Source organism: Gymnoscopelus braueri, assembly GCF_963280865.1.
Source record: "Gymnoscopelus braueri genome assembly, chromosome: 10".
Classification (NCBI taxonomy): Eukaryota; Metazoa; Chordata; class Actinopteri; order Myctophiformes; family Myctophidae; genus Gymnoscopelus; species Gymnoscopelus braueri.
In genome coordinates this window covers 50,097,248-50,169,336 of record NC_137611.1, presented here as the reverse complement: position 1 = coordinate 50,169,336, position 72,089 = coordinate 50,097,248, and the positions used below count along the sequence as shown (strand labels likewise).

Below are 72,089 nucleotides of genomic sequence, written 5' to 3'. Positions count from 1 at the left end.
TATGTCATAATGTTATATGAATAATCATTTATTGCAATGGTATTGCATTCAGTTTGGCGGTGTGACTCTAGATTCTCAGATTATCTGTGCAAGCATGACATAGAATATCTGAGATCACAAACCCCCCTAGAAGCAGAACAGAGTTATTGCATTACACGAACCCTTTAGTTAACCCATTAGTTAACCCATTTAGACCTGTTACACTTATACGTTGTCATACCTTTCCCAAGCTGGGAACACCGTTGTGTCATTTTAGTTGTTGCTACAGTATATATCGCCGTTGTCTGGCAGAAACCTCTTCATCTCCATATTCTGGAAACCTTTTGTGTTTTTTCATAAATGGACGTCCTTCTTGATCACACTACAGCTTCACACAAAAGCATCAAAAGTAGTAGGTCCTTTGAGCTTGTAGATCTGCTACTTTTGCTATTTTCGAATTTGAATCTTGAAAAGTCACAGTTTTGGACATATGAGGTTTCTACCCGACACAGACGATATATAGAGACATAATACATTTTAGGGATTTTTTTCAGAAAACGTAGGTAGGATTTAGAAGGCGTGTAGCTATATGTTCCCATAGATAAGTGGTTCTAAAAGTGGGGTCCGGGGACCCCCAGGGGCACTTGAGGGGGTTCCACTGGGGTCCCCATACATTGGTTAATATAGCATCACAATCAGTTTAACCACTTTAACCCTACATCGGCTGTTTGAAAATAGCACTTGTGGGTCCACTGCTTTTAAATAAAAAAAAGTGTTTTAAACATTTTAACGACACAAATGTTGTAAGGGGGTCTCTGGCAGAAACATATATTTTCAGATGGGCATCTGCAGCCAAATACATATTCATTTGGAGGTCCTTGACATGGAAAGGTTTGAGGACCACTGCCATAGATAGTTGAACAGCAGTGACTAGTGATGATCAGATTCTGTGTGGGTGTGGGTGTGTGTGTGACAGTGTGTGTGTGTGTGTGTGTGTGCAGGGACGTGTTGGGCCCCTAATTCAGCCTGGGAATCTCAGATAGAGAGGCCCGTAAAGTGCGCGGCCAAAGGCCGGCCTGGAATGGAGAGGCCTTTCTGGAATTGCCCCAAATTTCCAAGTGGCCAGCACGTCCTTTTGTGTGTGTGTGTGTGTGAGTGTGAGTGTGAGTGTGAGTGTGAGTGTGAGTGTGTGTGTGTGTGTGTGTGTGTGTGTGTGTGTGTGTGTGTGAGAGCCAGTCCCGGTCAACTAGGGTTTTAGGTGGTTAAGACTAAAACATCTCCCGCCAACCAATAGCGTTAACCATTTAAGAAGGACCACCCACGTTCTCATCCCATTGAATGGGGCTTGTTATCACCGTTATCATTCCATAGCTATGGTCCAGCTCTGGCCGTTATCAGCCACTCCTAGAGGACACATGAAATTTCACATATTCACAAAAATACCTGTTGAAAATGTATTGACTGTAAATGTATAGGGCGCTCGGGTGGTGCAGTGGTAAAGTCACACTCACTGCCCACTGGAGGTTGTGTGTTCAAATCCACCGTGGTGCATCCGGCTTTGTCAAGCGTCTACACGAACACAATTGGCCCGTGTTCGGGGGAGGGAAGCCGGGCGGGGAGGGTGATACTGGTCATTGCACGTACTCCTACGGGCTGGGGGCGGCACCTGTCAGTGGGGAGAGTTGGGCGGGAGGAGTAGGATGATGGCTCTACGTCCTCCTGGTGGGGGCTCCTCACTGGCAGGTGAGTCAGTAGGATACAACAGCAGGGAGGAATTAATTGGCATAATGACTAAATTGGGGAGAGAAAGGGGTAAAAAATAATTGGCTACTCTAAAAAAATATATATATATATATATATATATATATATATATATATATATATATATATATATATATATATATATATAATATATATCGTCGGTGTCCAGGACGAACCAGCTAACTCCATTTTCATCTTTTTTTTTTTTTTCATAAATCAACGCTATTGACAACCCTTTACGTCTGTGTAAAAAATCAAACCATTTGAACCAATGAAAAGTATTAAAAAGCGCCTCTGACGAAAACTCCCAACTCCATTGGATCCTCAAACTGTCCGTCAAAAACAAACAACTCCCCCCTCTCCTCTCCAGTGCTGGCTTTTCACAGCATGAGTAGAGCGCGCTGCGCAGTGAACGAGGAGGAGGAACACGTAAACGAACTCCCCGTAGTCTGTTAAAACTATGCAGTGTACCTGTTTATCAAACTTAGCACTGACGCTAATGTTATGAAAACAAGTAATTATATTTCTAAAATCTATGAAGCGTGAGGAGAGCAATGTGACAAGAAGAAAGGCGTTCATAGCATTTCTGTCGCGCTAGTTCTACTACCTCTTTGCAGAAGTTATTGTAATATTTAAAGTCCTGTTTATTATTGTAGTTAATTCACACGTTGTTGTGATGCATTGTGAGCTTGGAGATCCATTTTTAGCTTTTGGGAATTTGTACCCTTTTGAAACCTCTCCCTCAGCAGCGAGTGGAGCTATTGTTGTTTGGACACCTAACTCCATTTCAGCTTGATTTCTGCTCGTCTGAAACTACTAACTCCAATTGCGCTGGGTAAAGTGTTGATTTACCCGCGATTTGGGTAAAGTGTTGATAATATAATGACACATGCAAGTATCTGACAATATATAAAGTCACTATACCATCTTTGATGCTTTGTTTTAAAAATATAAGGTTTTCTTCATTTCCTGAAAAACGTATATTTTGTTTTTTCGTTTCCTGAACAATGAGCGTTTTGGAGTTAGCAGTTTCGCGCTGGACAGCAGAAGCCAGTCCAGTGGGGTGCGATGCCGTAACCCCCACACATACGCACCGAGTCCTGATCTAGGATACTACAGAGACCCACAGGGTCGACACCATCCCGCTCAAAGGAGACAAGGGCCAAGTTGTTAGCCCTTCAGAGAAATGCTAGCACAATATGACTCAGCTATAAATGTGTTTTCTGCTAGAAATGTTTCTCATGCACTGTCTAGGTAAAAGCTGATAAGATACTAGACGCTCAAGGTCACGCACCGGCTGCAGCTGTGATGCGTCACTGTGGGAACATGTGTACGTGCTCTGAGGGATGGGAGTTGACTTTGGTGGGTGGGAGGTGCAACTACATGTCTTGTAATATGACGCGACGGACTGCTCTTTCTATAACCCTGCCGCCCTAGGTTGGGCGAGACACTCTTCCTGGACTTTTGCATCTTGAGACATCTGTTGTCATATACAGCTAATAGCCACCTCGTGGCCTCTTCTCTTTTCAATACTTTACTACTCTATATTTGTAACTCACTTCTTAATAAATACTTTTTATTGAACTTCATTCTTGTGCGACGACTGCCTCCCCACTGCCTCATTAGCTGAGAAAGATATCCTGGGTTTCTGTCCTTTTCCTGTATTTCTGTGGTAAGATTGGTAACACAATTATTACATTAAGAATAGGAGCCAGCCTGTGTTTGAGAGTTCCTCTCTAACTGGCACAGGTTGGGACAGGCCCTGTCCACGGCTTTAGGTTTCATTCTCACGATATTTCCCCAGTGGAGATATCTATCTGTTGTTCATTACTGAGTAAGACGGTTGGCGCTAAGTCAATCTCTCAACGAGTGGCTCTCATTTATTTCCTATACAAGCAGGATACAGAGCGCCGCTCACGAGAGATCACTTGGCACTAGCCGCTTAGTGATAACACAGAGCCAAGAGTGAAATTAGGTCTGTACAGTTGATGTCAAAGCACACGCAGATACAACAGCAGAGTGTCCCGTAGCTGCTGGTGAAAGACGCCTAGGCAATAGTATTGGTCTCCGATCACTGAGTGTTTATTAAATCTTATTCTAGATTTGTGCCTGAGTTCTGAGCAATGTTTAGTCCAAGTCTGAGTCTGGTCATTGTCGGAAACCACTTGTAATCTACCAAGTATAGATCCTCTAGGTTGAACTCAAGAGACAGAGTTTATCCATTCTAGATAAAGCGACAAGTAGGAGTAAGGTTAAAATTCCGGTAACCGGAGAGACTATAGCACATCTCGAAGGGGTTCCGGTGGGGAGTCTGGGTGATTACTGACCCAGGGTCTGATTCCCTCAACATGGCGTCACTGGGTGGACACGAGTCCATCGTTATCTAGGAGTTACAAGCCGTATATCAGAACTCAGGAAGTATAGCTATTATTACTCTAATTTGTGAGCATAGAGCTAACTTGTACCGGAGGCTGTATCCGCTAGCGTATCCCTCCTAACAGGGTGAAACAGAGGCTGGTAAGCGCAACCAGCAGCCACAGGTGGTAAAAACATCTCTGTGAAGGACCAGCATAACTGCTCGAAAGCCACGAGATAAGAGTTAGAGGTAATATTACTTGTGCGAAAGATTAGAAAAATCCAACCTAGCTAAAAGGATATGGCAACCTCAAGTCCCACTCTCACAGAGGGAGCGAGTAAAGAGGATTTTTCCTCCTCATCAGACAAGGAAGAAGGAGACGATCATAGCGATCCTCTCCAAGCCTTTCCTGCCCTATCACATATTACTGATGCATTTAAGCATTTGGGCATTGTAAAGTGCTCAAATGCTACCGTTGTAGGCCCCCCACCGGGCTGCAATGAAGTCTTCCCTAGTGAAGGGCAAGAACAACTCACTAATGAGGTTATCGGTCGGGATCGACGCCATGCACTAGCAATGCATCGGCGCTTGGATCAAAGGAAAACCTCAGAGGTGACAGAACCCTGGGCTACAGGTTCCCCAAACGAACCGCCACCCCGGGGGGAAAGAAAGGCCAGAGAGAAAAACACCTCTCAGCCAAAAAACGGGAACAAGGGGGGGAAGCCTCGGAGCCCCCACCCGAAAGCCCAGAGCCCGAAGTCCCAGGGAGAACCCCGGACCACAGGCCGAAAATCATTGGTACCCTACCTCAAGCCAGAGGTATGGGACAAACTCTCAAAGGAGGAGCAAGAAGCGCACCGCGCCAAACGCGTTGCCCTGAAGGCTCCTGTGAGCCTATATATGCTTGCCTATATATTTAAAAAGCAAGAGTAAATACCATTATCTCGATAGATTCAAAATACAGGCCTCTATCAGCGGCACTGGAAATGAATGCTACTGAGAAAGACTGAACGCTCCTCTGTAATATTGACGGGGAAGAACACCTCGTAGACACAGGAGCTGAAGTCACATTGCATGCTAATATACCAGCTATATGCCCGTATGATATATGTGTGTATATATGTATATACATAGTGTGTATGTATATGTGTATATGTGTGTGTATATATATATGTGGATATGTGTATATGTGCATGTCACTCTTTAATGCCCACTGCTGGAAAGCATGGGATTGAAGGGATAATAGTGGCTAAGCCTGGTTTGGCGCCTTTATCGGCCCCAAAAGACCTCTTGGCCTTAGCAAAACCGGATGATGAAACCATTATTCAGGTTTAATAAAGGTGCTTCCTATGTTTGCACCTACTGGCTTGCAAGTAGCTATCCAATTATGCAGCGTACTGAAGGAGGGACCAGCAATGGAATCCCTCCAGATGAACAATGCAACCTACTTCAAAGCCGAACCAGTAACCAAGGTATTGGGAGATAGGGGAATCCAGGCTCTCTGGTCAGTACCCTATCTAGCTAGTACCAATGGTGTGGCCAAACGCACAGTGCGGGAGGTCAAGGATTTCGTAACGCGTGAGGGGGTGGAGAGTACATAGGACGAACCCCTCCCTCTCCTCAGGTTACACGACACTGTAAACCTAGGAAGAGAGTTGAAGAGGTACGTGCCAGGCACTGACCCCTCTCCTCCTCTCTTTTCCGTAGGTGAAGAAGTGTGGGTGTGCCGCAAACCTGAGGGACGAAATCCTAAGCTGAAGAGTGAGGGACGTGACACTGTGTTAGAGGTGTTGAGTCCACACAGGTTGGTATTACAGGAATTTGGTGTAGTTAATACTAAGCAGATTCGCAAAACTCAGTGATTTAGTACTATGGCGTCGAAGCATTCTAAAGCAGAGAATAAGGTTGAGACCCAGAGGTCCCTACCTTTTGCTTTGGAGTGTGCCAACAAGCGGGCACTCTTTGTTATGTCTCCGGGCACCAACGGAAAGGATATCTGGCTAGGGAGAGGCATGGGGAGGGCTAAGGAGGCGAGGAATGGGTTCTTGCCAACAATAGGTTTTGACAAGAAGCCCATAGAGTGGTTGTGGAGACACTCCCCCTGCCTGTGCGCAGTGTGCGACGTCATAGTTGCAGCACAGCGTTGGGCGGGGCAGGGTGAATGCAAGCCAGCTGCAGTTCCGCCAGGGTGGGTAACACAGCTGAGTATGAGTGAGAGTGCGACTATTGACCTAGGCCCTAGAGAAGGCCCTAGGGGCTGTCGCATCCTACTCTGTGGCACGTGTTACGTTAACTGGTGTGGCAGAATAGTACTGGCGAGTTATCCGCCCATGAGTAAATCATGGGCCAACAAGTGCCAGTGCGCTTGGACGGAAGATGAGTTGTTCCCATGCCCCCTGCATAAGGGCGCAAAGGTTAACTCTGGCGTTTGTATTACAACGGGAAAAGGTTACCTACAGAGTGGGATGACCCCGGTTCGAAAGGCCCTGGCCAATAAGGCTGGGATCCAGTTCAAAGGGAGTACGGAGGACTTACACCTCCTAACCCTGTCTGACCTGGAGAAGTCTATCAACTGGTGTTATCCCATTCCTGTGCCTTCCCGTTCCTCTCGCACCCATTGGAAAAAGGGCCGAGAGACCATATGCATCGCCGACACTCCATCACGGCGGATGGTCCTGGGGGTCGACCCCAAGGGCAAATCTGCTGAAAAGATGGTGGGCAAAGCAGTGGTACTGAGCATACAGGCATTAATAAAATGCATGCTGGGGGCTCGTACTGCATTAAGCGTAGCGTGTGAGCGTGTGCCGTACCAAGACGATAGTTATAGTCTATCTCACTGGGACTGGTACACTGAACACACTATCTATATGAGGAAGAACCTGACCAGAGAGAGTCTGGTATGGGAAATCCTCGCAAACGATGGCCCGGCCCCCTTCGGTTCTGAGGCTGCCGGGCTGTCATTAGGCTCCTGTATAACCCATGGTAAACACCCTGAAAAGGAAGGATACCAGTGGGTCAGGGCAACCGTGTCAATGGACGTGGACCCTGAAGGTAATGTGATCTCATTTGGGTTCGGAGTTATTCCCGTGCCCGATAGGACCCTTACACCTAAACTGCCACGGGTTTCATTTGCGGTCCCCTTAGGGGAAAGACAGGTGCAGCCTGATGGATGGGTGGAGGGGACTGAGAAAGGAGGACTATGGCGCAGTCCTTCTTTTCTGTCCTTACGGCGCAGGGCCGTAAGGACTTTCGTGAGAGATAGAAAGGATGCGGGAACCTCTTAAGGTAGTCTTGACTGTGACCCTTCTCCCCGCAGGTCTCCAGCGGTGACAAGGGGAGGGGGAGTGCCAGGATGACTGACCGCGCTGATGAGGGGAATGACGGAGGAGATGATACAATCTTTAGAGAAACTTTCCTGGGCCCCAGGACAGGTATTACTCCTCCAGAGATTCCCCGAAAAATCAGTATCACCCGAATGACGGCCAAACTATTAGTAAAAGTCACTCTCACGGCTATGGCTCTGGTGGTGACTTTAGGACTCATAAGGGCCCTGTCGCACCCCCAGACACGGGTGCAATGGGAATATGAGTTTCCCCCTACCCTGAATACCAGGGAAGGGGGGGTACTGGGTGTCCTTACAATAGTAAGTCCACTGCCATGCATGAGACAGAATAACCCCCAGACACACTGGGAGTTGTGGAAGTCATTCCAAAACGCTGAGAATGGAGGCCCTCCTTTGGACTTAACAAAGCTAGGGCCACCACCCCAGTGTTCTCTTATGGAGAATGACATCGACTGTCACGTCATGAATCCCGAGCACTGTAACTCGCACCTTACATGGCCCGAGCTAACGGAGCAAAGGGAGGAGGAAGTAAAAGGATTGTTAGACTACGAAATAGACTCAATCGGTGTAAACAGGCTACGTGGAGAGGTGGTCCAGAAGCTGAGAACAGTAGAAGGGCCCCGAACCACATATGCTTGTGTGACTGTGACAACACGCTTCCGCTATGAGGGGGACCCAAAGTGGGAACCTTGGGAGGAAGTGTCCAATTGTTCTCTGACCCAAGTCAATCAGACTAAGGCAGTGAAATTGGAAAACGGTCGCAAATTTGTGTCAGTATTGAACCCTGTAACAGTGGAGGTGCATGTTGTAACTACTGTGACGAGATGGCCCATTAGTGAGAAAAGAGAGCTAGATGCTTTCTTAAAGGAAATGGCAAACCTTATGGAGGTTCTAAATATGCTAGATATTCTAGAAAATCCTCAGAAGGATACGCCAATAGCTATTCCTTTGATGGCTGCACCTCTGGTAAAACATGGTTCAAAACAATTGGCCCGGGAAAAGCTAGCCTCAGGGTTCTCTTTATCTCCGGTCAAGAAGTGGTATCCTTGGGTCCTTGCTAAAAAGAAGCCAGGACCCGGAGGATACCGAGCCTACCCACCTGGCTTGCCATGGATTCTTAGAGAAACCTTGGCCGGAGGCCACACTCTGTACACATTCGAAGCTCCCGTTCTCGACCCAGAGCAAGTAAGCAAACTCACCGGCTCCTTTGGGACCCGAGTGATGGATGCTCTCTTGCACTGCGTGGAGGGAGGCCTGAATGAAACAGATAGGCCATGGAGAGACCTGGATAAAACCACGTTTCTTAAAAAGGCGATCCGCGAGGAAGGAACCTTAGTCCCTATGTGCCGTGAGGCCCGGACTATGGGGATCCAACTTGGCGGAAATGGCACAATAGGAGAACCGGCCTCCTGTCGATTCAATTTTAGAGATCGATTAAGGAGGTATAGAATGACGTTGAATAGGGACGGAAATGCACTAAACGATTGGGGCTATTATGCGGGTCTGGGGCTAACCCATGACGAGACACTGCTAATACAGCACTGTTGGCATAAAAGCCGCAAGTCAGAGGACGACAAGCTAGTCATGTTCCTACATCAACAATTCGCAGCAATGGTCACGGGTCTCCAGTTATCTACCGAAAGAGTAATCTCCAAGGAGAAGCCCTCCCTCCCCGGGATGTTGCGGGTGTCTCTAGGCAAGATGGCTAGAGACATAGTGCCCCCAACTACGGTGAGGGGGAATACTCTTGAGGAACTACTGGAAAATCACGGCCCTAACCGCGAAAGCAAAAAGGTTCTCCCACCTAAATTACATAAGTCATTAAACCCAATCCACGATTCCCCAGGGGAACTGGATATCCCCCCACCCTTGCTTTTAACCAGGAAGACGAAAGATGGTTACAAAGTAAGGTGGGGCCTGGAGCCCTCTTTTGGGGCGACAGGTGCGGAGTTGGGTGACTACCCGGACACCAGCTATGGGTATCCGGGGAAGCAATATTGCACTAAAGAAAACTGGATGTGGTGCTACCAGGTAGATTCGTTTCCCCAAACCCATGTGGACGAAGCCACATCCGCAATGGTGGATCTGGTATCCACTAGGAGAATAACCCACGTCAATAACCAGACCTGGGTGACCTGGGGAACACAGCCACTAGGCATAACACAGACTTTTGGCCAAAGTATGGACAAAATTCTGGATTGGTACTACGTTGCGCGTAACCCACCCCCTCAGCTGGGGGCTTGGGCTAACATGCACTGGTATGATGCTCCTATAGCTGCGACGCCTTTAGATGGAAAGAGGTGGAGGGCTGTACATGGAGATCTAGGCACAGAGTACCTAGATCCCAACTACCCTCGTAATATAGGAGCCCCACTAGCGGTGCTTAACTGTCACCGCACTTCACCTGCCGGCCCTTTGGGTAAGCGCTTGGCAACGGTTACTTGGCAAGGAAGGACCCTAAAATGTGGAAACTCAATGAATATCAATGAGGAGGTCTACGTGAAGGGGTACCCCTACTTTTTCCCGCCTTCAGTGTACCTTCTGAATAGATGGAGCTATGCTAATTCCCGATTTTGCAACGACCAAGATCGGACTAGGCGAGAAAAACAATTATATGATTACAATAGTTACAATAAGTATGCTGCAATCACTGGACAGTGTGCCAGAGCCACCTTCGATTACCAATCTCCCTGGCAGGGCCCTTCCTCCTACCTCCAGGAGGGGGGTTCAGTCACGGCTCCTGGCGAAGGATGGACCACTAAGCAATTCTCTCTTGAGGGGGTCTGGCCTATAACTCACGGCTGGAACCTCAGCGAGGGGAATTGTTCACAGGATAGATCTCCAAGGGACCGGTGGAATTATAGTGATTTCACAGCTACCATGATAATCTTAGCAGCAGCTACCGGTAGCGCTGCCAAAGATTTGGGGAATTCTATCATAGAGGGAGCCTCTGAAATTTACACTCAAGTTACTTCTCTAGTTCAGACAGCTTGGGTTACCATAGCAGCCATCCTCAAGTGGGGGGTGCCTGTAATGTTGGCTTTGGGACTTGTTATCTTTGTCTCAATTCTGCATAGAATTGGTCTCCTTCCATTAGTGGGCGAGACCATGAAGGCAGTAGGCCAAACTGTGGTGAAGAAGGTCAAGCCTCCTTTTCTTGAGGAGGAGGATACTTTCTTGCTGTGAGACTAGTATCACAGCTCCCCGAGAGAGAGAGCACACTTTGCCTTCACACACTCTGAGATTAACACTCCGAGACCAAGGGCCAGCATGCCTCTCTTCCAGGGAAACGAGGTTGATATGATAGGAGATACAGCAGGGCCCTCTGTACCTATGACAGACGCCGAAATAGCTAAACTCCTGGAGGAGGGCGAGAAGCTGAACGAGCTACTCCGCGAGGTTGATGTACTGGGCCCATTTCCTGAACCCACCAATATGCGCCACTGCCGTGTCACCCACAAGAACCGCCATCTGGAGGAAGCTGGAGATCCAGAGGCCAGAGGGGGTGTTGAGAGCGAGCGCCTCGATCGCAAAGTGGCCCCTAAACCTTCCACTTCCTCCTCATCTCACAACAAGAAGAGAAGGGAGAAGAAGCCCCGTGCTGCTGGGCCATCTTCCTTCTACAGGGGGAAAAGCCAGTCCAGTGGGGTGCGATGCCGTAACCCCCACACATACGCACCGAGTCCTGATCTAGGATACTACAGAGACCCACAGGGTCGACACCATCCCGCTCAAAGGAGACAAGGGCCAAGTTGTTAGCCCTTCAGAGAAATGCTAGCACAATATGACTCAGCTATAAATGTGTTTTCTGCTAGAAATGTTTCTCATGCACTGTCTAGGTAAAAGCTGATAAGATACTAGACGCTCAAGGTCACGCACCGGCTGCAGCTGTGATGCGTCACTGTGGGAACATGTGTACGTGCTCTGAGGGATGGGAGTTGACTTTGGTGGGTGGGAGGTGCAACTACATGTCTTGTAATATGACGCGACGGACTGCTCTTTCTATAACCCTGCCGCCCTAGGTTGGGCGAGACACTCTTCCTGGACTTTTGCATCTTGAGACATCTGTTGTCATATACAGCTAATAGCCACCTCATGGCCTCTTCTCTTTTCAATACTTTACTACTATATATTTGTAACTCACTTCTTAATAAATACTTTTTATTGAACTTCATTCTTGTGCGACGACTGCCTCCCCACTGCCTCATTAGCTGAGAAAGATATCCTGGGTTTCTGTCCTTTTCCTGTATTTCTGTGGTAAGATTGGTAACACAATTATTACATTAAGAATAGGAGCCAGCCTGTGTTTGAGAGTTCCTCTCTAACTGGCACAGGTTGGGACAGGCCCTGTCCACGGCTTTAGGTTTCATTCTCACGATATTTCCCCAGTGGAGATATCTATCTGTTGTTCATTACTGAGTAAGACGGTTGGCGCTAAGTCAATCTCTCAACGAGTGGCTCTCATTTATTTCCTATACAAGCAGGATACAGAGCGCCGCTCACGAGAGATCACTTGGCACTAGCCGCTTAGTGATAACACAGAGCCAAGAGTGAAATTAGGTCTGTACAGTTGATGTCAAAGCACACGCAGATACAACAGCAGAGTGTCCCGTAGCTGCTGGTGAAAGACGCCTAGGCAATAGTATTGGTCTCCGATCACTGAGTGTTTATTAAATCTTATTCTAGATTTGTGCCTGAGTTCTGAGCAATGTTTAGTCCAAGTCTGAGTCTGGTCATTGTCGGAAACCACTTGTAATCTACCAAGTATAGATCCTCTAGGTTGAACTCAAGAGACAGAGTTTATCCATTCTAGATAAAGCGACAAGTAGGAGTAAGGTTAAAATTCCGGTAACCGGAGAGACTATAGCACATCTCGAAGGGGTTCCGGTGGGGAGTCTGGGTGATTACTGACCCAGGGTCTGATTCCCTCAACATATATATATATATATATATATATATATATATATATATATATATATATATATATATATATATATATATATATTTATATAATATATATATATATATATATATATATATATATATATATATATATATATATATATATATATTTGCACCCTGTAAATACAAAGGGCTTTGTCCCCTTTGTTTGTGCAAATATACAGTTGCAAAAAACACCCCATGGAGTTACCAAATTAAATGGGAAATATTGTACTTATTTGCATCAGGCAATACTACTTAGGTGTCCTACCAGACACCAGCGTCTAAATGTCTCAATGGAAGACGTTTCCCAACTCATGAACAAGTTTATAACAAGTTTTTAACCAAAATGCCCTCTAACAAATTATGTTTTACCCCTCAGTGATCATGTTTTGAAAACGTTTTTAATCTGCTGATTCAATATTTCTCTGTGCTCTTTGCATTGAAGGTGTGTGAAGTGACATCAGTGATGATGTAACCCATGATACTTATTAACAAATAGTTCAAATCACTGGTTCTCAAAGTGGGGTCCAGGGACCCCCAGGGGGTCATTGAGGGATTGTGAGATTGATCTGCTATTTTCAAAAATAATCTTGAGGTTCCTGGCACTAAACATTTTCAGATGGGGGTCCACAGTGAAATACATTATTAATGTGGGGGTCCTTGACCCCGAAATGTTTTGAGGACCACCACTAATGCATATCAAACTGGGTTCCTTGAATTAAAATGAAAAAGCTTTAGTATCTCTGGTCTAATAGAACTTATGTGTAAATGTGTTTTAATGTCCAGATAGAAACCCGTGTGAACAACGAGAAGTACCTGAGGTCACATCCTGAAGTGGAGATGCTCATCAGTGACTTTTTGAGGTTTGTAGATCTGCTATTTTTGGGTAAAAGTAAAAGTTTGAATACAGACGATTTACTTGTAACCAGTGGTGGAAAAAGTACTTAAATTCTATACTCCGTTACAAGTAAAAGTCCAGAATTCAAAATGTACTTGAGTATAGTACAAAAGTATTGGTATCAAAATGCACTTAAAGTACCAAAAGTAGAAAGTCATTATGCAGAAGTTTTCAAATGTATAGAATGTGTTTTGAAAGCTCACAATGTGACACATTGTGAGCTTGTAGATCGGCTTTCAAATGGCCGAAATGAAGTGGTTAATGTAGGTTTTGTAATAATAATCTAAATCTACAAAGTAACTAGTTACTAAAGTTTTCAAATAATTGTAGCGGATTAAAAGTATAATATTTGCCTTTGAGATGTAGTGGAGTAGAAGTAAAAGTATTGAAAATTGTAAATACTCAAGTAAAGTAAAAAATACCTCAAAATTGTGCTCGAGTACACTACTTGAGTAAATGTACTTAGTTACTTTACACCACTGCGTGTAACAGAGCATTTCTACATTGTGTTGGCTATGTTGGCTACTTTTACTTGAGTAAAGAGATCAGATTACTTGTTCCAGCACTGTGCACACTACATTTTCACGATGCTTTCACAGAGAGGTGTTTGTGAAGAGGCCTGATGACATTCCACAGTTTGCAGCAGGTGAGACATTACACCAACTTGCACCCAGATGATATTGATTCATCCAAAAACCATTGCTTATCCACAAGGAAGGTACATCATGTTATTTAGATAGGATGTTGTTTAGACCAGTGGCTTGAGACTAGTGAACTACAGTGAAAATAGCACCAGCTCATAACGCGTTGCGATGCGACACGTTATGAGCTTGTAGAAATGCTATTTTAAGTACTTTTAAAGTATTATTATTAGCAGCAGTACAAACGTATTGGTATCAAAATGTACTTAAAGTACAAAAGTAAAAGTACTCACAGTATGTCCCGGCCATTTCACACGTTTTCAAATGTATGAAAATAGCCGATCTACAAGCTCACAATGCGTCGCATGGCGACGCATTGTGAGCTTGTGATCGGCTATTTTCAATTGGACAAAATGTATATAGGGCTGAAGTGGTTAATGTATGTTTTGTAATAATAATCAAAATCTACAAAGTAACTAGTAACTAAAGTTTTCAAATCATTGTAGTGGAGTAAAAGTATAATATTTGCCTCTGAGATGTAGTGGAGTAGAAGTAAGTACAGAAAATATGAAATACTCCAGAAAAGTAAAAATCAGAATACCTCAATTGTACTTGAGTACATACTTAATTACTTTACATCACTGATTATTATTATTATTATTATTATTAACAACAACAACACATGTATGCTTTCATTTCAGGATACTTCACCAGAGCAGACCTGAGTTCAACCACCCAGTCCAGAGAGCAGACAAACACACAATGAGACACTGCTGATGTCTATATCATAACGACAGCAAAAACTAGCAGATCTACAAGCTCACAATGCGTCACAATGCTGCATGTTGTGAGCTCGTAGATCGGCTATTTTGTGCAAACAGTTCTATGTTGTTCTGTGTATCGTGCCTAACTGTGTATGAGGCCTTTTAGATAGGGTTTATTTAAAGTAATGGTCTGTGGTGTCATGGTTAAGATTGTTGATCTAATCCAGGGGTTTTCAACGTTTCTCAGGCCAAGGACCCCTTTGCTCAGAGTGAGATGAAGCAGGGACCCCCACTATATTGTCCAATATTATGTTGCACATTAACTTTTTCATATAGCTTCATAGTCTTGTTTGACTGCACTACCGTCAGTGTTGTGTAAATTAATGTTTCATTCATGTTAATGTGTATTTTCAGACATTTGACCACTTAAACTGTCAATACTTTGTAAACTTCACCTTTGGCTCTGTACTTGGTCTGCTCTTTTCCCCTCGGCGGGTTCAATGACATTTTGAATTTTGCAGCAGCAGCAGCCATATTGCATCCTTTTCTGCTCCACTTTTGCTAAAGTGGAAATATGTAACTTATGTCGTAATTGGGATTCAAACCTGGGTTTCCCTCAAGAGACATCAAATGTGTAGCAACCACTAAATAAACTGTTAGGGCGGCCATAGCTGGGCGGCCCTACAGTTCTATAACTAGAGACAAATGGTAATGTGTTTAACAGAGGACTCAAATTATGGTTGAAATCAACTGTGCTCACATGTATAGTTACTGATTGGTTTTCTGAATGATTATGTCTTTTTTATTTTCACAAGTAATGATTTTCTGATTTTATTTTGATAATGTTAATCATTAGTATATATTTTTCTTGTACCTGATGGTTTTAGATTGGTGCAACTGTACTTTAGATGAGCTTCCTGTGGACGGGTGTTGAAAATTAGTAATCGTGCAATATACACTGTAAACAAAGTATATGGTTCGTCCAATGTATTTGTGATGTCCATATCAAATACAAAATAAATAAAGAAATGGTTAGAGAGCCCGCCAGGGCAGCCACAGCCACAGGTCCCAAGTCTGATTCCAGGCCTCAGCAATGTGTCGAAGTGTCTCTGAGCAAGACACTTAATAGCTGCTCACTGCTCCTACTGGTTATAGGATGGGTAAAATGCAGAGGACAAATTCCACTATTATGTGTAAATATACAAAACACCCCAAGGAGTGGAGACCAAATTAAATATGTGTGCTTATGTACTTCAGGCAGTACCACTTGTCAGCCAGTAGGTGTCCTACCTGACCAGGGTAAATGTCTCAATGGAAGAGTAGGAAGATGTTTCCCATCTCACGAACCAAGAGTTTAGATTATGTTTACCAAAATATGTCCTAACAAATAGTTTTGCCCCTCATTTATTAAGTTTTAAATATGGTAATTTCACAAAATTAAAAAATAAAATCTTTCGAATAAAAATACAAAATAATTGTAATTATGTATATAAAACATTCGTAAGTAAAACTGTTAAATTATAAAAAATACATATTACTTAGTGATGTGCTTTTATTTGAGATAAAGTGTATTAATATGACTTATTTTTACAGTGTTACAATTGCCCCCAACCACTGTTACAACTGCCCCCGTCACGGGGGGCAATTGTAACACTGTGACTCATTGCATTCAAATTAATATTTTAGTCTGGTCCTTATTAGTGAAAGCTTAAAAATGGTATTATTAAATAGGGCACATATATATCTCTGCTGTCCGGCCGGAACCAGCTAAATCCAAAATGGTAATTGATCAGGAAATGAAAAACAAAATATATTTTTTTCTGAAAATGAAGAAAACCTTATATTTTTAAAACAAAGCAATACTGCCTCATCAAACTTGGTATTGTGACTTTATATATTATCAGATACTTGCATGTGTCATTATATTATCACCACTTTACCCAAATCCAGCTCAAGTGGAGTTAGGAGTTTTGTCCAAACACAAATCCAGCGCAAGTGGAGTTAGGAGGTTTTGTCCATCATTGATAAGAACAGCTGGCAATGGATCTCAAAGCTCACAACACATCACAACGCATTGTGAGCTTGGAGATCAGCTATTTATGGTGAGCGCCATCCTCATATACTAAGTATAGATCAATCTGAATTCTGTACTTAAACAACTTTTATTTTAACATGCATTGTAAACAACTATGGATCTAACTGTTACCACTGTTGTTCTTCTACAGTTGAGTGCAACAAACAATTCTGCTTCAATACTCAATCATGTATTTAACAAAAGCAATCATGGCACATCAACAATAAATAAATGGCATATAAATACAAAATACATTCATGAAAAATAGAATCTGTAGCCTATCAAATCTGTAGCCTACTGCACTAACAATAACAACCACAGTTGAATGTACCTATCATATACCTATCAACATTTTATTATCACACTGTTGTGTGTTGTGTGTTGCGTGTGTGTGGTGGGTGTTTCTTAGAGCCGTTTCACACTCAGGTCCCGGGTGCGCGCTCCAGACCGCTTGGCTAGTGTGAATGTAGCGAATCGACCCGCGAAACGCGTAACCGTTCCGTTCCCGAAACCACCTCCGGAGGCAGTTTCGGATCCGGATCATGCGTTTTCGGGTACGGTACGCTGCAATGTGAAAGCAAGCGTACCATTAGACGGAAGTGGCCCGCTATTTGGAATAGGTGACGGTATATAAACTCGACAAAAACAGCCAACAAAAACACTGCTCTTCTAGCCGGTGCTACTGAATGAATGAAAACGCCCCAGAATGCATTGCGCACTTAAAGGGATACTCCACTTTCAAATAAAATAAACATTAAAAATATATATTTTAAAAAAATGAAAGAAGTTATGGCAAAATCACGGCCCCCTCACACATTAGAGTGTGTTAAGGTGGGCTGGTGCATATTACTCTTAAGGTGGAACATAACAATTGAAATAATAATCAACTTATATTATGGGAGCCTTTCTAACAATTTTACTCATTCAATTCTGAACCGATTCTTAAAATTAAAAAGTCTCTATTAGCTGTGAAGGGCCTTCTTTCATGTCTATCAGTCATGAAACATTGGCGGGTCTCCATCGCGCATTTCAGGTGCGCGAGCAGCGCATATAGTATATCTTGTGGGTATCTTGTGGAGTTTCAGCTACTATGCATCCCAGAAATATATAGCTTATAAGGCTTTGTAATTTGAAATTTGTAAGTAAATATGGTAACTCATTTAGATGTAGGCCTACGTAGGTTTATAGTTTCCCAAGGACTATAGCCGTTTCATTCATGATGCAATTTCTCTTTCATAACAGATACATACATGTGCCAGATAATCCCCACACCAAGAGAGTCAAAAAAGAAAAGACGTTGGATTGATGTACTTTATTTAGACATGAGACATGAGAAACAGTACATGGAAGTACAATTCACAATACAAGGTTTCAGTCATTCAGTCGGACTTCACTGTATAGGCTATAGTTGCCTTTTCATAAATGATATTTTTTTGTACTTAAGCTGTCGTGAAAGTTTATAATATTTAGAGAAATTTAAAGTTTCAAATACAAAAGTATTAGTAGTTGTGAAGGTTAGCAAATTGGACATTTAGACTGAATGTTTCCTGTATCCTCATCTTGCGCTAATGCACACAAGTGTTTCACCAGGCGAGGCTCCCCAAAGACCGTGCACTTACATAGATCGCCTCCCCTCCCCAGCATAGCTCTCCAGCCTATATTTCTGCGCGACGACCACAAACATTGTCGCATAGTTGATGACGTCTGTGTCCACAGAAGAAACACTATGTGCATGCCGCCACCTATAGGATCGGGGGTATACATGCAAGTGTTCTCTGATGCGATTGGATCTTGGGCAGTGTGAATGCTGGCCAGCCAAGCGTACTGGGGAACGCTTCGATTCAAACGGATCCAGTGAGAAACCGCCCTTAGAGCCGTTTCACACTCAGGTCCCGGGTGCGCGCTCCAGACCGCTTGGCTAGTGTGAATGTACCGAATCGACCCGCGAAACGGGTAACCGTTCCGTTCCCGAAACCACCTCCGGAGGCAGTTTCGGATCCGGATCATGCGTTTTCGGGTACGGTACGCTGCAATGTGAAAGCAAGCGTACCATTAGACGGAAGTGGCCCGCTATTTGGAATAGGTGACGGTATATAAACTCGACAAAAACAGCCAACAAAAACACTGCTCTTCTAGCCGGTGCTACTGAATGAATGAAAACGCCCCAGAATGCATTGCGCATTTAAAGGGATACTCCACTTTCAAATAAAATAAACATTAAAAATATATATTTTAAAAAAATTAAAGAAGTTATGGCAAAATCACGGCCCCCTCACACATTAGAGTGTGTTAAGGTGGGCTGGTGCATATTACTCTTAAGGTGGAACATAACAATTGAAATAATAATCAACTTATATTATGGGAGCCTTTCTAACAATTTTACTCATTCAATTCTGAACCGATTCTTAAAATTAAAAATTCTCTATTATAGCTGTGAAGGGCCTTCTTTCATGTCTATCAGTCATGAAACATTGGCGGGTCTCCATCGCGCATTTCAGGTGCGCGAGCAGCGCATATAGTATATCTTGTGGGTATCTTGTGGAGTTTCAGCTACTATGCATCCCAGAAATATATAGCTTATAAGGCTTTGTAATTTGAAATTTGTAAGTAAATATGGTAACTCATTTAGATGTAGGCCTACGTAGGTTTATAGTTTCCCAAGGACTATAGCCGTTTCATTCATGATGCAATTTCTCTTTCATAACAGATACATACATGTGCCAGATAATCCCCACACCAAGAGAGTCAAAAAAGAAAAGACGTTGGATTGATGTACTTTATTTAGACATGAGACATGAGAAACAGTACATGGAAGTACAATTCACAATACAAGGTTTCAGTCATTCAGTCGGACTTCACTGTATAGGCTATAGTTGCCTTTTCATAAATGATATATTTTTGTACTTAAGCTGTCGTGAAAGTTTATAATATTTAGAGAAATTTAAAGTTTCAAATACAAAAGTATTAGTAGTTGTGAAGGTTAGCAAATTGGACATTTAGACTGAATGTTTCCTGTATCCTCATCTTGCGCTAATGCACACAAGTGTTTCACCAGGTTTTATTTGTGTTGTTTCTCATAAGCGTACATCCGTTGTCCGTCAACAACACAGAAGTCTGTGGCTTGACTTCTGTGCGCTCACTGTGTTGAGCGCTCAGTGCGTTCTCCCCGCTTCGGGGCGAGGCTCCCCAAAGACCGTGCACTTACATAGATCGCCTCCCCTCCCCAGCATAGCTCTCCAGCCTATATTTCTGCGCGACGACCACAAATATTGTCGCATAGTTGATGACGTCTGTGTCCACAGAAGAAACACTATGTGCATGCCGCCACCTATAGGATCGGGGGTATACATGCAAGTGTTCTCTGATGCGATTGGATCTTGGGCAGTGTGAATGCTGGCCAGCCAAGCGTACTGGGGAACGCTTCGATTCAAACGGATCCAGTGAGAAACCGCCCTTAGTGCTTTAGATTGTCATAAAAGCTGTGAAAGTCTTTTGGCATCTCCTTGAGATCTTGGAGATGTTTGAAACAAACTCCTGCACACACTCATTCTCTGTCCATTAACATTTAAAAAGAAAACACGAGCAGATGACCTTTGTGAAGACACCCTTCTCCTCTTTACTGGGGTGACATCTATCAAACCTTGCACATACATTCTCTTCTCTTCCCAGTTTATGTTCTCCCAAAAGCATTGAAAAATCTTCTCCCTGTCTGCCTCATACAGAGCAGAGCTTCTCTGAGAGCCTAAGAGGAGGGGGGAGTTGTTTGTTTTTGACGGACAGTTTGAGGGTCCAATGGAGTTAGGAGTTTTCGTCAGAGGCGCTTTTTAATACTTTTCATATGTTATTATTTAAAAAAAAATTACACAGATGTAGAGGGGGTTCAATAGCGTTGATTTATGAAAAAAAGAAAAAAAAAATGGAGTTAGCTGGTCCCGGCTGGACACTGACGATATGTTTCTTATAGCAAAAGATGACTAGGATATTTCAAGTAGCCTGTGAATTATGAAGGCAAATACAAAAAGTGTTACTTTTGTCCCCGGTCTCCCCCAACAGAAAATTAATTGATTTATTTTTGTTTTTAAAGATTCTTTTTTGGGCTTCGTATGCCTTTATTTAGAGAGGGATAGAGAAAGTAGGCTGACAGGAAATGGGGAGAGAGATGGGGGAGCGACACGCAGCAAAGGTCGCCAGGATCGGGAGTCGTACCCGCGACGCGCTGTCAGGCTGGCATTGCAGCCTAGGGTGCCTGGACCGGGTGCACGGCGCTGCTCCGATGCCCTGCGGGTCCGAAAGCCGGAATTCGGGCTAAAAAAGGCTGGAAAAAGAGCAGATCCACAACCCTGTAAAAGGCTGTTGTCTTGGGGCGCAATACCGTCGGCGTCCACAAGGCGGCGCCGTCCCCGGTCCCTGGTCCCCATCGGGGGTCCATGGACCACCTCCTACCCAGGGACGGTGGCTCCCGGGGCGGGTAGAGCGGGCGAGTGTGCACCCGGCACTTTGCCCGTGAGGCACTAGGCTCCCTGGCCCTTCCCCTGTGTGAAGGGGAGAGCTAGGGAGAAGGGCCGACTGGTGCCATCTCATAGGTAGGGACCATGCCCAGGAAGAGGCCTCTTCCTGGGGTAGCGATGGGTTCAGCGAGGCCCAAAATCCTGGTTCTCAATAAAAAATCAAAAATGTTTCTAAGTCCAGGGCTCCCTTGAGGAGGTGGGCCCCTGCCTTCCTGCCACAAGGAATTTTCTTGCAGGTGCCTTGAAGGCCGACCTGTGCCATCGGATAGTTATGCCCAGGACAGAGGCACCTTCCTGGGGCAGCGATGGGCCACGGACCGCCCAAAATCCTGGTTTTCAAAAAAATGAGTGTCTGCATGGGCTCCAAAGGTCCCCGGGGACCCCCTGGAGGACCCCCAGCCGAAAATCTCAACTTTTTTCGGCTTGTCGATCTGCTCTTTTTCGGGCTAAAACGGGCGGTACCTCCCAGTCCGTGGGTCGCCCGGCGGAGGGCTCGTTGGATCCGGGCCGGGGGTGCGCACGCGTCGGTGCCCCCCCCCCCCCCCCCCCCCGGGTCCCTGGGTGGCTGCCCGGGCAAACTGCGGCCGAAAAACCCGGGAATTTTTTTTAAAATCGCACTGTGTTTGCAGGTCCCGTGAGCATATCATTTAAGCTGCTCTGAGGGCAGCATTGACAAAGTGCCCTAAGAGCAGCAATTCAATATTGGTCTATTCATATCATTTAAGCTGCTCTGAGAGCAGCCTTGACAACATGCCCCCAGAGCAGCAATTTAACATTGGTCTATGCATATTATTAAAGCTGCTCTGAGAGCAGCATCGACAAAGCAGCAATTTAACATTGGTCTATGCATATCATTTAAGCTGCTCTGAGGGCAGCATTGACAAAGTGCCCTAAGAGCAGCAATTCAATATTGGTCTATGCATATCATTTAAGCTGCTCTGAGACCAGCATCGACAAAACAGCAATTTAACATTGGTCTATGCATATCAATTAAGCTGCTCTGAGAGCAGCATTGACAAAGTGCCCCCAGAGCAGCAATATAACATTGGTCTATGCATATTATTAAAGCTGCTCTAAGAGCAGCATCGACAAAGCAGCAATTTAACATTGTCGTGAAAGTTTATAATATTTAGAGAAATTTAAAGTTTCAAATACAAAAGTATTAGTAGTTGTGAAGGTTAGCAAATTGGACATTTAGACTGAATGTTTCCTGTATCCTCATCTTGCGCTAATGCACACAAGTGTTTCACCAGGTTTTATTTGTGTTGTTTCTCATAAGCGTACATCCGTTGTCCGTCAACAACACAGAAGTCTGTGGCTTGACTTCTGTGCGCTCACTGTGTTGAGCGCTCAGTGCGTTCTCCCCGCTTCGGGGCGAGGCTCCCCAAAGACCGTGCACTTACATAGATCGCCTCCCCTCCCCAGCATAGCTCTCCAGCCTATATTTCTGCGCGACGACCACAAATATTGTCGCATAGTTGATGACGTCTGTGTCCACAGAAGAAACACTATGTGCATGCCGCCACCTATAGGATCGGGGGTATACATGCAAGTGTTCTCTGATGCGATTGGATCTTGGGCAGTGTGAATGCTGGCCAGCCAAGCGTACTGGGGAACGCTTCGATTCAAACGGATCCAGTGAGAAACCGCCCTTAGTGCTTTAGATTGTCATAAAAGCTGTGAAAGTCTTTTGGCATCTCCTTGAGATCTTGGAGATGTTTGAAACAAACTCCTGCACACACTCATTCTCTGTCCATTAACATTTAAAAAGAAAACACGAGCAGATGACCTTTGTGAAGACACCCTTCTCCTCTTTACTGGGGTGACATCTATCAAACCTTGCACATACATTCTCTTCTCTTCCCAGTTTATGTTCTCCCAAAAGCATTGAAAAATCTTCTCCCTGTCTGCCTCATACAGAGCAGAGCTTCTCTGAGAGCCTAAGAGGAGGGGGGAGTTGTTTGTTTTTGACGGACAGTTTGAGGGTCCAATGGAGTTAGGAGTTTTCGTCAGAGGCGCTTTTTAATACTTTTCATATGTTATTATTTAAAAAAAAATTACACAGATGTAGAGGGGGTTCAATAGCGTTGATTTATGAAAAAAAGAAAAAAAAAATGGAGTTAGCTGGTCCCGGCTGGACACTGACGATATGTTTCTTATAGCAAAAGATGACTAGGATATTTCAAGTAGCCTGTGAATTATGAAGGCAAATACAAAAAGTGTTACTTTTGTCCCCGGTCTCCCCCAACAGAAAATTAATTGATTTATTTTTGTTTTTAAAGATTCTTTTTTGGGCTTCGTATGCCTTTATTTAGAGAGGGATAGAGAAAGTAGGCTGACAGGAAATGGGGAGAGAGATGGGGGAGCGACACGCAGCAAAGGTCGCCAGGATCGGGAGTCGTACCCGCGACGCGCTGTCAGGCTGGCATTGCAGCCTAGGGTGCCTGGACCGGGTGCACGGCGCTGCTCCGATGCCCTGCGGGTCCGAAAGCCGGAATTCGGGCTAAAAAAGGCTGGAAAAAGAGCAGATCCACAACCCTGTAAAAGGCTGTTGTCTTGGGGCGCAATACCGTCGGCGTCCACAAGGCGGCGCCGTCCCCGGTCCCTGGTCCCCATCGGGGGTCCATGGACCACCTCCTACCCAGGGACGGTGGCTCCCGGGGCGGGTAGAGCGGGCGAGTGTGCACCCGGCACTTTGCCCGTGAGGCACTAGGCTCCCTGGCCCTTCCCCTGTGTGAAGGGGAGAGCTAGGGAGAAGGGCCGACTGGTGCCATCTCATAGGTAGGGACCATGCCCAGGAAGAGGCCTCTTCCTGGGGTAGCGATGGGTTCAGCGAGGCCCAAAATCCTGGTTCTCAATAAAAAATCAAAAATGTTTCTAAGTCCAGGGCTCCCTTGAGGAGGTGGGCCCCTGCCTTCCTGCCACAAGGAATTTTCTTGCAGGTGCCTTGAAGGCCGACCTGTGCCATCGGATAGTTATGCCCAGGACAGAGGCACCTTCCTGGGGCAGCGATGGGCCACGGACCGCCCAAAATCCTGGTTTTCAAAAAAATGAGTGTCTGCATGGGCTCCAAAGGTCCCCGGGGACCCCCTGGAGGACCCCCAGCCGAAAATCTCAACTTTTTTCGGCTTGTCGATCTGCTCTTTTTCGGGCTAAAACGGGCGGTACCTCCCAGTCCGTGGGTCGCCCGGCGGAGGGCTCGTTGGATCCGGGCCGGGGGTGCGCACGCGTCGGTGCCCCCCCCCCCCCCCCCCCCGGGTCCCTGGGTGGCTGCCCGGGCAAACTGCGGCCGAAAAACCCGGGAATTTTTTTTAAAATCGCACTGTGTTTGCAGGTCCCGTGAGCATATCATTTAAGCTGCTCTGAGGGCAGCATTGACAAAGTGCCCTAAGAGCAGCAATTCAATATTGGTCTATTCATATCATTTAAGCTGCTCTGAGAGCAGCCTTGACAACATGCCCCCAGAGCAGCAATTTAACATTGGTCTATGCATATTATTAAAGCTGCTCTGAGAGCAGCATCGACAAAGCAGCAATTTAACATTGGTCTATGCATATCATTTAAGCTGCTCTGAGGGCAGCATTGACAAAGTGCCCTAAGAGCAGCAATTCAATATTGGTCTATGCATATCATTTAAGCTGCTCTGAGACCAGCATCGACAAAACAGCAATTTAACATTGGTCTATGCATATCAATTAAGCTGCTCTGAGAGCAGCATTGACAAAGTGCCCCCAGAGCAGCAATATAACATTGGTCTATGCATATTATTAAAGCTGCTCTAAGAGCAGCATCGACAAAGCAGCAATTTAACATTGTCGTGAAAGTTTATAATATTTAGAGAAATTTAAAGTTTCAAATACAAAAGTATTAGTAGTTGTGAAGGTTAGCAAATTGGACATTTAGACTGAATGTTTCCTGTATCCTCATCTTGCGCTAATGCACACAAGTGTTTCACCAGGTTTTATTTGTGTTGTTTCTCATAAGCGTACATCCGTTGTCCGTCAACAACACAGAAGTCTGTGGCTTGACTTCTGTGCGCTCACTGTGTTGAGCGCTCAGTGCGTTCTCCCCGCTTCGGGGCGAGGCTCCCCAAAGACCGTGCACTTACATAGATCGCCTCCCCTCCCCAGCATAGCTCTCCAGCCTATATTTCTGCGCGACGACCACAAATATTGTCGCATAGTTGATGACGTCTGTGTCCACAGAAGAAACACTATGTGCATGCCGCCACCTATAGGATCGGGGGTATACATGCAAGTGTTCTCTGATGCGATTGGATCTTGGGCAGTGTGAATGCTGGCCAGCCAAGCGTACTGGGGAACGCTTCGATTCAAACGGATCCAGTGAGAAACCGCCCTTAGTGCTTTAGATTGTCATAAAAGCTGTGAAAGTCTTTTGGCATCTCCTTGAGATCTTGGAGATGTTTGAAACAAACTCCTGCACACACTCATTCTCTGTCCATTAACATTTAAAAAGAAAACACGAGCAGATGACCTTTGTGAAGACACCCTTCTCCTCTTTACTGGGGTGACATCTATCAAACCTTGCACATACATTCTCTTCTCTTCCCAGTTTATGTTCTCCCAAAAGCATTGAAAAATCTTCTCCCTGTCTGCCTCATACAGAGCAGAGCTTCTCTGAGAGCCTAAGAGGAGGGGGGAGTTGTTTGTTTTTGACGGACAGTTTGAGGGTCCAATGGAGTTAGGAGTTTTCGTCAGAGGCGCTTTTTAATACTTTTCATATGTTATTATTTAAAAAAAAATTACACAGATGTAGAGGGGGTTCAATAGCGTTGATTTATGAAAAAAAGAAAAAAAAAATGGAGTTAGCTGGTCCCGGCTGGACACTGACGATATGTTTCTTATAGCAAAAGATGACTAGGATATTTCAAGTAGCCTGTGAATTATGAAGGCAAATACAAAAAGTGTTACTTTTGTCCCCGGTCTCCCCCAACAGAAAATTAATTGATTTATTTTTGTTTTTAAAGATTCTTTTTTGGGCTTCGTATGCCTTTATTTAGAGAGGGATAGAGAAAGTAGGCTGACAGGAAATGGGGAGAGAGATGGGGGAGCGACACGCAGCAAAGGTCGCCAGGATCGGGAGTCGTACCCGCGACGCGCTGTCAGGCTGGCATTGCAGCCTAGGGTGCCTGGACCGGGTGCACGGCGCTGCTCCGATGCCCTGCGGGTCCGAAAGCCGGAATTCGGGCTAAAAAAGGCTGGAAAAAGAGCAGATCCACAACCCTGTAAAAGGCTGTTGTCTTGGGGCGCAATACCGTCGGCGTCCACAAGGCGGCGCCGTCCCATTGACAAAGTGCCCCAAGAGCAGCAATTTGATATTGGTCTGTCTATATTATTTAAGCTGCTCTGAGAGCAGCCTTGACAAAATGCCCCCAGAGCAGCAATTTAACATTGGTCTATGCATATTATTAAAGCTGCTCTGAGAGCAGCATCGACAAAGCAGCAATTTAACATTGGTCTATGCATATCATTGAAGCTGCTCTGAGAGCAGCATTGACAAAGTGCCCCAAGAGCAGCAATTTGATATTGGTCTGTCTACATCATTTAAGCTGCTCTGAGAGCAGCCTTGACAACATGCCCCCAGAGCAGCAATTTAACATTGGTCTATGCATATTATTAAAGCTGCTCTGAGAGCAGCATCGACAAAGCAGCAATTTAACATTGGTCTATGCATATCATTTAAGCTGCTCTGAGGGCAGCATTGACAAAGTGCCCTAAGAGCAGCAATTCAATATTGGTCTATTCATATCATTTAAGCTGCTCTGAGAGCAGCCTTGACAACATGCCCCCAGAGCAGCAATTTAACATTGGTCTATGCATATTATTAAAGCTGCTCTGAGAGCAGCATCGACAAAGCAGCAATTTAACATTGGTCTATGCATATCATTTAAGCTGCTCTGAGGGCAGCATTGACAAAGTGCCCTAAGAGCAGCAATTCAATATTGGTCTATGCATATCATTTAAGCTGCTCTGAGACCAGCATCGACAAAACAGCAATTTAACATTGGTCTATGCATATCAATTAAGCTGCTCTGAGAGCAGCATTGACAAAGTGCCCCCAGAGCAGCAATATAACATTGGTCTATGCATATTATTAAAGCTGCTCTAAGAGCAGCATCGACAAAGCAGCAATTTAACATTGGTCTATGCATATCATTGAAGCTGCTCTGAGAGCAGCATTGACAAAGTGCCCCAAGAGCAGCAATTTGATATTGGTCTGTCTAAATTATTTAAGCTGCTCTGAGAGCAGCATTGACAACGTGCTCCCTGGGCAGAAATTTAATATTTCTCTATGCATATCATTTAAGCTACTCTGAGAGCAGCATCGACAAAGCAGCAATTTAACATTGGTCTATGCATATCATTTAAGCTGCTCTGAGTTCAGCATTGACAAAGTGCCTTAAGAGCAGCAATTCAATATTGGTCTATTCATATTCATTTAAGCTGCTTTGAGAGCATTGGTCTAGGCATATCATTGAAGCTGCTCTGAGAGCAGCATTGACAAAGTGCCCCAAGAGCAGCAATTTGATATTGGTCTGTCTATATTATTTAAGCTGCTCTGAGAGCAGCCTTGACAACATGCCCCCAGAGCAGCAATTTAACATTGGTCTATGCATATTATTAAAGCTGCTCTGAGAGCAGCATCGACAAAGCAGCAATTTAACATTGGTCTATGCATATCATTTAAGCTGCTCTGAGGGCAGCATTGACAAAGTGCCCTAAGAGCAGCAATTCAATATTGGTCTATGCATATCATTTAAGCTGCTCTGAGACCAGCATCGACAAAGCAGCAATTTAACATTGGTCTATGCATATCAATTAAGCTGCTCTGAGAGCAGCATTGACAAAGTGCCCCCAGAGCAGCAATATAACATTGGTCTATGCATATTATTAAAGCTGCTCTAAGAGCAGCATCGACAAAGCAGCAATTTAACATTGGTCTATGCATATCATTGAAGCTGCTCTGAGAGCAGCATTGACAAAGTGCCCCAAGAGCAGCAATTTGATATTGGTCTGTCTAAATTATTTAAGCTGCTCTGAGAGCAGCATTGACAACGTGCTCCCTGGGCAGAAATTTAATATTTCTCTATGCATATCATTTAAGCTACTCTGAGAGCAGCATCGACAAAGCAGCAATTTAACATTGGTCTATGCATATCATTTAAGCTGCTCTGAGTTCAGCATTGACAAAGTGCCTTAAGAGCAGCAATTCAATATTGGTCTATTCATATTCATTTAAGCTGCTTTGAGAGCAGCCTTGACAACATGCCCCCAGAGCAGCAATTTAACATTGGTCTATGCATATTATTAAAGCTGCTCTGAGAGCAGCATCGACAAAGCAGCAATTTAACATTGGTCTATGCATATCATTTAAGCTGCTCTGAGGGCAGCATTGACAAAGTGCCCTAAGAGCAGCAATTCAATATTGGTCTATGCATATCATTTAAGCTGCTCTGAGACCAGCATCGACAAAGCAGCAATTTAACATTGGTCTATGCATATCAATTAAGCTGCTCTGAGAGCAGCATTGACAAAGTGCCCCCAGAGCAGCAATATAACATTGGTCTATGCATATTATTAAAGCTGCTCTAAGAGCAGCATCGACAAAGCAGCAATTTAACATTGGTCTATGCATATCATTTAAGCTGCTCTGAGAGCAGCATTGACAAAGTGCCCCCAGAGCAGCAATTTAACATTGGTCTATGCATATTATCAAAGCTGCTCTGAGAGCAGACTTGACAAAATGCCCCCAGAGCAGCAATTTAACATTGGTCTATGCATATTATTAAAGCTGCTCTGAGAGCAGCATCGACAAAGCAGCAATTTAACATTGGTCTATGCATATCATTGAAGCTGCTCTGAGAGCAGCATTGACAAAGTGCCCCAAGAGCAGCAATTTGATATTGGTCTGTCTATATTATTTAAGCTGCTCTGAGAGCAGCATTGACAACGTGCTCCCTGGGCAGAAATGTAATATTTCTCTGTGCATATCATTTAAGCTGCTCTGAGAGCAGCATCGACAAAGCAGCAATTTAACATTGGTCTAGGCATATCATTTAAGCTGCTCTGAGGGCAGCATTGACAAAGTGCCTTAAGAGCAGCAATTCAATATTGGTCTATTCATATCATTTAAGCTGCTCTGAGAGCAGCCTTGACAACATGCCCCCAGAGCAGCAATTTAACATTGGTCTATGCATATTATTAAAGCTGCTCTGAGAGCAGCATTGACAAAGCAGCAATTTAACATTGGTCTATGCATATCAATTAAGCTGCTCTGAGAGCAGCATTGACAAAGTGCCCCCAGAGCAGCAATATAACATTGGTCTATGCATATTATTAAAGCTGCTCTAAGAGCAGCATCGACAAAGCAGCAATTTAACATTGGTCTATGCATATCATTTAAGCTGCTCTGAGAGTAGCATTGACAAAGTGCCCCCAGAGCAGCAATTTAACATTGGTCTATGCATATTATCAAAGCTGCTTTGAGAGCAGCCTTGACAAAATGCCCCCAGAGCAGCAATTTAACATTGGTCTATGCATATTATTAAAGCTGCTCTGAGAGCAGCATCGACAAAGCAGCAATTTAACATTGGTCTATGCATATTATTAAAGCTTTTCTGAGAGCAGCATCGACAAAGCAGCAATTTAACATTGGTCTATTCATATCATTGAAGCTGCTCTGAGAGCAGCATTGACAAAGTGCCCCAAGAGCAGCAATTGGATATTGATCTGTCTATATTATTTAAGCTGCTCTGAGAGCAGCATTGACAACGTGCTCCCAGGGCAGAAATGTAATATTGCTCTATGCATATCATTTAAGCTGCTCTGAGAGCAGCATTGACAAAGCAGCAATTTAACATTGGTCTATGCATATCATTTAAGCTGCTCTGAGGGCAGCATTGACAAAGTGCCCTAAGAGCAGCAATTCAATATTGGTCTATGCATATCATTTAAGCTGCTTTGAGAGCAGCATCGACAAAGCAGCAATTTAACATTGGTCTATGCATATCATTTAAGCTGCTCTGAGAGCAGCATCGACAAAGCTTTGTTGTCACACTTATGTTCTTTTCTCACTTTAGCTATCTGGATGACTTGGCAGATGCAGGGAGATTGAAGGTCTCCCACTCAGCCTTGACTGATACAGAGGCATTGGAGAAGGGCCTGGGACAGCACATTTCCATTGATGAGGAAGGGATGTGCTCTGTGCCAGCAGAGTCAGACCTCAGCCACAACACAACAGACTGTGCCATCCAAACAGTGGATTTAGTGAAGATGCAGTGTGACTGTAGCTCTTATAACAAAGGCAATGTATGCAAACATGTAGCTTTAGAATGCGCTGAAACACAGAACACATGTGTAGATATTGATAAACTTCGTTCTGATGTTGCAAAAAACATGATCATGAACCAACAGTACCATATGGATGGTGACTGCCTCACTGCATATCACAATAATGACAAACCAACATTTGCTTTCACTGGAGAGCCTGCATTTTGAACAGTTATGGACAAAAGTGTGTGTGTTTGCACATCAGTGACTGTTTAAAAATAAAAGACCTGTCACATGTTCCTATTGCTGAAAGTGAAAATGCAGAAAGTGAAAATGTCTGCCTAAAACTGTGAAATCTCATCATGAGCTTCAGTCAATGATAAGAGATCTGCATGATTGGAGTACATCAGAAAATTTCAAGTACAGTAATGAACTGTACACAGTTGTTAAGAGGGCACATACATTAGCCTTCATTAAATGTGGGATTCAGTCACGCAAAAGAAAGATCTCTGCACTCCATGCCTACCGCCAGCGAATGGAAATTGCTAAGCGCAGTGAGCTTTACAAAAAGCATATAAAAAAGTGTCTAAAAAAGCTCGTTAAAGGAGCACGCCTATATTGAACCTTGTCTATTGCTCCATCTATCTAATTGAAAACTGAGGCCAATTCTATATAAAGTCTTCTAAATCAGCAGTTGTCTAACATTTTGTGCCCAAGACTCCCAAACTGATTTGGCCACGGAGTCCCCTTTGAAAATGTTTTGTGCCAGGGATCTCCAAAGGAGTGTAACAAAAAATAACTACTTTGCTACTTTTAGTTACTTTGTAGATTTTGATTACAAATATACATTAACCACTTCATCCCTATGTACATTTTGGTCTTTGAAAATAGCCAATCTACAAGCTCGCAATGCGTCATATTGTGATGCATTGTGACCTTATAGATCTGCTATATTAAAAAAAAAGATTTGTATAGAGGGTATGAACATGTATAAAGTGAATGGGAAATGGAGTGGCAAAGTGAGTTTAACATTTGGTTAATGCAATCAGACTGTATTAAATCAGGGCTTTTCTGTTTGGATGTATGGGCTGTCAAGGCCAGAAAGCATTATTTTATTTTTATTTTTTTGCCACTTAGATGTTTTCTCATAACTTCCGGGTGATAATGTCAATGAGCATACCCTGTACACTTTGATACCAATACTTTTGTGCTTTTACTCAGGTAAATTATTTAATTCCGGGCAACATTTTCCACCGTTGCTGAACACAGATGCTTTCCTGGTTTTAAACCAGCTCTACAGTCATGTCCCCCACTGGATGAAAACATTAGGGTTCAATTAATGTAGTTTCATTATTGTTGGTTAACTAATGTACAATAAATGATTAAGAATGTGATTTGCTGTGATTTGCTGTCATCTGTCTGCTGGAAGATATAAACTGAATAGCACAAAAACGCAAGAGTGTACTGTACAGTATGCAATAGGCCAGGGGAGAGGCCCCCAGAGCACTAGAAGGTTACATCTCTGTAACCCGTTTTGATAGAACGCTTGTGTTGACTAGTTAAGATTTCTTCTTGTTGCCCTGGTCAAATAATGTCCCATGGGTTTATTTTTAACTTATTAATATACAAGCACATCTTGACAGTATTTCAGGACATGAAAAAAAAAAAAAAGTTCAAATAATTTATCACATCTGTATTTCTCTTTGTACTAAACTTTTAAGGTGTATTGTTTTTTAACGTTCTTTTTAGGACCCTAATGGGGTCTACTTAAGATTTCTTCTTGTTGCACTGGTCAAATGATGTCCCAAGGTGTTCGTAAACCCTTTTTACACCTATCCAACCCACACTGACCCAATGAATTGATTACTTAGTCATTATTATTCAGATTCAAGCACGTCTTGACTCCATTTCAGTTTCAGAAACTAAACAAAAACAAAGAAAATGTTTTTTAAAAAAGCTATATTTCTTCTTCCCTGTTTTAGGATCCTAATGGTGTCTAGTTAAGATTTCTTCTTGTTGCCCAGGTCAACTGATGTCCCATGGGATTCATTTGGTGACGACTTTGAAATGTCCACACAAGGACGATGTTCCTATCTCCTGAACCAGACAACATACGAAGACTGAACTGACTTTTTTTCCTGCCATTGTTTCCTACCCCAAAACATTATACTTGGAAGTTTTTTCCAAAAGTGTACAGAAGGTGTTAAAATTATGTTTTGTGGCCACACACACCTGTTCATTAAGTATAGAGGGTATGTGCGTGACATCATACCAGGAAGTTAAGCTGAAACACCTACTGCGTGGCAAAAAAAAACACTTTCTGGCCCTGACAGCTCATACATACAAACAAAAAAGCCCTTATTTAATGCAGTCTGATTGCATTAAACAACATTAACTCACTTTGCCACTCGATTTTCCATTGACTTTATGCATACCCTCTATACCTGGTTTTCAGGTGGGTGGTGACCCAGCTGAACTTAGCCAAAAGGGGAGCTGTACGTCATTAAAGCTGTGTCTTTTGACTCGGAGGATGAAATAATTAACTCAATGCAATAATTGAAATAATTGACTCAATGCAATGAAACCATTTTATTATGAGGAGCCTATTAACATTAGGTGATTCTACAAATGTCTTCTTCTAAATCCGTATGTTTCTATGTCAGTGGTGCTCAAATATTTTCATGCCAAGGACCTCAAAAATTATATGCATTTGGCCACCGACCCCCACTGAAAATATGTTGTCTCCACCAGGCCGTAGGCATGAGGGGAGAGTATGTTTTGCACCCCGTTTGTCCGTGTGTGTGTGTCAGTCCATCCGTCCGTCCGTCATGTCCGTCTGTGAACACCTAATGTCCGGCACCGTTGGCTCGGCAGCTATGAAACTGTGCACACACACTCCCTGGATGCCAAAGACGAACTTATGCCCCACATTTTCCAGATAAGCCTGTTATAGCACCACCATGATGCCGATTTCTGCTAAACAATTTTTTTTACGTTGCACGCAAATCGGTACACAGTATCTCTATAGTCATGTGACCAACATGGATGTGTCCAATTTCCCATATTCCATCCTGATTGGCTAAGATTGCCTTCCATATTTTGCAAGATTGGTCCGTTTTGACCAAAATGCTTCAAATCACGAACACAGCGTTTTTCATGATATTTTGCACACCCATTCCCACTAGGCCGAGGAAGAAATGCCACTAGAATTTTCACATCAGCCTCATGGTGGCGCTATAACAGGCCCATTTGTGTTTTTAAGTATAACTGCACCAATGTGTGGAAAACTTTGTATGCGTACTCCCTGGAGGCCAAGGAAAAACCTTTGCCCTGCATTTTTCACATCTGCCCTTCATAACGCCACCAGGAGGCCGGCCTATGTAAAATATATTTTTTGATATTACTCCTTCAGATTCTAGCAAAATGTCACGCAAATCAGTACACATGACCTCTATAGTCACATGATCAAGACAGATCTGTTTGATTTTTCAGATTCTAGTTTTAAACAAAATGTCGCAAATAATAAACACACCATCCGATTGCGGTGAAACTTTGCACACACATTCCCACTAGGCCTACGAAGAAAGGCCACTTGAATCTTCATATCTGCATCATGGTGGCGCTATAACAGGCCCATTAGTGTTCTTAGGTATGACTGCACCGATCTGTGTAAAACTTAACAACATTCAATAGAATCCTCCTATTTTCCACACCAATATACATATCCACTTTCAATGTTTTTCTTTGTGATCCTCTGCTACATTCATTGTCTACAAATTACCCACTTAATTCACACTCATTATAGCAGCAACACTTTCTGCGCTCTGATGAGCACTTTTTCTAGTTTCAGTTATCTTTTCTTTTTTGGAGCTTCAGTCTTGTTTCCTTGAAAGCCTGCTGGATCATTTCGAACGTGAGGTCAGCCACTTTCGGTCCAAACCCATGTGTGACTTCATCATAAGTCTCCATGTTGATCTTGAAGACCCTTTGGATCTCCTCCAGGAAACTACTGTAAACACACAAGTTTTGACATCTGAGACCGGTTCATAATACTGTACACACAGCAGAGATGGGGACTCGAGTTAGGGACTCGGACTCGAGTCGCACTCGAGTGGCCAAAAACGAGACTCTCGACTCGACTCTGACTCGCCCCTCAAAGACTTGAGACTTGACTCGACTCGAGCCTCAAAGACTTGAGACTTGACTCGACTCGAGCCTCAAAGACTCGTGGACAATCTTTATTTTATGTTTATTTTTTGGACAAATAAATGAATGAAATGCCCAAAAAACTTCCACTCCCCCCCCCCCCCCCCCCCGCAAAGAAACCTCCGCTCCAGTGCGCGCTGCGCGGAGCCGGCTTCAGTCAAGCTGTTTCATGCTGCTCATTAACGTAAACATGGAGAGGCGAGCGCAACAGCTGCTATGTGTGTGGCCGCCGCGGCCTTTCATCATAAAGTTTAAATATAAAAACTTCGAAATTAAACAAATATGTTTAGCTCAGAATCAGCTATATAACCTCAGTTATCTTGGCATATGCTTACATTTTTTATAAGATGGTCGGATCATCTGTGACAGCACGTTTAGGAAACATCGGATTTTCATTTCGTTAAACCCAGCTGGGTGAATATTCAACACTTCACCACGGTAAACGCTACGCTCATGTAATGTTCACTGCATAAAAGCTGTGGTTCTCAAACCTTTTCAGGCCGTGACCCCCCAAAAGAATCATATTTGAACTGGGGATCCACATTTAGACAGTTTTTTGGTGCGCAACACAGCCCTTGTTTAAGTGAATTGCTTTCACCTGCTCTGCTGTTGGACTGCTGTGCGGAGTCGAGTGTGCGCAACAGGGCATATCTCCGCCAAGCCAGGGTGACCTACCCAGGCCCATGAAATTCATATGCAGGCATAGTAGCCAATTAGAATGAAATCTGCAAAAACTGACTCATATACAGAACCATATTGGCTATATTTATATTTATATATCGCTGTCGGGTGGAAATCTTGTATGTTCCTTTTTTATTATTATTTAAAAACAATTAAAAATCATGAAAATAGCCAATCTACAAGCTGTAATTATTAATAATTAAGAAATACTATATTTTAAAGAGTGAAAAATCAACTAAAGTCATTATTAGTGCAAGTTCAATCATATTTCATTTGAATGAAAATAAATTGTGGGGAAAATACATAAAATCTCTAATCTGTGAATCTAATGTGATTTATTATGACCTGTCTATACTTTTACATCTATGCCCCCCCCCCATTTTTTTTTTTTTTTAAAAAGACTTTAAAAAGACTCGAGACTTGACTCTGACTCGACCCTCAAAGACTTGACTCGGACTCGACTCGACTCAACCCTCAAAGACTTGAGACTCAACTCGACTCGAGCCTCAAATACCCGAGACTTGACTCGGACTCGACTCGACTCAACCCTCAAAGACTTGAGACTTGACTCGACTCGAGCCTCAAAGACTTGAGACTTGACTCGGACTCGAGCTCAGAGACTCGTGGACATCTCTGACACACAACACATCAAGGGTGTCCTGGGAGCACGTTGTCAATGCTGCTCTCAGAGCAGCTTAAATAATATAGATAGACCAATATCAAATTGCTGCTCTTGGGGCACCTTGTCAATGCTGCTCTCAGAGCAGCTTCGATGATATGCATAGACAATGTTATATTGCTGCTTTGTCGATGCTGCTCTCAGAGCAGCTTAAATGATTTGCATAGAGCAATATTACATTTCTGCCCTGGGAGCACGTTGTCAATGCTGCTCTTAGAGCAGCTTAAATAATATAGACAGACCAATATCAAATTGTTGCTCTTGGGGCACTTTATCAATGCTGCTCTCAGAGCAGCTTCAATGATATGCATAGACCAATGTTAAATTGCTGCTTTGTCGATGCTGCTCTCAGAGCAGCTTTAATAATATGCATAGACCAATGTTAAATTGCTGCTCTGTGGGCATTTTGTCAAGGCTGCTCTCAGAGCAGCTTTGATAATATGCATAGACCAATGTTAAATTGCTGCTTTGTCGATGCTGCTCTCAGATCAGCTTAAATGATATGCATAGACCAATATTGAATTGCTGCTCTTAGGGCACTTTGTCAATGCTGCCCTTAGAGCAGCTTAAATGATATGCATAGACCAATGTTAAATTGCTGCTTTGTCGATGCTGCTCTCAGAGCAGCTTTAATAATATGCATAGACCAATGTTAAATTGCTGCTCTGGGGGCATGTTGTCAAGGCTGCTCTCAGAGCAGCTTAAATGATATGAATAGACCAATATTGAATTGCTGCTCTTAGGGCACTTTGTCAATGCTGCCCTCAGAGCAGCTTAAATGATATGAATAGACCAATGTTAAATTGCTGCTTTGTCAATGCTGCTCTCAGAGCAGCTTTAATAATATGCATAGACCAATGTTAAATTGCTGCTCTGGGGGCATTTTGTCAAGGCTGCTCTCAGAGCAGCTTAAATGATATGCATACACCAATGTTAAATTGCTGCTTTGTTGATGCTGCTCTCAGAGCAGCTTAAATGATATGCATAGACCAATATTGAATTGCTGCTCTTAGGGCACTTTGTCAATGCTGCCCTCAGAGCAGCTTAAATAATATGCATAGACCAATGTTAAATTGCTGCTTTGTCGATGCTGCTCCCAGAGCAGCTTTAATGATATGCATAGACCAATGTTAAATTGCTGCTCTGGGGGCATGTTGTCAAGGCTGCTCTCAGAGCAGCTTAAATGATATGAATAGACCAATATTGAATTGCTGCTCTTAGGGCACGTTGTCAATGCTGCCCTCAGAGCAGCTTAAATGATATGCATAGACCAATGTTAAATTGCTGCTTTGTCAATGCTGCTCTCAGAGCAGCTTAAATGATATGCATAGAGCAATATTACATTTCTGCCCGGGGAGCACGTTGTCAATGCTGCTCTCAGAGCAGCTTAAATAATATAGACAGATCAATATCCAATTGCTTCTCTTGGGGCACTTTGTCAATGCTGCTCTCAGAGCAGCTTCAATTATATGAATAGACCAATGTTAAATTGCTGCTTTGTCGATGCTGCTCTCAGAGCAGCTTTAATAATATGCATAGACCAATGTTAAATTGCTGCTCTGGGGGCATTTTGTCAAGGCTGCTCTCAGAGCAGCTTTGATAATATGCATAGACCAATGTTAAATTGCTGCTTTGTCGATGCTGCTCTCAGAGCAGCTTAAATGATATGCATAGACCAATATTGAATTGCTGCTCTTAGGGCACTTTTTCAATGCTGCCCTCAGAGCAGCTTAAATGATATGCATAGACCAATGTTAAATTGCTGCTTTGTCGATGCTGCTCCCAGAGCAGCTTTAATGATATGCATAGACCAATGTTAAATTGCTGCTCTGGGGGCATGTTGTCAAGGCTGCTCTCAGAGCAGCTTAAATGATATGAATAGACCAATATTGAATTGCTGCTCTTAGGGCACTTTGTCAATGCTGCCCTCAGAGCAGCTTAAATGATATGCATAGACCAATGTTAAATTGCTGCTTTGTCGATGCTGCTCTCAGAGCAGCTTTAATAATATGCATAGACCAATGTTAAATTGCTGCTCTGGGGGCATGTTGTCAAGGCTGCTCTCAGAGCAGCTTAAATGATATGAATAGACCAATATTGAATTGCTGCTCTTAGGGCACGTTGTCAATGCTGCCCTCAGAGCAGCTTAAATGATATGCATAGACCAATGTTAAATTGCTGCTTTGTCAATGCTGCTCTCAGAGCAGCTTAAATGATATGCATAGAGCAATATTAAATTTCTGCCCGGGGAGCACGTTGTCAATGCTGCTCTCAGAGCAGCTTAAATAATATAGACAGATCAATATCCAATTGCTTCTCTTGGGGCACTTTGTCAATGCTGCTCTCAGAGCAGCTTCAATGATATGAATAGACCAATGTTAAATTGCTGCTTTGTCGATGCTGCTCTCAGAGCAGCTTTAATAATATGCATAGACCAATGTTAAATTGCTGCTCTGGGGGCATTTTGTCAAGGCTGCTCTCAGAGCAGCTTTGATAATATGCATAGACCAATGTTAAATTGCTGCTTTGTCGATGCTGCTCTCAGAGCAGCTTAAATGATATGCATAGACCAATATTGAATTGCTGCTCTTAGGGCACTTTTGCAATGCTGCCCTCAGAGCAGCTTAAATTATATGCATAGACCAATGTTAAATTGCTGCTTTGTCGATGCTGCTCCCAGAGCAGCTTTAATGATATGCATAGACCAATGTAAAATTGCTGCTCTGGGGGCATGTTGTCAATGCTGCTCTCAGAGCAGCTTAAATGATATGAATAGACCAATATTGAATTGCTGCTCTTAGGGCACTTTGTCAATGCTGCCCTCAGAGCAGCTTAAATGATATGCATAGACCAATGTTAAATTGCTGCTTTGTCAATGCTGCTCTCAGAGCAGCTTAAATGATATGCATAGAGCAATATTAAATTTCTGCCCGGGGAGCAAGTTGTCAATGCTGCTCTCAGAGCAGCTTAAATAATATAGACAGATCAATATCCAATTGCTGCTCTTGGGGCACTTTGTCAATGCTGCTCTCAGAGCAGCTTCAATGATATGAATAGACCAATGTTAAATTGCTGCTTTGTCGATGCTGCTCTCAGAGCAGCTTTAATAATATGCATAGACCAATGTTAAATTGCTGCTCTGGGGGCATTTTGTCAAGGCTGCTCTCAGAGCAGCTTTGATAATATGCATAGACCAATGTTAAATTGCTGCTCTGGGGGAACTTTGTCAATGCTGCTCTCAGAGCAGCTTAAATGATATGCATGGACCAATGTTAAATTGCTGCTTTGTCGATGCTGCTCTCAGAGCAGCTTTAATAATATGCATAGACCAATGTTAAATTGCTGCTCTGGGGGCATGTTGTCAAGGCTGCTCTCAGAGCAGTTTAAATGATATGAATAGACCAATATTGAATTGCTGCTCTTAAGGCACTTTGTCAATGCTGCCCTCAGAGCAGCTTAAATGATATGCTTAGACCAATGTTAAATTGCTGCTTTGTCGATGCTGCTCTCAGAGCAGCTTAAATGATATGCATAGAGAAATATTACATTTCTGCCCAGGGAGCACGTTGTCAATGCTGCTCTCAGAGCAGCTTAAATAATATAGACAGACCAATATCAAATTGCTGCTCTTGGGGCACATTGTCAATGCTGCTCTCAGATCAGCTTCAATGATATGCATAGACCAATGTTAAATTGCTGCTTTGTCAATGCTGCTCTCAGAGCAGCTTTAATAATATGCATAGACCAATGTTAAATTGCTGCTCTGGGGGCATTTTGTCAAGGCTGCTCTCAGAGCAGCTTTGATAATATGCATAGACCAATGTTAAATTGCTGCTCTGGGGGCACTTTGTCAATGCTGCTATCAGAGCAGCTTAAATGATATGCATAGACCAATGTTAAATTGCTGCTTTGTCGATGCTGCTCTCAGAGCAGCTTTAATAATATGCATAGACCAATGTTAAATTGCTGCTCTGGGGGCACGTTGTCAATGCTGCTCTCAGGGCAGCTTAGATGGTATGCATAGAACAAAGTTAAATTGCTGCTCTTAGGGCACAGCATTGCCTTGTAGCAGAAGTTGCCTTATTAGCTTGCTAGCTATGTTTGAAAATGATTAAATAACATTACATTTCAAGGCAGAGTGGCACGTGTAAAACCAACAGCTAATTTCTGTCTTGTTATTGCTCTTATTTGTCTTTTTGAACTAAGCTGAAATGAGCACCTTGCTAAGTTAGTTAGCAAAAAAACCTTAGCTTAGGCTAATCAAAACAATCAGCACCTTGCTTAGTTAGTTAGCTAGCAAACCATAGCTTAATCAAACCTATTAATGTTTAAAAGATTTACCTTATGCGAGCAGGAGTTTTATTTTTCAGGAGCAGAGAAGAGGACCAGTAGGCAGTTAACAGTAGCTGCAGCAGGGTGAAACAAGATGGCTGCCGCTGCACAGTTCAAAATTCCTTTGAACCCGCCTCCCACCTCTAACCCCGCCCCTACCCCGCTTAGGGGACCAATGAAATTGAATAGGTACGAGGACCAATGAAATTGAATGCTGCTCTTAGAACACATTTGGGCCCTTATAAGTCTCATCTGCCCTGCGGTGCTCCAGTACTCAGGGTTCTGGGCTCTGACATGGTACCATTCACACTGACCCTTTGTGTACGTTCAGTTAAAAAAGAATAATACCACCTGATAATAAGGGGATGGACATTAAGGCCCCTCAACCTCTTAATTAAGAGATGTGGCTGTATTGTATTAAAAGCTGAACTGAAATCTACCAGAAGAAGGCGTGCATAAGCAGTGTTCTTTCCTAAGTTATTTTCTAAGTGTTTCAAAAGAAAATAATCCAAGGCCAGAACTGCATCCTCTATGCCTCTGTTACTCCTGTAAGCAAACTGAAAGGTCTCCAATGAACAATCAACCGCTGCCTTCAGTAAACTGATAATGATTTTCTCAAAACACTTCATAATCACTGAGGTCAAAGCGACTGGGCGTCATTATTTTCCTTGCAGCATGTTTTTTTGGGAACAGGGATTATAATAGAGTCTTTCCAGGTGGACGGAACAGTACATGAGTCCAGTGACTTTTGGTAGATGGGACACCAAGCCTCTGCAAGTTCCTGACTGCATGAGTGCAGCAGCCGGCCACATATTCCATCTGGACCTGAGGCCTTTCGGGGACATGTGTGTGCAAACATCTTCTGGACTTCATGTAGATCCACAGTAATTCCCAGATCACTGTGTGTGGGTGCAGACTCAAGGGCAGCTATTTTCTCCTGCAGGAAATCAGCTGTTTCAAACCTTGCATAAAAGTTGTTTAGTTCATTGGCCTTTTCCTTTTCATTCGAAACACTAAGGCCCTTCTTTGCGGGAGCCATGTTGGTCTTGGCCTTCATAGATTCCCAATTTTTTTTGGAATTAGAAGAGGAGCAGTATGACTCAAACTTCTCCTTCTCTTTCTTTAGCATCCCCAATTTTTTTGATTTATCTCTTTCTGGATATTCCTCATAGTTACCATATCTCCACTTTTAAACGCTCTTTGTTTCTTAACCAGGCACTCTTTAATTTCCCTTGAGATGTAGGGTTTATTATTAGGGTACATGGTTATTGTTTTTCTTGTCAACACGTTAACTTTACAGAATTTAATGTATTCTGTCATCGTATCTGTAGCCTCCTCCAAGTCTAGGCTGTGGAAAAGGCTCCAGTCAGTGCAACAAAAGCAACCCTTGAGCCTTTCTATGCTGTCATTGTCCCACACATGAATAGTTTTAACTTACTTACTGCTTTTAAGCAGTGACTTATATGTGGGAATCAAGCGGACAACATTGTGATCTGACATGGTAAATGGGGGTTTAGCAGTGGACAGTGGAGGTTTAGCCTGTGTGTGTGTGTGTGTGTGTGTGTGTGTGTGTGTGTGTGTGTGTGTGTGTGTGTGAGAGAGAGAGAGAGAGGCATGGGCGTGTGTGGCGAGGCGAGCGGGGGAAACTCTTTCTTATTGAGTGCATTTTTTGGGTCGTATTCTGGTTCTTCATGTCGTGAAGTCGGGCGTTTTGTGAATATTTAAGGGCGTGTTATTTAAATGACGCTCGATTTATCAGCGCTCCGACCTGATGTACGCTAGGATCGGCTGTATAGGATCCTTTGATAAATGTGACTTCGACGTTGGTGTACGGCCGAATATATGGAAAATATTAAGCCGTTTTTTACGCTCCGTTGATAAATGAGGGCCAGTGTGTTTAAAATGTTTTAATTGTCTCTGTGAATGTTTATCGTGACCTATGCTGTTCCTCTTCCCTGCATGCCTGTCATTACATCTACTCACCACCACTCCTTTATCTGTCCTCCACATCTGACCATATCTCATGTTATCACTCTCCTCTCCTCTCCTCTCCTCTCCTCTCCTCTCCCCTCCCCTCCCCTCCCCTCTCCTCTCCTCTCCTCTCCTCTCCTCTCCTCTCCCCCCGCCCCATATCCACTGAGATGGATCTAGAGAACTACTATATGAGATGTAAAAATAATAATATCTAGAAAAGGTGCTCCTCGGAGGGGAGGGCATCCTGTTCAAGATCAAGTTCAACATTGTTGCCTCCATTTATGACTACAAACACAGCCTTGATGCCAACCTGGGGAAGAGAATGTGGATGGAGTGCCTGGAATGCATAGACGAGGTGCTGAACATTCTGTTCAAAAACAACATCTTAATTGGGGAAGACATCACAGAGGACAGCGAGATCCTGACCAGCTCTGACAAGCCCTCTGACCAGCCCGACTACAGGATCCATGGCTGTATTCTGACCCTGGTAGAGAGGATGGATGAGGAGTTCACCAAAATCATGCAGAACACCGACCCCCACTCGCAAGAGTACGTTGACAACCTGAAGGACGAAGACCATGTTTTCGGCATAATCAAGCGCTTGTCGACTTACTTGGAGAAGAACGGTAGCACGGTGGAAGTGTGCCGCATATACCAGCGCTACATCATGCACACCTACTACAAGTTTGACTACAAGGCTCACCGCCGCAGTCTTGACCTCAAGGGAGAAACCAACTTGGAGCAGGACCAGGATGAGATCGAGGACGAGGACAGTGCTGCTATCATGGACCGCCTCTGCAAGTTCATCTACGCCAAGGACCGCACAGACCGCATCCGCACCTATGCCATCCTCTGCCACATCTACCACCACGCCCTGCACTCGCGTTGGTACCAGGCCCGCGACCTGATGCTTATGAGCCACTTGCAGGAAAACATCTGTCATTCTGACCCCCCCGTACAGATCCTGTATAACAGAGCCATGGTGCAACTGGGCATCTGTGCCTTCCGCCAGGGCATGATCAAGGATGCCCACAATGCCCTGCTGGACATCCAGTCATCCGGTCGTGCCAAGGAGCTGCTGGGCCAGGGCCTGCAGAGGATCCAGGAGAGGAACCAGGAGAGGAACATTGAGCAGGAGAAGATCGAGAAGAGGAGACAGGTGCCATTCCACATGCACATCAGCCTGGACCTCCTGGAATGTGTATACCTGGTTTCAGCCATGCTACTGGAAATCCCCTACATGGCCGCCCATGAGTTAGATGCCCGCCGCAGGACGATCAGCAAACAGTTCTACCACCAGCTCAAGCAGGGAGAGAAGCAGCTGCTGCTCGGACCACCTGAGAACATGAGGGAGCATGTGGTGGCAGCCAGTAAGGCCATGAAGATGGGCGACTGGCGCACCTGCCACTCCTTAATCATCAACGACAAGATTAACAACAAGGTTTGGTGCTTGTTCCATGCAGAGACACAGCGAGTACATGAGATGCTTGTCAGGAAGATCCGAGAAGAGTCACTGAGGACTTACCTGTTCACATACAGCAGTGTATATGACTCCATCAGCATGGAGACACTATCTGCGATGTTTGAACTGGAGTTGCCTATGGTCCACAGCATCATTAGCAAAATGATCATTAATGAAGAGCTCATGGCGTCCCTGGACCAGCTCACCCAGATGGTGGTGATGCACCGCACTACCTCCCTTCAGACCATGGTACTGCAGTTCGTTGATAAGCTTGGCGGCCTGGTTGAGAACAACGAGCGCCTTTTCAGAGATCAAAAAGGTGGCTACCAACAGAAGCAAGGCTATCAGAGAGAGCAGAGAGGTGGTTACCAACTAGGGATTGGACAGAATAACCGAGTAACCGATTAATCAATTAATCCCGACGGTCAAATTCAAATATTACTGTAACTTCTTGTTTTCGTCCAAATGGTAACCAATCCAATCCACTTTATTTATAGAGCACATTTAAAACAACAGTGCTGTCGCCTCACAGCTAGAAGGTCCTGGGTTTGATTCCCGCCGGGGACGCGGGGGCGCTGGGGGCGTGTTCTCTCCTCCGCGTCATCAGTGCCCATACCCTAGGTGGGGTTGGCAAAAGGGCCTCTCTGTGTGGAGGTTGCATGTTCTCCCCGTTTTCCCTTGGGTAGGTACCCTCACAAAAACATGCAGTAATCCTGGTCTCTATACTGCCTCCCCCCAGCCAGGGCGCCTGATGGAGGGGAAAGGAACTGGTTGGAATAACGTGTTCCTTCCACGCGCTACGTCTAACCAGGGAACCTCCCCCCTGTCGGGTGATAAGAAGCGGCTTGCTAGCTCTCATGCATTGAAGGAGGCATGAGCTCGGCTCTAGGCTCTCCCTAGGCTGGCAGAGGGAGTGTAGCGCCCAGAATTACTTAGACAATTGGCACTAGGTGAAAAATGGGTTACAAAAATCGTGAGATAAAAAATAAATAAAAAAACGTGTTGAACCAAAGTGCTGTACACTCAGTAACAAAATACTAAAATAAACAAGAGCAAAAAACAACACACAAGAAACAGGACAACATTTGACACACTGCCTGGAGGAAACAGCAGCTTCTCAATCTGAATTTTCAAACGCCAAGGAGAACAAGTGCGTTTTCAAACGTGATTTAAACACCAATATAATTGTTAATTTTTACACTGTTATTAATGTAAAAGAATCAGAATAATCTAAAGATTTGCTCAACAGGGTTTAAAAAAGGTTTTCTAAAGGTTTTGTAAATCTATGACTAACCAGGGTTTCAGGCAGACCAATTTTGCCTCTGCCTCGGGGGGGGGGGGGGGGAGACAAAATTTTCCAGTGCCCAGGATTGACCGAAGAACTGTTGTGTTTTCATCACACACGTCCAGTGCACCCTCACAGGAGGAAAGTATGCTGCGTGCATCAGGGCTTTAAAGTCAATATAAAAATGTTGATTGTTTTAACCGCGTCGCAAAATGTAACGATATATAATCTACAACAGTATATCGTTACATTTTGCGGGTAGAGTCTATACAGTGTAGATAGACGCTACCCGCTATCCCTCGCACCATGCTGAGCTTCAGCTTTTTCCGTGGTGGAAAGCCTAGTGACGCGAGGTTAGGCTTCAGCTAAAGGCAGCCAGTGTCGTGTACCTCACCATAATAGCTTGTTTTAAGCCTTCTTTACCTGTGAGTCACTTAGAAAAACTTCCAAAACTATTCAACTCCAGCACCGCGTTAGTTTCACGGGACTTTGTCTGTCCCACAGTGCAGCTCACTGATCTGCCTCTCACTGCAAATTAATTAATAAACATAAACGACAATTGAAAATAAGAATGCTGCAAACCTCTCATAAAGCCTTCTGTGTGAAAAGCTTTACTGTTTACGTTGGTTTCTCAATACGTTTCCGATGATAGTTTATATTAGTTTAAGCTTAGCACGTTCGTCAAGTCAGACGAGCGTAATCCTTTCACTTTCGGTCAATGGGCTTCAAATTAAGAGTAGTATTGGCAAATTATAGGAAAATAATTCGGTCGGTGGACTTCAAAACAAAATAAGAGGGCTTTGTCAAGTTATGGGAAAGTAAGTGTTTGACTTCTGGTTGGTGGAATTTAAAATAAGATCACATTTGACCTTTAATATGCTGTTGCCTGTTTTTGAAGAATGAGTTTTCACTGTTGTATTAAATGACAAGTGTAAAGAACATTCTGGGCATATTTGCCAGTATTAGCCATAGATGGATAACACTGCAAGGTGGATCATGGCAGGATGCCCTGAAACCTATATAAGGGGATGAATGATCCATTCAGTCCCGACCTTTAGTGACCCAGTCGATCCCAACCTTCCCATATCTGGAGATCCCCATAGATGGAGACAATCAACCTCCACAAGTCCGACATCATAGAATCTCTCCTAGACGGCTATACATGGAGATACCTGGCATACCTAGCCCTGACGAGGAATAGAGCGGAGGACGCCAGGTGCTTTTGACTGAGGAGAGAAGGATCTGATCCAGTCTGACCATTAGACCAGCGGGCGGACTAGAGAGGTTCCGGGGGACTTTATATTAAAATAGGATGTATTGCACCAGACGCTGTATACGGACCGCGCTGCGGATCTCAGCCAATCTACACCGGCAAGACCTTCAGAGGCAGACGCCGGCACTGTGTGCTCTTAGGTTACTCAAGACCAGTCCGGCCACTCATTGTGATGCTGCCATCGCCACCCCTCCACTAGATGGAGCACCCAAACAATATCCGCCCAAAATTCAACAGCTGGTCAATGACATAGCCAATGAGCTCCTCAAGAAAACCCTCAATATTCAAGATGTTGGAATGATGCCGATGGGAGCTATGACTGCGGGAGCCCCTGCTCAGGCCGCAGAGGAGGAGGAAATCCCTGTCAAGAAAGAGAAGACCGTTTTTACGGTAAAATTGACAGAAATGAAAGCAGCTGAGAAAGTTAAACTTATAAAAGAAGTAAAGAACTGCATCCAAGGCTTGAATCTAGCGCAGGCTAAGAAACTGGTAGAGGCCTCCCGCAGGAGATCCGGGCCAACGTTTCCAATGAGGAGGCAGAGAAACTGAAAGCAGCCCTGGAGGCAGCAGGTGGCACCGTGGTGCTGGAGTAGACCTGCACATCCAGCCTGTCCCTCCACTGTTTGGCTGTGCTACTTATTCTTTATTTCTGTTTGTCCTTTTTTTTATACATTGAAGAAGAAAGGAACCTAGGGGGGGATGAAGCAAATGCCTTTTGACGTTTCCACTTGCTTTATCAGAGGTGAGGCGGTAAAGAACTCAGACTGAACTTTGCAGGCTGCTAGCCTGAGCACAGTGACCGCCCACTGTCTGCTTGTCCATGTGTCAGCTCCTCTATTTGTCTCATACTGTATGTAGCCTGTGAGCTACAGAAATGCTGGCCCTGGGTTACCAAGTAAGTCGTGGTCATTTTGTCTGTGTATATCTGCCTATAGGGACACTCTTACTATTGCCTGTGGGGAAAATAAACATTTAGTACACGAGAAGACAGAGCTGTGTCTTTCTGTGGCTGATAGGGTCATCAATAATGTGATTTAAAGTGAAGATTCATTAAAAAATAAAAATAAAAAAAAACCTAGCCCTGGACCCCCATCAGAAAATATTTAGTGCCAGCTGACCTCCATAAAACAAGGGAACCAGGAGACCTGGTACTGCCAGACCCCTAGTGGTTGAAATCTGAATGGCCGGACTTCGCACAGGCTGACACGTCATGCGAAGTCCGGCGTGACGTAGTGCTCTGATTTTATAAAGTACTAGGAAATATTCTGGGTCTGGCAATAATATCTAGAAAAGGTGCTCCTCGGAGCACATGTCTCCGCCAGGTCAGGTATAGGTTATTGTGGGCCAGCAATGTTCGGAATTCGCCAATTAGGATGGAATATGAAAAATTGGACAGATCTGTCTTGATCACTTGCCTAGAGATAATGTGTACCGATTTGCATGATGCTTGGACAACATTTGTAATTTGCAAAATTCTGCCTCCTGGTGGCGCTATAACAGGACAATGTGAAAAGGGTGGCATTTCTTCCACGGCCTAGTGGGAATATGTGTGCAAAGTTTCACGGCAATCTGTGTTCAGGATTTGAGGCTTTTTTTTTCAAAACGAGCCACTCCTGCAAACTTTAGATGGCAATCTTAGCCAATCAGGATGGAATATGAGAAATCGGACAGATCAGTGTTGATCACATGACTTATAGAGATAATGTGTACCGATTTGTGTGACGTTTGGACAACATTTGTAGGAGTAATATTACAAATTTCGCAAAAATCTGCCTCCTGGTGACGCTATAAAAGGCCGATGTGAAACATGCAGGGCAGAGTTTTTTCCTTGGCCTCAATGGTAGTGTGCGTGCAAAGTTTCACGCAGACCGGTGCAGTCATCACTTTGCACCGCATTTCCAGCTTGTGGATCTGCGAGGCCATTGGTTCTCAAAGTGGGGTCCGGGGACCCCCAGGGGTACTTGAGGGGGTTCCAGGGGGTCCCCAGCTAAATGATGGATAGGAACCAAATGGACCCTTATGGGTCTGTAACTCTGAAAGCGTACAAATGGAACCAAATGGACCCTAACGGGTCCATTTGGTTCCATTTGTACACTCTCAGAGTTAAATTAACATTGATTTTACAATATAAATTGGGGTCCCAGAGATAGAGATGCCATTAAATGGGGTCCGCAGCCTAATGCATGTCAAACTGGGGCCCTTGAAATTAAAATGGTTGAGAATCACTGCTAGAGCCGTAAAAATCTTCTCTTATGGGGGACCCTGGCTTATCTTTTCAAATGGGGGGTCCGCGGGCTAATAAGTGTCAATTTGGGCGTCCTTGACATGAAAAGGTTTGAGAACCACTGTGCTAGGCTACTTTTGATGCTTTTGTGTGAGGCTGAGACACAGCCCTCCTCTGAGACACAGAGTGAGTAGACAGCTAAATGTCATATTATAATGAGCATTAACATTGACTGCCAGAGTTAAAACCTCGTTCATAGCTGCCCTTGCCAGCGATTTTCGTGTTTTTTTGTTTTGTTATATTGTTATTTAATTTACATATATAAGGTCTAGCTGGACATTTGAATCGTTTTGATCGTTCCACCACTAGAGAGCAGCAAATACCCAGCTTGATCAGCTCGCTGACACACTCGCCCCCCCCCCACACCCACTCAAACAGTCAAATACAGCAAATCGGATGTGAAGTGGTCTCAGATTCTCTGATCGGCGAAAATTACGATGTGATACACGACGGGGATGACTGTTCGTCACCCAGACCATAGATTTTAGAAGGGGAGGTCTCCGATCGTTTTTTATACCGTGTGAAAAACCGTTTGTTTCCCTATTATGGTCGAAAATGACTGGGGGGAAAAAAATGAAAACCGGAAACGGAACCCAAGTCATGAAACCGGATGCAGTGGTGGGTGAATTAAGTGGAACCTGAAACTTAAAGTGATTCATTACAGAATAGCGTGATCAGAGCATAAAGATCAAAAAAGACCATAGATCGCATTAATGCGATCTTGGCGGCCAGGCGCGCTATTTATTAGATCGCATTAATGCGATAATGGCGGCCTATGAGTTGAGGGCCTAAGGTTGAAAATGGGTGAAGTGTTTTTTTAATCAAAACAAACATGCAAAACAATAGCTAAATTAACAACTTATTTTGTTTTATTTTATAGTGTTCCAGTTCCAGTTTTGTCTGCTCTTTTCTTCATGTCATACACTTCCTATTTCACTTATTTATCCTGTATGGGTTCTCTCTCTACTCACTGGATAAAAAGAGACTCATGTTACTGAACAAATACTATGATTACTATCAGAATATAGAGCTATTTAACAGTTACTGAACAAACACTATGATTGCTATCAGAATATAGAGCTATTTAGTAACAGTTACTGAACAAATACTATGATTGCTATCAGAATATAGAGCTATTTAGTAACAGTTACTGAACAAATACTATGATTGCTATCAGAATATAGAGCTATTTAGTAACAGTTACTGAACAAATACTATGATTGCTATCAGAATATAGAGCTATTTAACAGTTACTGAACAAATACTATGATTTCTATCAGAATATAGAGCTATTTAGTAACAGTTACTGAACAAATACTATGATTGCTATCAGAATATAGAGCTATTTAACAGTTACTGAACAAATACTATGATTGCTATCAGAATATAGAGCTATTTAGTAACAGTTACTGAACAAATACTATGATTGCTATCAGAATATAGAGCTATTTAACAGTTACTGAACAAATACTATGATTGCTATCAGAATATAGAGCTATTTAGTAACAGTTACTGAACAAATACTATGATTACTATCAGACTATAGAGCTAGTTAACACTGTTGCTGAACAAATACTATGATTACTATCAGAATATAGAGCTATAAAAGGCTATCAGGTAGCACTTACTGCACCTTTTAACTTTTTTACACCTTCAGTGTAACAGCTGTCAACCTCAGCACCCTGTCTGACAGTTGGGACGTTACCACGCATGCGCGAGAGAGAGAGAGAGAGAGAGAGAGAGAGAGAGAGAGAGAGAGAGAGAGAGAGAGAGAGAGAGAGAGAGAGAGAGAGAGAGAGAGAGAGAGAACGCCGGTGAATGGAACAGCTTATGTAGATCATAAAAGGGCAGGGGCTTAAGCTGCAATTTGATGTCTATGTGGCCATTATTGAGAACTGCAGGGAATGTGGTACTTCCTTATTGGCTTCAGTAAAAAAAAAAATACGCCTGAGTTCAATCAATTCATGTTGCGAGAAAAATGTATACAGAAGGTGCTCCAGGGTGAGGCTTGAACTCACAACCTCGGCATTACTCTACAATGTACTGTCATATATGTACCACGCGCTAACCGATTGCGCCACTGGAGCTCCTGTTCTGTCTTTGTATTTATATTTATAAAAATATGTATAAACTGCCCACAAAAAGTTCGGTCGATTATTTCTCCCCTTCAGTAATACCAATTGGTATTGTATTTTATATCATTTTTATCGCTGATTAGTCACCTTTAAAACAAGGTATAACGTGCAAGTATCGTGCATTTGTGGAATGAGCAACACAGCTAAACGTGTGGATAGCGCCTCGAAAACATTTGCCAAAATCCCCCAATATGCTTCTATTGGTATTAGATATCACAGAATAGATGTCACAGGTCTGACTGGTACTTGAGCATGGGTCTTGCAACGATTCCTCCTTAAAAAATTATTGGAAAATTGGATTTAAACACCTAGCACATTATTCTGTGAGTGCTTCATGGCAAGCTAAACTCAGTTTAGTGTGAGGGGGCGGTTATGGGCATATTATTGTCTCCGCCAGGCCGAAGGTGTGGCCGAGACTATGTTTTTGCCCCTGTCTGTCCGTGTGTTCGTCCGTCCGTCTGTTAACAGCTTATCTCCGGTGCCGTTGGACCGATTGCCGTACGTTACAAAGAGTCTAATGGAAAATCACAAAAAAGCCAAGGACTTGTTTCCATTGTGGTCCGTGTAAAAAACATTTACAGCTAAGCCAGTGATTCTCAAACTTTATGTGTCAAGGACCCCTAAAGTGACACTTGTTAGCTCGTGGACTCCCATTTGAAAAAATATGCCAGGGACCCCCATAGGAGAATATTTTTACGGCTCTAGCAGTGATTCTCAACCATTTTAATTTCAAGAGGGCCCCCAGTTTGACATTAATTATGCTACGGACCCCCTATTAATTTCTATCTCTGGGACCCCAATTTATATTGTAAAATCAATGTTGATTTAACTCTGAGAGTGTACAAATGTACACTCTCAGAGTTATGAAACTTGTACACTCTCTGAGTTACAGACCCATCAGGGTCCATTTGGTTCCTTGTATCTATTATTTGACTGAGGACCCCCTGGAACTCCCTCAAGGACCCCTGGGGGTCCCCGGACCCCACTTTGATAATCAACTTTTAAGCAACAAAACAACAAACAAATGGTACAAAGGAAGAAAAAATAAAAGGAAAAGATATATAAATATGCAATTCAATCAATTGATGTTGAGAAAAACTACACTGTTCCAGGTGAGGCTTGAACGCACAACCTCGGCATTGCCCTACAATGTACTGTCATATAAGTACCACGCGCTAACCGATTGCGCCACTGGAGCTCTTATTTCATAAAAACATGTATTTAATTAAATATGTATTTCAAGTTGTTACAGTTTTTTTATTTTATTAAGTTGTTTTATTAAAGTCATTCCTTTGAGTGAAGTTGCATGGGGGATTCAAATGTTCAAGTTCAGCACACACTCTTCTTGCTGACAGACTGCTTTCTGTGTGGAGCAGCTTCATCAACAGCATGTCAGGGCCCGTTCTCAGCAGTGCCCTGGCCAAACTTTTAGAGATGAAGGTGTTAACCGTCTTTGAGCTGGAGATGACCAACAGGTGAAACATGAAAAGGCACGTTTAGTCATCAATATAATGAGGAGCAAATAATTGTTCAACTATGACATTGATTCTCTATTATATTGAGTCATTCCTGTCTGAACATCTTGGGTTGATGTAAAACTGTACTGATGTACTTAAAGGGATAGTTCACCCCCAAAATGACTTTTCTTCTATCAATTAGGCTACTAACCCCGCGAAGCCTTGAATTCAATTCAAACATTGATCCTTCTAGCCTCATTATTTGACATGACAAATCAACACCAGACACTTTAGAAAAACGGCCCGTTCTGTTCAAGTAACAACATGGAGGACTGAACATATCACTCCTATTGTATCTTCTCTTCGCTGGCTGCCAGTGAAACAAATGATTGATTTTAAAGTGCTTCTTTATATTGTTTTTACTTCTATCAATGGCTTAGTTCCTTCCTATGCTTCTGACTGCTCCAAGCGCACCAACCAGCTCCCTATAGATAATCAGATAAAGATAAAATCATGAGCGAATAGCAATCGTGACAACAGCCCCCTGGAGCGTGGAGCAGCATTTCCCCCCGCTCCACTCCGTTCACATACTCTGCATAATAGTGGGATAGCTTAGCAAGATTATTGAAACGAAGCGGATAAAAGCGCACATTTTTTTACAAGGCTTCTTTAGGACCTACTGATGGATTCCAGCCTTGGGTACCAAACTTTATTTTGAAAAGTATCCATACAATTATCCATATCAATATCCATTAAAAAAACAGGCCGATTCACTTTTTGGCCTATAACTCTTGAACCGTAGGTCATAGCATCAAATATAGCATTTTGCCCTGGACTCCTTGGATCATCACGCAACTTCCCATATACTGTAGGTCCCGCTTCCGATTTCAAGATTTACGCCATTTTGCGTTATCTTCAAAACACATATTTTGCTATTACTCTTACAAATTAAATCCAAAATTCACACAAATCGGCACACACTGTGTCTTTGGTCATGTGATGTAGATGTATCAGTCCGAGTTTTCATATTTCCTTCAGATTGGCTACGATTGGCTTCTGAAATTTGTGGGAGGGTCCATTTGGCAAAAAATGCCACAAATCATAAACACAGCGTCCTATCTGTCCCAAATTCGTATCATTGTGGGGCCACTAATAAACGCAGAGCCAATGCGATTTCACTTCCACCCATAGGGGGCGCAACAAATTCTACAAATATCACTGTTTTTGCACCAAATTAAGTACAAAATGGTCTTGTGAGTCAAACATTTGCAATTGCAAAGTGGTGAACAATCCACATTTGATTTGCCACATTTGCAGGTGGAACAGTCCCCTTTACAAGAGCATTTGATCAGCTCTCTGCATGCTCTGGAGACTTCTGGAATTGTCATCCAAACTGGCACCCATGCCTCCGATTCCTTGGTCCATCCATACTCATGTGGGGAAGGAATAACTTGTTTTGTTTGTAGGCTGGTCGCCCAGATGCCTGCTTGATACACCGCCTGCTTAACATGTTGAAGTAGTGCATCTTGGGTGGGTGGCAGTTTCTCCATCAACCTATTCCCATGACAGAAGAGTTCTTTTCTAGTCTGGTTGATGGAGCTGAAAGGACTGGATTTGTCATACAGGATAACCGTCAGTCTCTCAAGCTTCTGGAACTGCTGACTGTCAACATTCAGCAGCTAGAAGGGATGTTTGGCCAGACTGACAAGTATCTCTGTGACATCATCATGGGCTTGCCAGGCATGTCAAGCTGAATTCTTACCCTTACTGTGAAAAGCAGATGTTGTGTCACAACCTGACAATGCACAGAACATAGGCAGAGCATGAGATTTTGGCTCCCCCAGAAATGTACACATGTTGTTGATGTGGTAAAGTCTGTATTTTTGCCCATGCCAAAATCCACCCAGATGTCAGCCAAAGGTTGAATCGTAACTAAATCATGGAACAAGCCTGCAAGGATCACTATGATATCAGTCCACAGTACGCACTAGGATAGTTTTTGCTTCTTGCTCCAGTGCATTCCGTACATGAACCAGAATCCTGGTGTCTGCCTCCTCATGATTGCAACAGGTCATGGTACTACTGGAACAAAAAAAAAGACACAGCTTGCCCTGATGTGAGATACACAGCTTTGGATGGTGGCCAGTTGAACTTTTCAGCTCTGGAAGTCAAAAAGGCAAACAGCTCCCTCTTATTTGTTGGGTCACGAAGAAAATCCATCCAATTGCCTGGTAGCTTTGTCTGACCTGACACTTTCCTGCAAACACCTTGTCCTCTCTTTTCGCGGGTGGACTCCTTCAAACTATCTGGGATATATGTGTCCCATACAACATCCAACCGCTTGGTTTCCTGCAGCTGCTTCAGCAGATAAAAGGGATGAAAACGTCATCTGCATACTCATCAAATGCTTTTTCTTTGAAGCCAATTACAGGCAAACAGTATGGAATATCAAAAGCCTGTTGGACGGTCATTGTCACATGACTCACAAGACCATTTGTATTTAATTTGGTGCAAAATCAGTGACATTTGTAGAATTTGTTGCGCCCCCTATGGGTGGAAGTGAAATGGCATTGGCTCTGCGTTTATTAGTGGCCCCTCAATGATAAACATTTGGGACAAATAGGATGCTGTGTTCATGATTTTTTGCCAAACGGACCCTCCCACAAATTGCAGAAGCCAATCGTAGCCAATCCGAAGGGAGTATGAAAAATCTGACTGATAAATCTTGATCACATGACTAAAGAAAAAGAGTGTGTGCCGATTTGTGTGAGTTTTGGACCAAATTTGCAGGAGTAATAGCAAAATATGTGTTTTGAAGATAACGCAAAATGGCGGAAAATCTTGAAATCGGAAATGGGCGGGACCTATATGGGAAGTTGCATGATGATCCAAGCAAGGAGTCCATGCTATGACATACGGTTCAAGAGTTATAGGCCAAAAAGTGAAACGGACTGTTTTTTAATGGATATTGATATGGATAATTGTATGGATACTTTTCAAAATAAAGTTTGGTACCCAAGGCTAGAATCCATCAGTAGGTCCCAAAGAAGCCTCATAAAAAATGTGGCGCTTTTATCCGCTTCGTTTCGATAATGTAAAACAATGGGGTTAGGCTTCTAGACTATAAACCCAGGTTTGCTTTGATAGCAGCCTTAAAGGGCAAGACCACTTTTGTAGAGGTTTGGGTTGTGTAGTTACCTTGCCATGATGTAACTCCAATGGTGGACAAGAAATACAAAATAATTGCTCCATTGATTAGGAATTGATATTTAAAAATGTGCTCCTCATTGACTTACATTGTATGGTAAAACAGCTCTCAAAGTCACTCTTTTAGCCCATCAACGAACGCAAACAAAGTTAATTCAGATAATAGAGAACATCACAAAACCCAGAAGTGTTTGTTTTTTAATAAAAAATTTAACTTCCTGTTGATTTTGCTATTTTTAGTAAGGAGACAATTCTGGATCCGCGGATCCGAATCTTCAAATAGTAAAATCAGCAGGAAGTTGAAATTTGTATGTCATCGTCCACATGGTAGGACCAAGCCCCCAGAACCCCGGTAGAACAGTGAAGCGGCCAAGCCTGGTGGTCAAATCTGAGAATGCACTTAAAATGCTACTGCATCTCCCGTTTGTGCGCATGCTCATAACTCTATGGCTGCTCTATGGCCACTCTAAACGACTCAATATCAACCCAATATTTCTACTTCCATCAGACTTCCAGGTGCTTCAAAACGCCTCTGAGCACTTTCATAGAAATGAATAGCTGGGGGCGGGGCAATCCGCAAAAACTCTATTATATGGGTAGGACCCAAGCAAGGCTTCGTTGTCGTCGAGCTTTTGCAGGAAGGTGTCGGCGATGCTGAACAGCTCCAGGTCCATGGAGGAGGTCGAGTTGTGGGCGAGTTTGAGAACTACTCATTTAGAAGGTATTTGTAGAATTGGCCTCAGGTCTTAAAGGAGTAGTTCACCCAATTTTTTGTTTTTGTTTTGTCGCATTCCTCAGCCAATAATTTGATGACCGGCGGAGTCTTCAATTGGAGACTCAAAGAGTCTCCTACTGAGTCTCCTATTGACCAAATGATTGGCTCAGGAATGCAACAAAAACAAAACAAATCTCCATGAATTCAAGGCTTCATGGGGTGTGTAATTGATAGAACATAAGTAATTTTTGGGGTGAACTACTCCTTTAATCGGTTAAAACAGCAGTACTTGGGGGGCACGGTGGCACAGTCGGTAGCGCTGGCGCCTCACAGCTAGAAGGCACTGGGTTCGATTCCCGCCGGGGACGCTGTGGGCATTGGGGGCGTGTTCTCTCCTCCGAGTCATCAGTGCCCTTACCTTAGGTAGGGTTGATAAAAGGGCCTCTCTGTGTGGAGTTTGCATGTTCTCCCCGTGTCTCCTAGGGTAGATACCCTCACAAAAACATGCAGTAATCTTGGTCTCTATACTGCCTCCCCCTGGTCAGCCGGGGCGCCTGATGGAGGGGAAAGGAACTGGTTGGAATAACGTGTTCCTTCCACACACTACGGTACGTCCTACCGGGGAAACTCCCCCCTGTCAGGTGATAAGAAGCGGTTTGCTAACTCCTCATGCGTTGAAGGAAGCATGAGCTCAGTTCGGGGCTCTCCCCAGGCGAGGGAGAGTAGCGCCCAGGATTACAGCTTAGACATTGGCACTGGGTCAAAAATAAGGGTTACATATTAATTGGGATATACCACATATCCCAATTAACTCTTTCACTACTAAAAAGTATAAAAGTTAAAACAGCAGTATTTCTACTTGAGTACAGTTTTTGGTTACTCTACCCATCTACGCTTGGAGGCCAGTCACTGACGTCAGTCGTCTAGGATGTCACGACTGTGACGTCAGCAGTACAATCACATGGTCTTACCACAGGCACTGTATATATAGCTGCTCAACGCTGCTTTTCATCATCAAAGGAGTGCCATACAGACATTTCTATGGTTATCTGCGTAACGCCTCAAATGGACGGTGAAGTTACAATCGTGTCCAATCCCACGGTGGCCCTGCGCCTCACGTCGACGCTCTCCTCGTTCGAGTCGAACCGCAAGTTTAACCGAGGCATCAGCGTAGCGGAATTAAAGGGCAAGTTGGAAATGATTGTGGGTACGCCCGCCTCCTCCATGGACCTGGAGCTGTTCAGCATCGCCGACACCTTCCTGCAAAAGCTCGACGACAACGAGGCCCTGCTGGGGTCCTACCACGTGGACGACGACTGCAGGATACACGTGACCGACCGCAGCGGCGCTCAGAAGGGCGAGTTCACCGACCTGTCGCAGGTGGAGAAATTCGAAATCTCGGACGACGCCTACGCCAGGAGAAAAGACTCCGCCAGGTCATTCCTGAAGAAAGCCAAGGTCGGACGCTTCTTCAACGAAGGAGAGATCGCAAAGAAGCAGGCGGAGATCGCCGCTCTGGAGGCGGCGAAGGAGAAGGCGGCCGCGGGCAACATCGCCGTCGGTGACCGCTGCCGAGTGCAGATCCCGGGGCAATCCGACAAGATTGGCACGGTTATGTATGTGGGCGTGACGGATTTCAAGACGGGCTATTGGGTGGGCGTCAGGTACGACGAGCCCCTCGGAAAGCACGACGGGAGCGTCAACGGAAAACGGTACTTTGAATGCCAGAACAGGTACGGAGCGTTCGTGAAGCCGCTGAACGTTACCGTTGGGACCTATGCTCAGGAGGACTATGATCTGGACGAGATGTAAGTGGCTTATTACCTTGTTAATCCCTCAGGGGGGATTCAGTTTTCAGCTTCACCCAGCTGATGGCCGTTCAGATGGCTATGATTGCTCGGGAGGGAGCAGTTATTGATTGATTGATTGAAATTTTTATTAGGCAAAAGAATGTAAAACAACACAGTTACATTTATAGTACTTTTGTCTAAAAGGTCCGACCAAAAAAGTCCTTGCGGACTTGTTTCCGTTGGGGTCCTTGAATGATGATGAGTTAAGTGTCTTGCTCAGGGACAACTCAACACATAGACGGGAATCAAACCTGGGCCCTTTTGTTTCCCAGGTGGCCTCTCTCTACCCATTCAGCTATGGCTGCCAAGAACAAGGGTGTCTATCGCTTTTCAATTTGCTGGACTCCTGGTTCTCAAAGTCGGTTCCGAGGACCAACCAGGCATCTGAATGGAATTGCTTCCATTTGTACCCTCTTCAGAGTTAAATCAACACTGAGGATTTCATAGTGTAGATTGGTGTATCAGAGATAAAACATGGTATCAATGGGGGTCCGTGGCCTTATGCTTATCAACCTGTGGGTCCTTGAAATTTGAAAAGGGTGAGGAACACTGCTCTAGACCCTAGAGAGATGGAGGTGGAATACAACACCATGAGCTCGCCGTACTTACTTGATGACTTTGTTACCCAAGCTATGCTATTCATATGCTGCTGAATTGGCCGTGCCCGGGATCGCATTCCAGAACCTGGAGGGGCCGGGATGTTGCGGTGCAACAGTTATAATTGAATGAATCGAGTCATCCATTATAAACAAGACAGGGTCCAATAATGGTGTGGCTTCATGTGATCAGTCTATGACATATGATAAGATTTGGTCAAAGTTTCTTCCACTTTGACCGTCCTTCGTTTCCTCTTGGCTTGGCTCTAAAAGACTACATTTTCCATGCCCGGATTTGTAGAATCCAAGCCCTACTGACTTCCATTAAAATAAAAGGTAAAGTTGAATCTTCTAACAAAACTTAGTGCCTAGTACCTGATCAACATCAATTTGCTGTTTGATTGGTTCAGCCGTTTGTGAGATTAGCTCTGGGCAGACATGCAGACCCTCTTATAGATAGCTTAGCATCTGTCAGAGCCACGCTCTAAAAGTAACAGATTTTTTATAAAATCATGGATTCTGAGGGCAATGATATATACGTTTCCTTTTTTTTTAAGAGTAGCCAAAATAGAAGATGTAGATCTGATAGTTTCTGTATTCACCTGCTTTAAGAATAAAATACTAATCAATAGAATGGTGTCTGGGGCAAATGGCAATTTATTTTATTTTAGGCACGCACATCCCAAAAAAACATATCAGGTGCTGGACAACAATAGTTAAAAGAATTAGAGGAAAAGAGGGGAAGTCCACACACTGTTTGCTCCCAGTAGAAAATGTATTTAATAGTTCCAGGCAACGTTTTGACCACAATAAAGGGTCTTCAGGGTGGTCAATTACTATTACAACTACAGCTACCTCTTATTGTGACGTACCTGTCTTTTTGTATAAAACACGCCTCCCATATGTAATGTATCAGACCTGATGAAGACCATTTAGTGGTCAAAACGTTGCCTGAAACTATCTAATATACATTTGAGAGTACAGCTCTCTTCAGGTGGTGCCACTGAAGCCACTTCATTTGTTTCGGCGAAATAACGACAACAGCATCTCACATGTCACTACAACACCAGCCACAACGTGCGCAATTCATTCACGCAGTTATTCGTCCACTTTTCATTGCTCAACACACATTTGCCTCCTCAGACCATAATTAAATCCGTCCAACACAAATTCCCCACACATTACCATGTGGGGAAGGGGAGACCGGAAGGGGAGACCCTTTAGCACCGTTTAGCGTTAGCCAAAATGTCGAAGAGTACTTACACATTACGTCGTCGACTCGTCGCAGTCACCGCGGCAAAGTCCGTATTCCCACCACACTCACGCTGATATGTCCGTAATTTTCGTGCCAAACAAAGCATTTGTACCCACACCAGCGTCTAAACAAAGCCTCTAAGACAGGCATTTTCCTCGCTCAAAGTCGCTTACAATAACAGGACATGGCAACACTGGCAGAGACACGGGGACCGAAAGAGAAACACAGAGAGAGAGAGAGACGGACACGGACACAGATTTTTTATATTATAGGGATTACAGCCCTTTACCACGTATCACTTTTAATGAGCACAAATTCAATAAGATTTATGAAACAATCTCTTTATTAATATGTAACTCTTACAGAAGATTACAGACAGATTGCTTCACATCCAGCTAAATAGCCTTTTTTTTTTACTTTCAGTCACCACAGTCTCTCTGTTGCAAACGGACAGTGGTGGAAAAAGTACTCACATTTTCTACTTAAGTAAAAGTATCAATACTGCAATGTAGAAGTACTCTGACACAAGTAAAAGGCCTAAAGTACAAAAGTATTGGCATCAAAATATACTTAAAGTACCAAAAGTAAAAGTACTAAAATGTTTGAAAATAGCAGATCTACAAGCTCACAACCGTCGCGATGCGTTGTGAAAATAGCAGATCTACAAGCTCACAACGCCTCGCGATGCGTTGTGAAAATAGCAGATCTACAAGCTCACAAGGCGTCGCGATGCGCTGTGAAAATAGGAGATCTCCAAGCTCACAACGCGTCGCGATGCGTTGTGAAAATAGCAGATCTACAAGCTCACAACGCGTCGCGATGCGTTGTGAAAATAGCAGATATACAAGCTCACAACGCGTCGCGATGCGTTGTGAGCTTGTGTTGGCAGCCAGACGAGCCAGTGCATCTCGCCGCTTCTGGTCAGCTTTCAGGAAATCATTGTATTCTTCAACGTGTCTACTTTTTAAATTACCCTTCAGATTTGTGGTGTTGAAATCCTTGCTGGTATTACCCCCTCTTGAAATCTCATTGGAACATGTCTTGCAAACTGCTAAACGGTGATCTTTCTCTGAGACAGTGAAGAAATCCCACACAGCCGATGTTGTCTCTTTTATTGTATGTAAACATGAAGCGCATGTAGTACCTACTGCGCATGTGCAGTTGTTCTTTGGTGTGTGAGTGTAGTATTATACCACCACCTAGGGATCTAATCTGGAACTGCAGATTGGTAGGCTGCAGAAAACACATACTGTAGCAAGCACAGTCAGTGAACATCGGCCACTGCCATCGGTGAAAGTCAAGTTATTCACCGATACGCCGATGGCAGTCAACGAGGCTAATATCGGCCGATTCCGATGTAAGGCCGATACATCGGTGCATCCCTATATTATATATTATTACATATAATAATATATTATTAAATCATCATGTTATATGCTGTACTACAGTACATAACACTACACATAATTAACGTTAACAAAACAAAACAAAACCTACTTTTGCATATCAAGGTTGAATGAGAATCGATGTAAAGCCCAAAATATATATTAATTTGTTTATACTGTGCGACGGTGTCGCGCAGGGAAAGGCTCTGGCGCAGGGTAACCGGAGGACTCGCCCCGAAACACCCTCGCCCCCATTTTTCAGGCGGACCAGCGGTTCTTGTATTCTTGTATTTGTTTTACTAGGATAAGGGTAGAAATAGGTTTAGGATTAGGTATAGTTTTACTGAGGTTAAGATTAGGAATAAGGTTAGGTTTAGGCATAGTTTACTGATATGTTTAGGAATACCAGGCGAACCGCCGGATTTTCCCCGGGGCGATTTGGGGCGAGGGGTGTTTTGGTATTCGTCGCGCAGAGCACTTTATTCATTTCATTTTTGGCAAGCATCTCTGCATGATATAGTAGATCATATAATGTAGTTATCTATAAAAACAGGAACAGTGTAATCATCAGTTGGGTGCATGTATGCAGTGCAAACACATACAGTATGTGACGTTAATTATAGTATATGGCCGATGTATTCTTTGGCCGGTAAAATATTATCCTGGTGGCCGGCCCAAAAAATGCCTAGCGGAAACCCTGACACACACAAACACACACACACACACACACACACACACACACACACACACACATACACACACACACACACACACACACACACACACACACACACACCAGGCTTATTTCAGCCTGGTACCAGGCAGAATCTTTACATACACACTCCAAGGAATATTAAGCAAATAGTCGGCAAGAAAGCAATCAAGTATTTAATAAAGAAGACAAATATACTGTAGATGTAATCTGAACATTTTTGGCTCTGTTTTTTGCTTTAGCCAGGAGGAGATTTCATCTAAATCACGTTCTGCTTCCAGATCTCTTTTCTTCAACCAACTTGTCAATGTCATGGACCAGTTTCTGAATCTGCAGTTATTTTCATAATATAATTTAATGTCTATGGTGTGTCACCTATTAGTTTGGATATTGCGGTGTAGGTAGAATGAGTCCAGATTCATATATAGCCAAATATTGTTTTGCAATGCTGGCATCTCACTCACCCAGAGTCTGTGTGTGTGTGTGTGTGTGTGTGTGTGTGTGTGTGTGTGTGTGTGTGTGTGTGTGTGTGTGTGTGTGTGTGTGTGTGTGTGTGTGTTTTGGTGTGTGTTTGTGTTCAACAAAAAAAAACGTGTGTGTGGAAACAGAAGTAGTGCACTTATTGAAATGTCTGAGATAATCTTTACAGCTTGGTAAAGCTGTCAATAAACAGACGGAGATGCTGCAACTAGTCGTCACTTTCTCGTTGCTTTCTCCCTAATGGCTAAAGGCCAATCAATGATGGGTCGCCAATGGCTTCCCATACTCTGAACCAAGTAGCATGATCTATTATGAGAGTGACGACACTAGCGTTGACTCCCATTGTAAGAATGGAATGCGGAAATGCTCGTTCTATCTCAATGAGATGGTTCCAATGTTTGGAGCTGTAGCCCGTAGCGGCCCGTAGCGGCCCGCTTTGCGGCGAGATCAAAGCATGCCATAACTCTCTCTCTCTATGGGTCTGGAACAAGGCCCCAGAACTGCGATACAACAGTGAAGCCTCAATACCCCAGATCAGGTGAGAGTTAATACAGGGCCAGCCAGCACAGTGATGACAGAGTTCAGCCCCTCGGACAGAGCCACCCGGTATGTCCCTAATTTCATTCTCACTCAGTTTGATGTGATGACACCTGTGCGCTGTCTAGCGAGCTGAAGACAGCTGCGCTGAATTGGCTGATCAAACTGTTTGGCTCTTATGCACAGGACTCTGTCTCACTTGTCGCTGGCTCTCCTTATGGAAGGAAATCTCTCTCATCGGGCAGTAAGCGAACACTCCACTGTATTTCCCTGTCATTTATTCTTGTTGAGCGACTGATCGTAGCTTTTCTTTCTCCTTTATAGGCAAAAAATAGGAGAGCGACTGCCATATTCCTTATTGTTTGTTTGAAAAAGCCCCGATTGGGAATAACTATTATCTGACTGACTTTGGTGTAAATCCCCTGAATAATAAATAACACTTTGTGTTTAACAATACTGCTGTTTCTGTGTGTTGGCTTGGGTCAGACTTCATAGCGTGCTTCTATCGTCTGAACCCCTAGTGACACACACATACGTACAAATACAGACAGACACACGTTATATATCTCGTGAACCGTTCATCCAATCAATTTGACATTTGGCAGCTGTATGCCGGAGGACCCAAAGAAGTGCAGTGTCCAATGTCAAGTTGAATGGAGTAGTGGTACTGAGTTAAGCAGAATAGGCACAGCACTAAAATGGCTTATGACATGTGGTTCAATCCTCTAAATAATAAATAATATACAAACTAAGTGCCATTTGATCCTAATCACCTTTTATGTGTGCGCGAATGGGCCATCAAGTTTGTCTGATCTCCCAGTGGGGAGCTAACGACCGCTGTTGATTCATTGACTGAAGCAATCCACACCTATTTAATTGTTGTTGTTTTTTTCCTCGAAAGCAAAGTTGTTAAAAGACTCATGGAGAAATCATGATGTCATCTCAATCACCTAAATCAATCATGATTGAATGGCAGCTTCGCAGAGACGTGCAGAGGGATTTGGAGAGGCAGGGGCTGGAATTTCAAAAGGGCACCTATTGCTGGCGCCGGCCGGATGATGTCTTTATTTTTTTACATTTCTACCCAGATTTAGAGGAATATCTCATTTTAAATTAACACTATGAATCGAGGGTTAAACTGAAAAAAGAACTCCACAAACATGAACAATATTCACACAAAAGTTACTGTCACTGATGATCTATATGAGCAATTCAGCATATTACTCTACAACAGTGGGACACAACCTTCTTGTCCTGATCACATTGACAAAAAAACAATCTTTGCCAGAACAGCCACAACAACCACCCAGCCTGCCCTAACAATCCAGTATAGCCTTAAATTACTGGTTAACAAAGTAAAATGAGCAGTTTAAATAGATAAAGATAAAGTAGATGTATTTTATCGATTTTGAAATCCTTTATCTCTACGAGAGCCTTAACCAACCCCCCCCCCCCCCCCCCCCCCCAGATTGCCCTGGAATGTCAGCTCCAAAGCCCGTACTTCTCCAAACATGTACAAATGCTAAATATAAGGTGCTTACCCGCTTGCCGAAAAGCACTCATCCCCACCGCAGGGGTATATAACAAATATGCATATTAACGTGCATTTTAACAGGAGCCATTTGCAGGGGTGGGGGGGGGGTGGATTTTGTTGGGTGGCTGTTAACTCTATATTCTCGTTTTTATATTTTTATTGGGTTTTTAACATTTTCCACATACAGCAACTGACATGGACATACTTTTAACAAACATGACAAACATGGTCAAACAAACAAGGTGGGGGGGGGGGGGGTCCTCCAATTCCATTGTTCATCAACATCATCAGTTTACAGCGAAAAACAAAAAAAGCATAGCATAGCCAGGCACTTAGGACAGGTCACAACACTCCATATAGCTCATAGTCACATTTAAGCATCGGCATAATCGTCATTGTCCTACCTAAGGGGAGGATTCCGGCCCACAGTACATTGACCTTTTAGAAGGATCCGAGAGATTTCGGCGGGGAAGTAGTCTATTAGTGGGGCCCACAATTTCAGAAACGAGGCTTCATTGCCTCTGTGTACTGCACACAGTCTTTCGTGGGGGAGTACACCAAAGATCTCTTTGTACCAAAGTTGTATGGTAGGGGGCTTATCCTTGATCCAATTGATTAAAATGCATTTACGAGCTAATAATAAGAATTTGTCAAGTAACTTAAATTGTGGGGGTGTCAGATTAATCTCTTTGGAAGGGAGTCCCAGAATGAAGGCTCCCGGATCCTTCTTTATCCTAACCCCAAAGATGCCACTTAACTCTTGTGCCACGGAGCCCCAGAACCTAGATATCCACTTACATTCCCAAAAGTAGTGGTAGTAGGTTCCAAGATCTGTGTGACATTTAGAGCACAAAGGAGATCTTGAACGGTCCATTTTGTTTAGTAACACAGGTGTGATGTGCAGCCTGTGAAATATTTTATATTGTGTTTCTCTTAATCTATTACAGGTGAACACATTTTTAACAGAATCAATGGCCTCTTGCCAGTCGTCCTCGATATATACATTGTTAAAATCGCTCTCCCACTTGTGGATGGATTGTACCTCCAGGGAGTCCAGCGAGTACAACAAGGAATAGAAGGAGGAGATAAAATGTGATACATCACTACGTTTGCATAGGAGGTCCTCCACTTTGCTATATAGGGATCCAGTTTGTGGGGGCAAACGTAATGTGTTAATATAGTGACGTATTTGCAAAAAACCAAAAAAATGTTCCCTTGGGAGATTGAATTGCGTCTGTAACTGCTGAAACGACATCAAAACACCATCTTTGAATAAATCACCCAGTACTCTAAGCCCTCGAGAATGCCAGGTCTTGAAGATTGCCGAGCTAAATCCTGGGCCAAATTCATGATTACTAGAAATGGGTGTTAGCAGTGACCTTAGGTCTCCTCTGCCTGCATAGGTGTTAATCTGTCGCCATATTCTGATAGAAGTATAGATAATTGGGTTTCCTCGTATCTCTCTGTGAATTTTATCTTTATTACCAGTTACAAGGGCCCATAGTGAATTTGGTGAGCAGCCCCACGAGTCCACACAGTTCTTATTGTGTAAATAGGCTTGGAGCCATTCCCAAATGAAGCGAGCATGACAGGCCCAGTTATAGAAAAGTATATTTGGCATGGCCAAGCCAGCTCTGCTCGTTGGCAACTGCAAAATTTTAAACTTTTGCCTAGGTCTTTTTCCATGCCAGATAAACTTAGAAAAGGCCTTCTCCAGATCTCTGACATCTTTTTTTGATACCCATAAGGGAAGCATCTGTAAAGGGTATAAGAGGCGGGGAAGAGTATTCATTTTTATTAGACTTGTTCGTCCCAGAAATGATAATGGGAGGTCATGCCACCGTTCCAAGTCCCTCTTAACCTCCCTAATGACCGGGGCCAGGTTCAGGCGTGCCAGATCCTTTAAATTGGGGGAAACTTTGATGCCAAGATACGTAAATCCAGAGGTGGTCCATTTGAAGGGAAAGTTAATTGGGATGTCTGACTTGGTCAGAGTACCCAATGGCATAGCTTCAGATTTACTTTGGTTAATTTTGTAGCCCGAGATAGCGGCAAAGTCTTTTATGATTGAGAGGACGGTTGGCACCGACCTCTTCGGAGAGGACAAAAACAGTATAATGTCATCTGCGTATAAAGCTATTTTATGGGGGGTACCCCCATTCGAAAATGAGACCCCCTCCACATCGTGATGGGACCGTATAGCCTCGGCAAGCGGTTCGAGCGCGACGGCAATTAGTAATGGACTTATGGGGTCCCCTTGCCTTGTGCCTCTAGCCAGGGGAAAAGGCTCGGAGCAAGTACCATTGGTAAGGACACGAGCGACAGGTGAGTGGTAGATAGTTTGTATCCATTTAAGGAAATTCCCTCCAAGTCCATACCTCTCCATAACATCAAACAGGTACCGCCATTCAACTCTATCAAATGCTTTCTGGGCATCAAGCGACACTGCTAGTACTTTACGTTTCATCTGATAAGAGTGCTGTATAACATTCAACAATCGCCTTACATTAGTAACCGAGTGTCGGCCTTGTATAAAGCCAGACTGATCTGGATTTATTATAAGAGGCATCAGTCCCTCAATCCTCCTTGCAAGCAATTTGGAGAGTATTTTACTATCCACTGCTATTAAGCTAATGGGCCTATAGGAACCACACATATCAGCTGGTTTCTCCTTTTTAAGTATGAGAGAGATATTAGCTAGGTTCAGGGTTTGGGGGAGACTGCCCCTCTGAAATGAGTCAGCATACATCTCTCTCAGAGGGCCTACTATGATCTTGCTCATTTTTTTAAAAATTCTGGTCCGTAACCGTCTGGGCCTGGGGCCTTGCCCCCTTTAAGGGTTTTTATTGCTTCGAGTACTTCTTCCTCTGTAATAACTTTACAAATGGATTCTCTATGTTCCTCTGACAGTGTTGGGAACGTTATCTTATCGAGAAAGTCTTTCCTTTGCTGATCCGAGGTCCCGCACTCCGATGAGTATAACTTTTGGTAGAAAGATTTCATAACTCTATTTATATCCTTAGAAGTATGATGGCTGATATCATTGTCATCTTTAAGGGAGGATATAATATTAGAGTTTTGTTTACCTTTAGCAAGGCGAGCCAGGAGCCTGCCGGGTTTATTTCCTGATTCATAGAGCCGATGCTTTGCAGTAAAGATTGTGGACTCCGCTTCCCTTGTCAGTATTTGATCTAGAGCTGAACGGGCGGCATCTAACTGTTTCCCCACATTATTAGAGGGTAAGAGCTTGAATTCTGTTTCAAATTTTGCAATCAATTTTTCAAGTTCCAATTGGTTTCTGAGCGCCTCTTTCCGTTGGGCCGATGTATACGAGATTATAGAGCCAGTTCAGACGCCAGTGTCTACATGCGGGGTCCCTGTATGGAGGGTGAACAGTCAAACTTACTGGACAGTGATCGGAGAGCGTCTGTGCGCCAATAGTGCACTCTTTAGACCTGTCCAATATCATTCTGGACGTCAAAAAATAATCTAATCTGGGAAAAACTTTGTGGGGTCGGGAGAAAAAGGTGAAGTCTCTCTCTCTTGGGTTGAGTACTCTCCAAACATCGAATAGTTCCAAATCTTTACACAATTCTGTAAGTCTAGCACTCTTGCGAGATGGAGTAGGTCGTGGAGTTGAGAGGTCGGCATTTGAGTTAGGGGTCGAGTTAAAGTCTCCACCGATAATGGTATAATTAATTGAAAATGAGGAGATTGCAGACAGTAATTTGGAATAAAAGGAAGCCTCAAAGACATTAGGAGCCTATACACAACCCAAGAGGATATGTTCACCGTAAAGGTAACCTGAAAGCAAGACATATCTCCCTTCATCATCAGAGACAACCTTATCCACGGTGAATGGGAGACTCTTATGTAAGAGGATGACCACACCGCAGCTTTTTGTGTTATATGAAGAGTAATGTGCCTGGCCTACCCAGTTTCGCCTTAATTTCATATGCTCTAATTGAGACCGGTGGGTTTCCTGTAAAAAGGCGATTTGACACTTTTCTTTTTTCAGAAATGACAGGATTTTTTGGCGTTTAACCACATTATTTATGCCCTTAACATTAAGGGATATAATCTTAAGGTCACTCATGTCCAAATAGTGCTAAAATGGTACGTAATGTGTTGCATGAGTATACCCAGAGAGCATACTGAAGCTATTGTGAGCAGTTCCTTAAATGGCTGCGATAAGGTTGAGATGATGGACGGAGGGGGAGAGGGGAAAAAAACATACAACAAAATAACCCTAATGTCTTGAATAGACGGGTTACACACAAAACACCTAACGCTCATCCCTAATGGATGAGCTAACATGTCTATTATTGCTCCAGTGAAGCTGAGAGGGGTTCTGCAAAGGGAGAGTAAGAGGCCCGTCCTCAGAGTGAAGAAATCACTAATAAGAACAGCCTCTCTCTCCACACGCACCCCCCCCCCACCCCCATTCCGAGAAACAAAGTGGTAGTAAATTGTTGTGAAACCCAATATTAGTAGTACTGATGCTTCATTCCTTATATTCATTCCCGGGTGCAAGGTCATTAAGCCATCAACAGTATGACTAATATACCTGGTGTGTACCCCAAACCATTATTATCCCCTTGTTTTTTTTATTTATTTATTTTTTATTAGCTACTATACAATGACCCCATGACCCATTTATTGTTGTAGCTTGAAATGTCTAAGCAATAGTGGGGAGTAGGCAGAAACAAACAACAAACAGAGGGAGGGGGAAAAAAAGAGAGAAAAAAAAAAAAAACCTGGTGGGAAGTGATGAAATAGGTAAATCGTAATATTAACCCAGTGTTTAGTGACTAGGGGTAATACTGAGGTCAGGAGTGATTAACCCATTATTCCTATATGCCCCCAATCAGATATTAAAATTTAAATTGAGGCTGAGAGGAAAAAATGTATATACATATATATGTATATACACACATACATACACATTTGTATATACACACACACATGTACATACACATATACATACACACACACATACACAATTAACATAAAAGGAATACACTTTGTGCAATATGATGACTATTCATTCCCGGGTACCAGGTCATTAAGCCATAAAGAAAAAGAGTGGCCAATATACGTGGTGTATGCTCTGAACCCTTATTATTATTATTCTCCCTTTGTTTTTGTTTCCCCTCCCCTTCTCCATTAACTACTATACAGTGACCCCATGACCTATTTACTTTTGTAACTTGGATTATCAAAGCAAAAATGGGGAATAGGCAGCAGAACACAGAGGAGGAGAGAAGATTCAAAAAACGGGAGGAAAAAATGACCTGGTGGGAAATGAGAAAATGGCTAAATCACAATATTAACCCAATGTTTAGTAACAGGGGGTAATATTAAGATCAGATACAGAGTGATTAAACCACCATTCATATAAGCCCTAAATCAAATACATTTTTAATTGAGGCAAAAAAAATATGTATAATTAATATAACAAATGAAAATAGACCTTGTGCAGTATGACCCAGCTTAGGTTTTTAACTTTGACATCATGATATTAGACCGATGTTTGGGTGGCTATGATGGAAGTACAAAAGTCATATCACTGGGACATACCTGCTATGTGCATTAAAACCTCTAGTGTAAAATAGAAATAATAAAATAAAGTAAATAAAACAGACTGGGGAGGTGAGGGCCGGGGATGTTGGGGGAAATAAATAACCACAGTGGTAAATCACCAAACAACTGATTCATGGTCAAACTTCTAATCTTCTATTGACTGGCAAGGCTGCAATAACTCTATATTCTATAAACGTTCTATTTTAAATGCATTTGATTGGAAACCAGCACAAGAGAAAATCATTGTAAGACACAATGGCAGTGGAAAACATTTCCACAAAGATGACTGTTTAACTTCACTAGTGCAGTACGCAGCTTGTTGTCAGCTGTCTGTCTTGTATTGCTGCTGTCTACTGATGTCAGGTGCACTAGACTAGGCTCGTGATAAACTCCAAAAAAAAAAAAATAACAACACCACCAATAATAATAATGATAATAATACCTTTCCCCCCTTAACATTATTCTGAATATTATTATTTATGGCCTGACTAGAAGGAGCTGAAATAGGCTATGATGCTATGTAATTTATTATAATTTATTTTCTGTAATTTCTTTCCACGCGCGTAGTTACGCATGTAACATAATCTATCTATCTATCTATCTATCTATCTATCTGTCAATTAAACTATCATCTGTCACAAGGCTTTTCAGCCCAAGGACCCCCTAGCCGAGAGAGAGATGAAGCAGGGACCCCCTCTATATTGTATATAAGCTGGACGATGGAGCTGGTAAATCTGCTTGTGGATCGATCTGTCTGTCTGTCTGTCTGTCTGTCTGTCTGTCTGTCTGTCTGTCTCTCTGTCTGTCTGTCTGTCCGTCCCAGAATGTTTCGGTGCCCATCCTGGCTGCTACGTTACTACATAAATACACACTGCAGTTATGGGAGGGGGGGGGGGGGGGTTGGCACGGGGATAGGGTCATTTTTTAGGTTACATTTAGACAATGTAAATATAGCCTTTATTTATACGCAAATATAACCACTCAATGTCACCCAAAATCAGTTTGCACAGCTGTTGCTTGTAAACTCATTCCCCCCCAGCTGCGTCAAATATATCAAATAAATAAATAATTGTATTGTGTGAGCTTGTAGATTTGACCTTCTGCATACAGTACCGCGGGAAGTAGGGGTGCTGGGGGTGCAGCCGCCCCCCCTCCCCCCAGGTGGTACCGCACCCCCTACCACCCCCTCTCTGGCAGGGGTTTATGCAACGGCAGTGACAGTGTCGCTGTCCACTGTCCGTGGTGCTGAAGTGTTTTTTTTTTTGTCCGCGGAGAGATAACTCTAACCTAACCCTAATCCTAACCCTAAAACCGAAATAAAGAAACCAAAAACTGGGGGGGAAACTAACCCAATCCGCCCAGAACCGCAACAAAATTAACCCAATCCGCCCAGAACTGCAAAAAAAAACACTTAAAATGTCTTCCCGCGGCTATGTCTGCATAACGAGTACTTTTATTTTTGGTATTTTAAGTACATTTTGATAACAATACTTGGGCTATGTAGGATACTTTTACTCAAATTTGAATTCTGGAGTTTTACATGTTACAGAGTAGGCCTATTTCTACATTGCATTATTACTTTTACTAAAGTAAAACATTTGAGTATTTTTTCCACCACTGATGCGTATACTACTTCATGTGAGATGTGACGAGATGCTGTGGTTTAATTAACGAGAAAACATCTGAGGAACCTGAGCATGTGAGCGTATAGGCCTACGTGATTACTGACCCGTCAATCAACGTGCGCACAACAGCTGTGACAGAACATCAACATTAATGTAATAATAATAATGATAATAATAATAATAATAATAATAATAATAATAATAATAGCGTAATAGTAGTAGTAGTAGTAATAATAATAATAGTAGTAGTAATAATAATAATAATAACAACAGTATAGCAATAG

The 72,089-nt window shown here is 43.4% G+C and overlaps 3 protein-coding genes and 1 pseudogene across 4 annotated transcripts in view; all 4 read left to right on the top strand.

The window, feature by feature from the left end:
- The window catches only part of riiad1 (regulatory subunit of type II PKA R-subunit domain containing 1), a gene marked incomplete at its 5' end in the record, with an annotated part of 30,336 nt that extends 15,000 nt beyond the window's left edge, over positions 1 to 15,336 (top strand). Inside the window, 3 exons of the mRNA XM_080440379.1 lie at positions 13,170 to 13,246; positions 13,881 to 13,927; positions 14,624 to 15,336. Coding sequence (XP_080296505.1) covers positions 13,170 to 13,246; positions 13,881 to 13,927; positions 14,624 to 14,688 — 189 coding nt within the window. The 3' untranslated portion in view covers positions 14,689 to 15,336. The remainder of the gene's footprint in view (positions 1 to 13,169; positions 13,247 to 13,880; positions 13,928 to 14,623) is intronic.
- A 26,860-nt stretch (positions 15,337 to 42,196) lies between these two features.
- LOC308093663 (eukaryotic translation initiation factor 3 subunit C-like) lies at positions 42,197 to 44,300 on the top strand (the record flags this gene model as incomplete). The annotated part of the gene is made up of 2 exons (XM_080439991.1): positions 42,197 to 42,229; positions 42,651 to 44,300. The coding sequence occupies 2 exons, from the start codon at positions 42,197 to 42,199 to the stop codon at positions 44,298 to 44,300; spliced, it is 1,683 nt and encodes a 560-aa protein (XP_080296117.1).
- Positions 44,301 to 46,376: 2,076 nt separating this feature from the next.
- Positions 46,377 to 47,371, top strand: LOC308093715 (large ribosomal subunit protein bL12m-like; annotated as a pseudogene). Its single transcript has one exon. The product of its transcript is annotated as a large ribosomal subunit protein bL12m-like (transcript).
- Positions 47,372 to 57,313: 9,942 nt separating this feature from the next.
- Positions 57,314 to 58,060, top strand: LOC308093714 (tubulin-folding cofactor B-like; the record flags this gene model as incomplete). The annotated part of the gene is made up of 1 exon (XM_080440044.1): positions 57,314 to 58,060. The coding sequence occupies one exon, from the start codon at positions 57,314 to 57,316 to the stop codon at positions 58,058 to 58,060; it is 747 nt and encodes a 248-aa protein (XP_080296170.1).
- Positions 58,061 to 72,089: the final 14,029 nt, after the last annotated feature.